Below are 72,089 nucleotides of genomic sequence, written 5' to 3' on the forward strand. Positions count from 1 at the left end.
ACGAACTATCACGGTCCAAACATACCAAGACAGTCGTGAGGAGGGCACGACACAACCTTTTTCCCCTCAGGAGACTGAAAAGATTTGGCATGGGTCCCCAGATCCTCAATTCTACAGCTGCACCATCGAAGCATCCTGACTAGTTGCATCAACGCCTGGTATGTGCCCCCTGTATATAGCCTCGTTATTGTCATTCTTATTGTGTTACTTTTATTATTACTTTTTTATTTTAGTCTACTTGGTAAATATTTTATTCTTCTTGAACTGCACTGTTGGTTAAGGGCTTGTAAGTAAGCATTTCACAGTAAAGTCAACACTTGTTGTATTTGGCGCATGTGACAAATAAAGTTTGATTTGATATTTGATTTTGATTTGACATAGTCGACATCCAACAATGGCAATCAACATGTAAAATATTATTTTTCCACTTAAAAATGGGGTCACTTAGAAATGCCCTTGTTTTTGAAAGAAAAGCACAATGTTTCTATTTTTTTAACTAGGCAAGTCAGTTAAGAACAAATTCATATTTTCAATGACAGCCTAGGAACAGTGCCTTGCTTAGGGGCATGACAGATTTGTATCTTGTCAGCTCAGGGATTTGATCTTGAAACCTTTTGGTTACTAGTCCAACACTCTAACCACAAGGCTACACTGCTGCCCCAAATTGACCAGAAATACAGTGTAGACATTGTTAATGTTGTAAATGACTATTGTAGCTGGGAACGGCTCATTTTTAATGGAATATCTACATAGGCGTACAGAGGCTCATTATCAGCAACTATCACTCCTGTGTTCCAATGGCACGTTGTGTTAGCTCATCCAAATTTATAATTTTAAAAGTCTAATTGATCATTAGAAAACGCTTTTGCAATTATGTTAGCACAGCTGAAAACTTTTGGTCTGATTAAAGAAGCAATAAAACTGGCCTTCTTTAGACTAGTTGAGTATCTGGAGCATCAGTATTTGTTGGTTTGATTACAGGCTCAAAATGTCCAGAAACAAGATGGGCTAAATAACACAGACACTGGACAGAGGAAAATTGTAAAAAAAGTGTCATGGAATTGTAAAAAAGTGACAAATCTAAGTTTGAGGTGTTCGGATCACAAAGAAGAACATTTGTGAGACGCAGAAAAATATGAAAATATGCTGGAGGAGGTCTTGACACAATCTGTCAAGCATGGTGGAGTCAATGTGATGGTCTGGGGGTACTATGGTGGTGGTAAAGCGGGAGATTTGTACAGGGTAAAATTTCTCCTACAACAGGACAATGACCCAAAGCACAGCTCCAAACTATGCAAGAACTATTGAAGGAAGAAGCAGTCAGCTGGTATTCTGTCTATAATGGAGTGGCCAGCACAGTCACCGGATCTCAACCCTATTAGTCTGTTGTGGGAGCAGCTTGACCGTATGGTACGTAAGAAGTGCCCATCAAGCCAATCCAACTTGTGGGAGGTGCTTCAGGAAGCATGGGGTGAAATCTCTTCAGATTACCTCAACAAATTGACAACTAGAATGTCTAAGGTTTTCAAGGCTGTAATTTATGCAAATGGAAGATTCTTTGACCAAAGCAAAGTTTGAAGGACAATTATCATTTCAAAATCATTATTTATAACCTTGTCAACATCTTGACTATATTTCCTATTAATTTTACAACTAATTTCATGTATGTTTTCGTGGAAAACCAGGACATTTCTAAGTGACCCCAAACTTTTGAACGGTAGTGTATGTGCTGTGTATACTCAATTCTGTGTGTGTGTGTGTGTGTGTGTGTGTGTGTGTGTGTGTGTGTGTGTGTGTGTGTGTGTGTGTGTGTGTGTGTGTGTGTGTGATGTATTTATTTATGTAAGAAATATTTGACCTTGAAAAATAAAAACTGTTACTGTATTTACATGTTTCCATCGTCCCCCTAATAGCTGGTGCTGTGATTGGTGTCTTGGCTTCTGTTCTATTGGCTGTTCATCCATGTGTAGAGGCCTGTCTGATCTGCTGGAAGTGTTTCAAAGGTAAGTCCATGTCTTTACTGTAAATATTACCATAAATGTTTTATTATTTGAGTCTCCTCCTTGAAGTTTGATGGAAATATATTTTTTCATATCAACAATTGTATCTCCAGCTATCTCAGGATCAAAGAATGATTCCAGGTCAACAAAATATTCATATTTTGAAAGTAAGAAAGGGAAAGTGTGCTCCATATGCTCCAACATTCCTGGTTCTCTATGTATGATATGTTGAATGATATCCAGAGCAGGACAAAGAACTGCACGCTGATTGGCTGAACGCCGTGCTAAATCAGCCCGAATACCACGGGTATGACAAAACTTGTATTTTTACTGCTCTAATTACGTTGGTAACCAGTTTTTAACAGAAATAAGTCACCTCGGGGGTTTGTGGTATATTGTGAATATACCACACCCCCTCAGGTCTTATTGTTAAGTATAACCAGATTTCCCACACCAGCAAGGCTGTGATAACTAGAGAGTGTGAGGAAGAGAAGCAGCTGTTACTATATGAGGCAGGATCTATTGATAACACAGGTGATGTTGAGAGTAATAGCCTGCTCTCAGGTGAGGCCACTGACTAAGGTATCTAGAAACAGAGAGGAAGAAAGAGAAAAGGAAGAGAAGGAAGAGAGCAAGAGACAGGAGAAGGACATGTAACAGACTCATCTCACCTCTTTCAAAGCCCTCTCGGATGTCACATACCAGCGATGGACACAGCCTGAACCACAATCAGGATACACTGTGGGGGACAGAGGATTATGGGAATGGATCTGACCAGGAGTCACATGAGGCAAGGGTCAGAGGTTATATGATGCAGAGACAGGGGGAGATGGAGAGACAGAGTGAGAGAACAAGGGAAGATGACATGGCGAGGATGAGGAAGAAGGTAGAAGAGATGGAGAGGAAGAGGGAAAGCAGAGGGAGAGGAGGAAGAATAGAAAACACAGGAAGAAGGGAAGAGGGATATAGAAAAGAAGAAAGTTATTCCCATCAACAGGAGGACATCCACTCTGAGGTGGAACCAGGCTCAGAGGACCAAGAGAGCCACACACGACAGCCAGACTGACGGTCAGAGGTCTCCACCAACCCCTCAGAGAAGGGATGAAGATCGAGCGTCAGAGAGAAAGTAGGTGAAAGAACCTAACTTCTCAGAAACAAACACGTCCAACCCAAATTCCCATACATCAAACCCCAACTTTTCCTAAAACAACAACATGCTCCCACAATCCCCCAACACGTGTTTCACTAAGACCACCATCTACAAGACACTCACATTGCTATCAGATGGGCGTAGAACAAGGAAATGTAGTAAAGACAACGGAAACCCAGAGGAGCAGTAGTCAGGTAGACAGAGAGGGAGGAACACCTGGCCTATCAGGTCTGAGGAGACCCACTAGCTCAGTGTCAGACAGTACATACACTCCTGATAGAAGCAGTCCAGGATTGTCAGCTGGTCTCAGAGCCACAGCATGTAGGTACCTTATCTACCCCAGTAAACTACAATTCAGATGCACCTTCTGGACCAGTAGACACCAGCTCAGATACAGCATGTACACCAATAGAGAGTAGCTCAGATACTCTGTCTACTACATAGGGAAGTATAGGTGAATCCTCTGTACCAACAGAGACCAGTACAGCTACAGCCCCTGTACCAGAAGAAAGCAGTTGAAAAGCACTTGTTGAATTTATAGTTTGTTTTACAAATATTTAGATTCCATACAGGGAATAATTGTTTCTCTTCAGTAAACTCATCTCTCTTTTGGATTATTATGCATCATACTGTTATCCTGTATGCAATGTGCTGTTATGTTTAGCCCAGGCTACTATAATTGCTATAAACTTTGAATAATGTGAATTATAATGAAATGTTAATCCATGTGTCACTCCCTGGTCGAAGTATTTTGTGTTTATCTTCATGTATTGGGTCAGGCCAGGGTGTGGCATGGGTTTTTGTATGTGGTGTGTATATATTGGGATTGTAGCTAGTGGGGTGATCTAGCAAAGTCTATGGCTGTCTGGAGTGGTTCTCAATCAGAGGCAGGTGTTTATCGTTGTCTCTGATTGGGAACCATATTTAGGCAGCCATATTCTTTGAGTTTGTCGTGGGTGATTGTCCTTAGTAACCTTGTTCCTGTCTATGTGTTAGTGTACACAAGTATAGGCTGTTTCGTTTTTCGTTACGTTTTTGTAGTGTTTGTATTTAGATTCGTGTTACGTTTGTTTATTAAAACATGGATCGCAATCTACACGCTGCATTTTGGTCCGACTCTCCTTCACCACAAGAGAACCGTTACAGAATCACCCACCACAAACGGACCAAGCAGCGTGTCAACAGGCAGGAGCCACAGGAGAGGCAACAGAGGCTGCACTACCTGGAGAAATGGACATGGGAGGACGAACTGGACGGTAAAGGACCCTGGGCTCAGCCTGGAGAATATCGCCGCCCCAAGGAAGAACTGGAGGCGTGGAAAGCTGAGAGGCCCAGGTATGAGGAGGCAGCACGGCGTAGCGGATGGAAGCCCGAGAGTCAGCCCCAAAAATTTCTTGGGGGGAGGCTCACAGGGAGTAGGGCTACGCTAGGTAGGAGACCTACGCTAACTTCCTGTGGTTACCGGTGGGCTAGAGAGACCGGGCAGGCTCCGTGTTATGCAGTGGTGTGCACGGTGTCCCCAGTGCGGGTGCATAGCCCGGTGCGGTATATTCCAGCTCCGCGTATCGGCCGGGCTAGATTGAGCGTCGAGCCAAATGCCATGAAGCCGGCTCTACGCATCTGGTCCCCAGTGCGTCTCCTTGGGCCGGCTTACATGGCACCAGCCTTGCGCTCGGTGTCTCCGGTTCGCCTGCATAGCCCAGTGCGGGCTATTCCACCTCGCCGCACTGGCAGGGCGACCGAGAGTATTCAACCAGGTAAGGTTGGGCAGGCTCGGTGCTCAAGAGCTCCAGTGCACCTGCACGGTCCGGTCTATCCAGTACCACCTCCACACCCCAGCCCTCCGGTAGCAGCTCCCCGCACCAGGCTTCCTGTGCGTGTCCTCGGTTCAGTACCACCAGTGCCAGCACCACGCATCAGGCCTACAGTGCGCCTCGCCTCTCCTGCGCTGTCGGAGTCTCCCGCCTCTCCAGCGCCGTCGGAGCCTTTCTCCTCTCCTGCACTGCCAGAGTCTCCCGTCTGTTCAGCGCAGCCAGAGCTGCCAGCCTGCATGGAGCAGCCAGAGCTGTCAGTCTGAATGGAGCAGCCAGAGCTGTCAGTCTGAATGGAGCAGCCAGAGCTGTCAGTCTGTATGGAGCAGCCAGAGATGTCAGTCTGCATGGAGCAGCCAGAGCTGTCAGTCTGCATGAAGCAGCCAGAGATGTCAGTCTGCATGAAGCAGCCAGAGCTGTCAGTCTGCAAGGAGCTGCCAGTCTGCAAGGAGCTGCCAGTCTGCAAGGAGCTGCCAGTCTGCAAGGAGCTGCCAGTCTGTAAGGAGCTGTCAGTCTGCAAGGAGCTGCCAGTCTGCACAGAGCCGCCAGAGCTGCTAGTCTGTAAGAAGCCGCCAGAGCTGTCAGCCTACATGGAGCAACCAGAACCGCCAGTCAGCGTGGAGCAGCCAGATCTTTCAGTCTGCCAGGATCCGCCAGTCAACCAGACTCTTCCAGATCTGCCAGTCAACCAGACTCTTCCAGATCTGCCAGTCAACCAGACTCTTCCAGATCTGCCAGTCAACCAGACTCTTCCAGATCTGCCAGTCAACCAGACTCTTCCCGATCTGCCAGTCAACCAGACTCTTCCAGATCCGCCAGTCAACCAGACAACCAGACTCTTCCAGATCTGCCAGTCAGCCAGACTCTTCCAGATCTGCCAGTCAACCAGAGTCTTCCGGATCTGCCAGTCAGCCAGACTCTTCCGGATCCGCCAGTCAGCCAGACTCTTCCGGATCTGCTAGTCAACCAGACTCTTCCAGATCTGCCAGTCAACCAGACTCTTCCAGATCTGCCAGTCAACCAGACTCTTCCAGATCTGCCAGTCAACCAGACTCTTCCAGATCCGCCAGTCAGCTGGGATCTGCCAGGATCTGCCAGTCGGCCAGGATCTGCCAGTCGGCCAGGATCTGCCAGTCGGCCAGGATCTGCCAGTCGGCCAGGATCTGCTGAAACCACCAGCCAGCCAGGATCTGGTAGATCTATCTACCTGCCTGAGCTTCCTCTCACTCCTGAGCTTCCTCTCACTCCCGAGCTTCCTCTCACTCCCGAGCTTCCTCTCACTCCCGAGCTTCCTCTCACTCCCGAGCTTTCTCTCACTCCCGAGCTTTCTCTCACTCCCGAGCTTTCTCTCACTCCCGAGCTTTCTCTCAGTCCCGAGCTTTCCCTCAGTCCCGAGCTGCCTCAGTCCCGAGCTGCCCTTCAGTCCCGATCTGCTCCTCAGTCCAGTGGGGTTCTGGGTGAGGACCACTAGGCCATGGTCGGCGGCGAGGGTGGACTATCCAGGGACGCAAGGAGAGGGGACTAAGACATTGATTGAGTGGGGTCCACATCCCGCGCCGGAGCCGCCACCATGGACAGACGCCCACCCGGACCCTCCCTATTGTTTTGAGGTGCGTTCGGGAGTCCGCACCTTAGGGGGGGGTTCTGTCACGCCCTGGTCGAAGTATTTTGTGTTTATCTTCATGTATTGGGTCAGGCCAGGGTGTGGCATGGGTTTTTGTATGTGGTGTGTATATATTGGGATTGTAGCTAGTGGGGTGATCTAGCAAAGTCTATGGCTGTCTGGAGTGGTTCTCAATCAGAGGCAGGTGTTTATCGTTGTCTCTGATTGGGAACCATATTTAGGCAGCCATATTCTTTGAGTTTGTTGTGGGTGATTGTCCTTAGTCTCCTTGTTCCTGTCTATGTGTTAGTGTACACAAGTATAGGCTGTTTCGGTTTTCGTTACGTTTATTGTATTTTTGTAGTGTTTGTATTTAGATTCGTGTTACGTTTGTTTATTAAAACATGGATCGCAATCTACACGCTGCATTTTGGTCCGACTCTTCTTCACCACAAGAGAACCGTTACACCATGCGACAAAAATGTAAAAAATATTTCATTGTGTGAATGCTTTTGTGTGCATGCCACAAACAGTAGGTCTACAGGTCAATGGTTAGAGGCTGGTGAATCAAAAGCCCTCAGGCTCAGTGGACAGGGGGACAATTAACCTCTTGCTCCTACCTGACACGCAGGTGTCCCATCTAGACATCTGGAAATGCAAATGCGCTACGCTAAATGCTAATAGTACTAGTTAAAACTCAAACGTTCATTAAAATACACATGCAGGGTATTGAATTAAAGCTACACTCGTTGTGAATCCAGGCAACAAGTCAGATTTTTAAAATGCTTTTCGGCGAAAGCATGAGAAGCTATTATCTGATAGCATGTAACACCCCAAAAGACCCGCAGGGGACGTAAACAAAATAATTAGCATAGTCGTCGCTACACAAACCGCACAAATAAAATATAAAACATTCATTACCTTTAACCATCTTCTTTGTTGGCACTCCTAGATGTCCCATAATCACTATTGGGTCTTTTTTTCGATTAAACCGGTCCATATATAGCCTAGATATCGATCTACGAAGACTGTGTGATAAACGAAAACAAATAGCGTCTTATAATGTAACGTCATTTTTTTAAATGAAAAAAGTCGACGATAAACTTTCACAAAACACTTCGAAATACTTTTGTAATGCAACTTTAGGTATTAGTAAACGTTAATAAGCGATCAAATTGATCACGAGGCGAAGTATATTCTTTAGCTGTCCGTCTGGAAATAATGTCCGGGTAAATCACAACCAAAATATCCGGTCGGAGACCGGAAGAAATGCGCTGCCTTGCGTCTGTTTGACCAAGAAACAAATAGTAGGCAAATGACAAGACTCTAGACAACGTGTGGCAGCTGTAGGTATATCAACCTCAGCCCCATTAAATGTGGTTCACCTTTATCAATGGGTTCAAGTCGCGCATGGATATATTTTTCCATTTTCAGTGATCAGATTTTCCTGCACTTTTCGATGAAACGCACGTTCTGTTATAGTCACAGCCGTGATTTAACCAGTTTTATAAACGTCTGAGTTTTCTATCCACACATACTAATCATATGCATATACTATATTCCTGGCATGAGCAGCAGGGCGCTGAAATGTTGCGCAATTTTTAACAGAATGTTCGAAAAAGTAGGGGGTAGGAGTAACAGGTTAAATTAACTATAGTTATTAAGTTACCTTTGAATATTACAGTATTGCCAACCTTTGTTGCATTATAGCACAGTGATCCTATAAATTCTAAATTGTATATGTAATTCTGTGCATTGTAGCCAATTATACACACAGGGAGGCGCCAATGACCATCTATGGGCATGACTACATCAAGGAATGTAGAAAAACATGTTGTTGAAGCCTCTCCTGCCGATGATAAATGAGACAACATGCACATGGCCACGTTCATATAAAGTGGCATTGTTTACGTCGTTACCTAGCAACCCACTACCACTACTACTTTTAGAACTACTAGTCTTAACACCTGTAAGTCGTCATGGATGATTTTAATGTTACTTTTTATTTGTTTTAACCACTATGAAGAATGATGCCAACAAGAAGAGGAGGAGGATATGAAATCAATTAAACAAGAAGAAGAGCAAGTGGACCAGCAACCTGAGCATGGCGTTAACGTTAGACATGCAGAAATCACTAGTGCTGCTATAGATGACATAGAAAAGTAGAAAAGGAGATCAATTAAAAAGCTACATCAAGACAAACCAATTGGGCAGCGAAATGCTTTCTGGAATGGCTGTCAGAAAAGTGGATAAACATCGGTCTAACAAATGTTTTAACAGTCACAGGAGGACCTAATAATCCTCTGCGAGTCCGAAGCCTTGAGCCCCGCCACCCCTAGACGATTACTGAATAAGGTGTGGTTTGATTTGCATTTGCACTTTGGCCGAAGAGGCAACAAAGGAAATCACAAACTGAAGCCATTCTCATTCCTAATAAAAGAGGACAAAAATGTATTGAGATACGCAACACTGAGTTTCACTGAAGAAACCAAGAACCACAAAAATCCAATGGAAAGAGACAGAGACAATAGTCGGGGCTGCACGTATAAAAAGATAGGGAATGTGCTCTGCCTGGTGGCATTGCTAGAAAAATATCTCTCTAAATGACCAGAACATGCCCAAGCCTTTTATCTACGCCCCAGACGAAAGCTCTCCGATCATGAAAACTTGTGGTATACCATGGAGCCAATAGGACTCAACACCCTTTCATTAATGCTGCCTCGTCTGTGCAAGGTATTGTAACACCTTGATCTGTTTCACCTGTACTTGTGACTGTCTCCACCCCCCTCCAGGTGTCACCCATCTTCCCCATTATCCCCTGTGTATTGATACCTGTGTTCTCTGTTTGTCTGTTGCCAGTTTGTTTTGTTTCTTCAAGCCTACCAGCATGTCTTCCCTCTGTTCCTGTCTCGCGATTGTTCCTGTTTTCTAGTTTTCCTGGTGTTGACCATTTCTGCCTGCGCTGACCCTTAGCCTGCCTGCCGTCCTTTACCTTTGCCCCCCCTATCTGGATTACTGAGCCCTGCCTGCCCTTGACCTGTCTTATGCCTGCTCCTGTTGGAGTAGTAAACTGTTATTACTTTGACGTTGTCTGCATCTGGGTCTTACCTTAAAATGAAACTCTAGTGACTCCCCATCCCGCATGCGGGAGCGTAATCATCGACTGACACTAATTAGCATAACGCAACGGACATAAATATTCCTAGAAAATATTCATATTCATGAAAATCACAAGTGAAATATATTGAGACACAGCTTAGCTTTTTGTTAATGACCCTGTCATCTCAGATTTTCAAAATATGCTTTACATCCAAAGCTAGACAAGCATTTGTGTAAGTTTATCGATAGCCTAGCATAGCATTTTGTTCAGCAAGCAGCAGGTAACTTGGTCACGGAAATCAGAAAAGCAATCAAATTAAATCGTTTACCTTTGATGAGCTTCGGATGTTTTCACTCACGAGACTCCCAGTTAGATAGCCAATGTTCATTTTTTCCAAAAATATTATTTTTGTAGGCGAAATAGCTCCGTTTGTTCTTCACGTTTGGCTGAGAAATAGACCTGGAAATTTCGGTCACGAAAACACCGAAAAATATTCCAAATTAGCTCCATAATATCGACAGAAACATGGCAAACATTGTTTGTAATCAATCTTCAATGTGTTTTTCAAATATCTATTCGATAATATATCCACTGGGACAATTGGTTTTTCAGTAGGACCGATTGGAATAATGGCTACCTCTGTATTTTACGGGAGAGTCACTCTCTGAGAGTCATCAGGTGACCACTTACACAATGTAGCCGCTTACGGTTATTCTTCAACATAAATGCGTTAAACTACGTCACAATGCTGTAGACACCTTGGGGAATACGTAGAAAAAGTAATCTGGTTGATAGCCCATTCACTGCTCAATAGGGACGCATTGGAACGCAGAGCTTTCAAAACACGAGGCACTTCCGGATTAGATTTTTCTCAGGCTTTCGCTTGCAATATCAGTTCTGTTATACTCACAGACAATATTTTTACAGTTTTGGAAACTTTAGAGTGTTTTCTATCCTAAGCTGTCAATTATATTCATATTCTAGCATCTTGTCCTGACAAAATATCCCGTTTACTTTGGGTACGTTATTTTTCCAAAAATGAAAATACTGCCCCCTAGTCACAAAAGGATATTATTAATTAAAATGTTATAGTACAAACATGACTGACCCAGCAGACCCGGCCAGCTGCACAATGCCATCTCCTCGCAAGGAGCCACCATCTACTGGCACGAGGAATTGCTTGGTGGCATCATGGGGGGGTCCAAACGTTGGCTGAACGCCATGACCAGGCGTTGGACATTTTTCTGGAGCAATTCCGCGGGTTGTCTGTGAGGCAGCCTACCACTGTGGTAACCCCACAGCCCCTCAGTAACTCAGCTGTTAGTCGCGCCGTCTCATTGGTCACTCCACCTCCTTGGGAGCCCAGCTTACCTACCCCGGAATGCTTTAATGGAGAGCCGAGCACCTGTTGGGGGTTTCTAGCTCAGTGTGCCCTCATCTTCGAACTTCAGCCCTCTTCCTTCCCCTCGGATCGCTCCAAGATAGCCTACCTCATCACGCTTATGTCCGGGAGGGCTATCACCTGGGCTACTGCTGTATGGGAACAACAGCCGGCCATATGCGTTTAGTCTGGAGGGGTTCGTGGGAGAGGTGAAGAAGGTTTTTGATGCCCCGTTCCCCAGGACTCCCGAAATGTGGCAGACTATGCGATGGATTTCTGCACGTTGGCATCGGAGACTGCTTGGAACCAGGAAGCACTGTTCGATATGTTCCTGCACCGCATCTCAGAGGAGGTCAAAGATGAGCTTGCTGCTCAGGAGTTACTGACAGATGTCAATTCCCTCATCGCATTGACCATCTGTATCGATGGGCGATTACGGGAACGACGGAGGGAGAGGAAATTCGATTTCGCTCGCAAGTCCAGGAATTCCACATTGCCTCCGAGTCATCCTGGAAGTCCCCGACGGTTTCGTTGCTGAGAGAACCCACGGCTTCCCGACCTCCACCGAGAGTTGCCGCTTCCCGAGCCTATGCGACTAGGCAGACGAAGGGTTGTCTGTATTGTGGGACTCTTGGTCATTTTGAGTCCTCTTGTCCTTTAAAAGACCAGGCTCACCGGTAGGAGCGAGAACTCTGGTGGGCCATATGGAGAACTTTTCTGCTTCCCTTGCTCGCACCCATTTCCATGCCATTCTCCTGTGGAGAAACCAGTCTAAATCTCTTCGGGTCCCCATTGACTCTGGGGCTGATGAGAGCTTTTTGGATGAGACCCTGGCTTCCGAGCTGAACATCCCCACTCAGCCCCTCTCCATTCCCAATGATGTTAGAGCACTGGACGAGCGCTCTATAGGCCGGATCACTCATAATACCACTCCCATCAACCTACTGGTGTCAGGGAATCACAGAGAGACTATTACATTTCTGCCCATAAAGTCTCCTCAGATTCCCATGATTTTTGGATTCTCCTGGCTCCAGCAATACAATCCCTTCATCAACTAGTCTACTGGTGCCATCATGGGCTGGAGTCCATTCTGCCACGCCCATTGTCAGTGCAACCTGCCCTGGGAATCACAGAGAGACTATTACATTTCTGCCCATCAAGTCTCCTCAGATTCCCATGATTTTTGGATTCTCCTGGCTCCAGCAATACAATCCCTTCATCAACTAGTCTACTGGTGCCATCATGGGCTGGAGTCCATTCTGCCACGCCCATTGTCAGTGCAACCTGCCCTGGGACATCATCCTGAGGGCTCGGAAGGTGCCTTGAACCCCTCTGCTTTCCTCGCGGAGTACCAGGACCTCCGGGAGGTGTTTAGCAAGGCCCAGGCCACTTTGCTTCCGCCTCACCGCCCCTATGACTGCGGGATTGACCTTCTCCCGACCACAAAAACATGGTGTATCTCCGCACGAAAAAAGTGCCTCAACTCCAGGCAAGCGAGATGGGCCCTGCTGTATACCTGGTTCAACTTTTCCCTCTTTTACCGGCCGGAGTCCAAAAATGTCAAGCCGGATGCCCTGTCTGGCCGCTATAGCCCCATGGTTAACACCCTGGAGCCCTAGACCATCCCTCCCCCCTCGTGCATGGCACTCAGCGGGGGTATAGGGAAACATGACATTTTGCCACAAAAAAAGTAAGTATGCTTGGGGTCATTGTCCATTTGGAAGATCCATTTGCAACCAAGATTTAACTTCCTGACTGATGTCTTGAGATGTTGCTTCAATGTATCCACACAATTTTCAATCCTCATGATGCCATCTTCTTTGTGAAGTGCACCAGTCCTTCCTGCAGCAAAGCACCCCCACAACATGATGCTGCCACCCCCACAACATGATGCTGCCACCCCCATGCTTCACGGTTGGAATGGTGCTCTTCGACTTGCAAGCCTACCCCTTTTTCCTCCAAACATAACGATGGTCATTATGGCCAAACCGTTCCATTTTTGTTTCATCAGACCAGAAGACATTTCCCCAAAAAGTACGATCTTTGTCCCCATGTGCAGTTGCAAACCATAGTCTGGGTTTTTGTGGAGGCTTTGGAGCAGTGGGATCTTCCTTACTGTTTGGCCTTTCAAGTTATGTCGAGAAAGGACTCGTTTTTACTGTGGATATAGATACTTTGCACCTGTTTCCTCCAGCATCTTCACAAGGTCCTTTGCTGTTCTGGGATTGATTTGCACTTTTCGCACCAAAGTGCGTTCATCTCTAGGAGACAGAATGTGTCTTCTTCCTGAGCGGTATGATGGCTGTGTTGTCCCATGGTGTACCTTCAGGTGTTTGGAAATTGCTCCCAAGGATTAATCAGACTTGTGGAGGTCTACATTTTTTTTCGGAGCTATTGGCTGATTTCTTTTAAATTTTACCATGATGTTTGAAGGTAGACCTTGAAATACATTCACAGGTGAACCTCCAATTGACTCAAATGATATAAATTAGCCTGTCAGAAGCTTTTAAAGCAATGACATCATTTTCTGGGATGTTCCAAGCTGTTTAAAGGCACAGACAACATAGGGTATGTAAACTTCTCACCCACTGGAATTGTGATACAGTGAATTATAAGTGAAATAATCTGTCTGTAAACAATTGTTGGAAAAATTACTTGTCATTGTCATGTTCGTCGTAATGATGAGACCAAGGCGCAGCGTGATAAGAATACATTCTTCTTTAATTAATGAAGAACACTTAAACAAACTAACAAAACGGACGTGCCGCTATGATAAACCGAGTGCTGACATGCAACTACACATAGACAATAACCCACAAAACCAAAATGGAAAATGTCAACCTAAATAGGATCCCCAATCAGAGACAATGATAAACAGCTGCCTCTGATTGGGAACCAATTCAGGCCACAATAGACCTACATATACCTAGACATACTAAAATCCCATGGATATACAAAAACCCTAGACAGGACAGAAACACCTAGACTATACAAAACTTAACCATCCACCCTTGTCACACCCTGACCTAACCAAAATAATAAAGAAAACAAAGATAACTAAGGTCAGGGCGTGACAGTCATGCACAACGTAGATGTCCTAACCAACTTGCCAAAACTATAGTTTGATTACAATACATTTGTGAAGTGGTTGAAAAACGAGTTTTAATGACTCCAACCTATGTGTATGTAAACTTCAAGACTTCAATTGTAGCTGTGTGCGACAACAAGGCAGTTGTTCCTGAGAAATGGCGCCCAACTGCGCTTGAGACCACGGCGTTAGACATCTACTTCACTAATTGCACAATGAATGGAAATGTGAAATTCAATGTGTATCACAAATAAATAGCTGTAGATGCTGTGACCAATCGAAGAAAATGTCATTGTGGTTTCTATTCGGATCTGCTGTATCAATGTCTTTGCTACAATGTTTCAGCACTGTTTTCAGAACCATGGACAGCGCCCCTAGAAACCAAGGTTCGGGAACTATCTACCAGCACTTGGGTAGTTTTTCTTTACATGGCAGTCAATACGAAAATAACTAACGACCAGAGAACGCCAGAAATGTCACCTGACAACCAGTGTTAGTGAATGCAGCATCATGTTTTGTCAGAAAATTGATTGTTTGTGAAATAATCTTGATTTTTATAATGCTGGTTATACATTGTATAAAAGTAAAAATACACTCGAGGCCATGTGTTATGACATTTTTATCATCATAGCCACGAAGCGAAACCTCTCAAGTATTATTGCTTAAATAGCATATACACATAATGCAATGTGTTGGTATCCAGTGTGATTGTATTGCAGCTATGAAACATTATTTACAAGTCAAATGGAACGTTGTTTTATTTCCACGAAGAGGTCTTGAATAGTGAAGAACTAAACCCCATTTTACTTTCACTTTCACAGCCTTGGGAAAAGAAGATCAGAAGCAGCCTAGATGAAGCACACAGTGTTTTAGCACATCTCATTTGAATGTACTGTTATCTTTACAAACAAACAGTCTAGCAGATATGCCCAAACTAACGCTCATCAGATTGTGTTTCTGGCTTTGTCTGGTGGTCTCCGGAGGTAAGTTGAACCGACTGAACCGACTGGCAGGGGCGAACGTAGCATTTTGGCCTACCTAATATGTGTTACACTACTTGTTTGCTATTGTGTGCTAATTGTATAGTCCATCCTAATCTTTGATGATCATGAACAATAGCTATATGTAAGATAATGTCATTTATGAACACTGTGGGCTGCAACTTCAAGTTAGAAGCGCAGCCACCGAGAGGGATTCATATCACTGAAAAAATTATATTTGTAACGACATTATGGATGGACAATAGTCTAAACACGGTCTTCATATTGATTTTCAACATGGAAAGTCAGAATGGTTTTAAACAACGTCTATATGGGTTTCGATTAGAAATAAGGACCGCACCCTTCTTGTTCAGTGACGACATTCATGAAGGAGCTGGGATGGAAGTTGTCAATATAACTATTTGTTTAGCACTTTTGAAATGTACAGTGACAGAATTCAGAACATGGGCGGTTCTTACAGTCTTCTCCCTGTACACCAAGTCAGAACCGTAGGATAAATTAAGGGGGCATATAAGCAGACAATGAAAGCTCTTACATTATTCAATGATTACTTTTCTTTAAAACAGGTTATAGGCTACATGTGCACCACCAAGTCAGAACAGTAGGTGGAATTCAGAGGGGTAAATAGACCAAATTATTAGTGTGAGGCACATGGGCTACTAACATCTTACTGCACAACATACACGTAGTATTACTTTCTTAGATACGGTATACATACACTACCACTCAAAAGTTTTGCGTCACTTAGAAATTTACATGAAAACATACATGAAATTAGTTGTAAAATGAATATGAAATATAATGAAGACGTTGACAAGGTTATAAATAATTATTTTTAATTGAAATAATAATTGTGTCCTTCAAACTTTGCTTTCGTAAAAGAATCCTCCATTTGCAGCAATTACAGCCTTGCAGACCTTTGGCATTCTAATTGTCAATTTGTTGAGGTAATCTGAAGAGATTTCACCCCATGTTTCCTGAAGCACCTCCCACAAGTTAGATTGGCTTGATGGGCACTTCTTACGTATCATATGGTCAAGCTGCTCCCAAAATAGCTCAATAGGGTTGAGATTCAGTGATTGCACTTGCTACTCCATTATAGACAGAATACCAGCTGACTGCTTCTTCTCTAAATAGTTATTGCATAGTTTGGAGCTGTGCTTTGGGTCATTGTCCTGTTTAGGAGGAATTTGGCTCCAATTAAGTTGTGGCTGTCAGTGAAAAGCGTCTAAAATGTGTGATGATGTGTCTTGAGTTTCATTTAAAATGTTGAGAAAGGAAAAAGGGGAGGGGTGTGTGGTGAAGATACGGGCGTCTTTCTCCAGAATGCATGCACTCAGCTCTCCAGAATGCATGCACTCAGCTCTCCAGAATGCATGCACTCAGCTCTCCAGAATGTGCTCCACAGTCTCCCACAAATTCCTGCACATTCTTTTGTACATTGTGTGAATTGTTTGCCCTTTGATTGTTTATTTGTATCAATACCCCATTACAGATGTAACCAGTAGCCATAGTAAATGTACCGTTAATTCCCGTCATTTGGTTACATGAATTACTCTTAATGGATGCATTACAGTAATTTACCGTTCTTATTCTCTGAGTGGAAACCTATGCAGAGTTCACAATAAGCTTTAGTCTGTTTCATAACCATCAATTTGGAGTTTTGTAATTTTTTTCATTGTCTTTTGAATTGAGTGCCCCATGTGGCTCCGGAGTGGCGCAGCTGTCTAAGGCACTGCATCTCAGTGCCAGAGGTGTCACTGTAGTCCCTGATCCGAATCCAGGCTGTATCACAACCGGCGTTGCTTGGGTGTCCCATAGGTCGGCGCACAATTGGTCCAGCGTCGTCCAGGTTTGGCTGGGATAGGCCATCAATATAAATAAGAATTGGTTCTTAACTGACTTGCCTAGTTAAATAAAGATTGCATTGAGCATGTGTGAGGTTTCTCTGTACCGATAATGTTGAGGGAGCCTGCGCGCCGGAGTATACCAACCTCCTGAGTTGATACAATGTTGCACTTTACTAAGGATAGCTCAAGTCATGATAGAAAGGGAGGCGGAGTTGAGAGATGAATGCAGTTGAAAGAACCTGTCACGCCTTGGTCATTGTATTTTGTGTTTTCGTTATATATTTGGTCAGGCCAGGGTGTGACATGGGTTTATGTTATTGTATTTTCGTATTGGGGTTTGTAGTATTTGGGATCGCGGCTGATTAGGGGTGTTGTATAGGCTTGGCTGCCTGAGGCGGTTCTCAATCAGAGTCAGGTGATTCTTGTTGTCTCTGATTGGGAACCGTATTTAGGTAGCCTGAGTTTCGCTTTGTATTTCGTGGGTGATTGTTCCTGTCTCTGTGTAGTTTCACCAGATAGGCTGTAATTAGGTTTCACGTTCCGTTTGTTGTTTTGTATTTTGTATAGTTATTTCATGTGTCACTTTTTCTATTAAAGTCATGAGTAACCACAACGCTGCATTTCGGTCCGACTCTCATTCTACAAACGATGAACGCCGTTACAGAACCTGCATTTTCATAAGGATATTTTCCACTGTTTTAGGTCTATGTATTTTACTAAGTTGATGATGGATTGGTCTATAGGCTATTTCTGAGTTCCATGAGCGGATTTAGTGGATCAATGTGGATCAATGTGTCCATATGGCAAAGGCTGGTGCTCTTGCATTTATTTGAATTTGAACTTTTAGATTTTAGAATTTCAATTCAGATTTTTATGATTAACCACATAACTATAATTTTGAGAAACGTAAACGTTATTATTGAAATGGAAAAATAAAAAATATATTTTCGGGGGGGCTTGCCTGTTTTGCATGTTTTTGTGGCATATACGTGTCACATATCAGTTTGTAAACAATGTATAAATAAATAAATAAATAAATAAATAAATAAATAATTGAGTTAATAAAGCCAAATACAAATCTCAACTGGCAGTGATCATCATGAATCAAGTTGACAATCCACCGGCAAATCCTTTTCAATCCTTGTCAAATGAAAATAAATAATGAAGAGAAATGATAGATAAAACATATCGGTGCTCATCGGCCATTGAACATTACACAACAAGTTGGAATCGCAAACTCAACAATGAGTGCTTTGGAAGGAAGTGAGCACAGCACAAAATGGTGAGTCCAAAAATGTATTGTATGCTGCTGCATAAATTATGTAATATGCCAGGGAGATATGTATACTGTAGCTAAGAAGGTAATAACGCTACTAAGTGTATGTTGTGTAGTAAGCTGTTAGTAGCCCATGTGCATCATGCTAATAATTTGGTCCCCTTTACCCTTAATTTCCTCAACTGTTCGGACTTAGTGGTGCACATGTAGCCTATAGCCTGTTTTAGAGAAATGTAATCATCAAATTTTGTAAGAGCTTTCATTGTCTGCTCATTTGCCCCCATTATTTATCCTACATTCTGACTTGGTGTAATGGACAATACTGTAAGAACGGCCCATGTTCTGAATTCTGTCGTTGTACATTTCAAAAGTGCTGAACAAATAGTTATATTGACAACGTTAGTCCTAACTCGCTCATTAATGTCTAAATCAAAATTACGGATTGCCTCTTATCCGCTCGTTGTTCCCTTATGCCATAGTTTGTATATCTCAATTATCATTAGAAACCATATTTGTTTAAACAAGTCAGCCATATCAGCTATGTTTTTTTAAAGAGGCAGTAAATGAGGTTGAATGAACTGTTTTGCTGCCGGACAAGGCTCCGCTGATAGCCAGTGTCAGGACCCGGTTACGAACCCGGGTCTCCGGAGTGAGAAACAGTCACTTAACCAACTGAGCCACGAATAGTCGGCAGAACCCAGAAGATGAGGCAGACACAGCAGTACTTGAGACGGTGTATTTAATGAAGTAAAAAATGAAGTTCTTCAGGAAAACATGTAACTCCACAACCTCAAAAGGAATCCTACAAGAACAAAGGTAATCCTCCAAGACAAAAAAGGTAAATCCACAAGGTGGAAGGTAAAGCACAAAAAGCCTCAAAAGGTACTCAAAAAAACAAAACAAACAAGAACAAAAAACAGAATTCAACAAGAGAGTCCACCGGGATCAACAAAAGTTCTCAGAGTACTAGGGCTGGATGCTAACATACAAACACAGCAAAGAACAGAGGAAAACAAAGGGTTTAAATACAATCAGGGGAAACGAGGCACAGGTGCAAATAATAATGGGGATCAAGGGAAAACAAAAGGTCAAAAGGCACAATGGGGGCATCTAGTGACTAAAAACCGCAACAACCCTGGCCAAATCCTGACAGCCAGGTGGTAAGATGTTGGGACTGCTTCATGTTTTTAGCCTTTTTTTAACTTGGCAAGTCAGTGTCATGTCTTTGGCTATGCCGGATTAATTGATATGACATGCTATTCTATAAAATAATTTCTCCATATTTAATGTCACCTGATTGAGCTAATCATGTAAATGTAATTAACTAGAGAGTCGGGCACCACAAAATAATATTTATAGAGCTGTTATCTTCCTAATAAACTCTTAAAGACCTAGTAATATTTTACATCAATAGCAGTCAATATCAATCGCCATCTTACTTCAGTCTCATCTGAAAGTTGTAAATTCTTAGTTATCTGCACGAACCCTGGCTGTGATAAAATGGGTCTCGATGAGAGATGTAGGAGTCAGGCGCAGGAGAGCAGGGATGTCTGAGAAGCGTGTTTAATAATATAGTCCACCAATACAAAACGGCACAGACAAAAATCCCAAAACTACGCTCTCGAATACTCAGAAACTCGTGCAAACGCACGGAGGAACAAACACAGTTCCGACACTTTACATACATGTGCGTAATAGCGAAAAAACAACAAACATCAAATACAATCGAGGGCAATACACACAAGTCTAATCCTGCACGAATTAAGGCTGGTAACGGGTGCCCTATATACACACAGAAATAAACGCAATTGAAACCAGGTGTGAAAAGGAACAAAACAACAAAACAAAACAACTAGAAAAGGAAAAAGGGATCGTTAGCGGCTAGTAAGCCGGCGACGCCGAGCATCGAGCGCTGCCCGAACAGGGAGAGGAGTTACCGTCGGTAGAAGTCGTGACACTGGCTAACAATTTGAATCAGCAATACAAAATTGGGTTTCCACAGAATTACACAATTAATCATAACTTGATTACAAATTACGTCATAAAGGAAAACAGCCCTAGTGGGCGGAACATATATGACAGCTTGTTACACAAAGGAAAAGGGTTGGGTTTGAGTGAAAGAGCGGGAAGACTGAGGGACACAGGGAGAAGCTGTGCTATTGTAAATACAGTATCTTATGCATTCTAAATTACCGCCCATTTGGAAAAGGAAAATGCAATAAATATTTACTCTGAGCTGCGCTTCAGTGGTAGATTGAAGGACTTGTTGCCCAACCGAGTCCTTTGAAGAATGTCTCTGGTTGTCAATTGGATACGTTGTAGTAACATCGTTGTGTGGTGGATGGGATACTCTGTCTGTTCCTTCCTAACCTACTTTTGCAGCTGCGGTCGCTAACTCAAAGGCTAGGAGGTATCACTTCTGTCATGAATAAGAGTTCAAAGTTCATACCATTCGCAACCAAAGCTCACGCTGATGTTGGCTTCGTTCTGTAGTTATTATCTGAACCATTCTGACATAGGACCGTCGTCCTACCTCCCCGGACCAGGAAGTTATGTTGTCGTCAAGGGCTTATATAGGAAGGGAGAAAAGGGGTGTGTTTCATAGTTTACAACCTCTGTCTCTTAACGTGGGCAGGCCACTGAGTGAGCAGCCCTATCTTATGAAAGCCCACATCTCACATTTTAGAAGCTAAAATGCTAATTTTAGAAGCTAAAAATGTCATCCGCTCACAAATAATTTCATATTCAAACATTTAAATTGAACAACAATCCCATGTGAATCCGATAACTCTGATGTGTAGACTTTCCACTGTAGAGTTTATGTCATCTTATCATTGATGAGAATGTCTCAGATGACAACCGAACTGACATCATATTCATTAAGTACCACCGCATATGTTCCATTGTTTGGATTACCAGAATATAGTTAATTTCCCCCCACGTACTGATGTTCCCAGAATCTCTATGTTAACCAAGGGTTTTGCAAATGTACCCTCAGTAGGGTAGAGAGAGGAAAAAGGTATTTATAACTGTCATAAACCTACTCCCCAGGCCAACGTCATGACATCAGTATAGAAGAAATTCTTATTGACAATGACTGCCTACCCCAGACAACACCGGTCCAATTGTGCATCACCCTATAGGACTCTCAATCCCAGCTGAATGTGATAAACCTGGATTTGAACCAGGGACTGGAGTGACACCTCTTGTGCCTTAGACCACTGCACCACTCAGGGGACCTAACAGTTGGTGGCCACCATTTGTCACCGATATTGTGCAATTAATGTATTGTTTAGTCACAGTGCACCTGCCAAGATGCCTAAAATAGGCATTTTGCTATTCAACGCAGTAGAGTTGAAAATATGCTGGAAACACACAGAACTTTAGATTTTTATTCAGTAAATGATAACTAAAACAAAAAAGTAGAATTTGTGTGCACTATGTCCTCACACACTGATTTGTATCTGCAACAAGTACATTGAGTGGAAACACCACTGGTTGGAAAATGCGCACATTTTCTAGATGTGGATTTTAGAATATTGTCATAAAAATCTGTCGCCAATTGGCTGGAAATGTAGCCACTAACTAGGTTTCCATCCAACCTTTTTTATGAGAGTAAAGTACATGTCAGATAAAAAACTGTCATGACCGGCCTGATGGAAACAGAACATTTTTCGTGAAACTTTCCAAATGTCGACAAAACAAAATACTCTCGACAAGGTGGGATAGGTCGGTAGAATGAATTATGTGAGAAATGGCAGTGAATATGCTTATGTGCACAAATATTGATATAATAACCATCATATTGAAGTAAACATGGAGTCAGGCGACGTGTTGTGTGGTCCTCCCACTACGACTGCAGTTTATTAGGCTACAGATTTTTAAAATTATGATGAACTTCACAGGGTGGTGAAAGTGCAAAGTGATGAATTTGATGCTCATTTCAAATAAATATTGAGGGTCTTATTCTGGTGACATGATCATCAATGTTTTGCAGCCCTTTGACAAATACAAATAATATCGCTCTTATCCATAATAATATCATAATGTAGATAGCCTAACCCCACTTAGTTTGATGGAAAGATCTCTCTGGTGGGAAAATGTGCATATTGTTTTATGCAGAATTTACAATGTTCACATGAAAATCTGTCGCGGATTGGATGGAAACCTAGCGAGTGATATAATAGGGGTGTAGACAAAGACTTTAATATGTAGTGTAGTCTAGATACATTTCTGCTCCAGTGGTGATGGGGAAAATACTAGTCAAATTGGTCAGACTACATAGGCCAGATATGCCCAGCAAGTAGAATTCTAGACATAAAAAGTAAAGGTTAATAATAATGTCTCTTTCAATGCCAATAGGGTTAGGACTATATATTTATACCCTCACCATAATGTGTTACCCTGGATACATTGATACTCTGATACATGTGTGTGGTCATGTAGAAACAGCAGGTTATTCAGTGCCTCACAAGCATTTTCCCAAATGATTCCTGTTTCTTTCCTCTATACAGATGCAGTCCCCAAACCTACAATCACTTCTTCCTGTAACCCAGACAAAACCTCCTGCACTCTGACCTGTGAAGGTGACACCACTGATGCTGAACCAGTCACTTACAGCTGGAAAGTGGGAGAGGGGCCGTGGGAGGTTGTAGGAAAACAGCTGATTATCTTTAAGAGCAACACTGGCAAATCAACAAACAGTTACAAGTACACCTGCAAGCTGAATAATGCTGTTAGTGGGGAAGTCAGTGAGCCAGTTGGAGAGGTGTTTGGTTCAGGTGAGTGGACACTCATAAGTGTCTTACAGTCTTATGTATTGATATGTCAGTAACATTTACATTTACATTTAAGTCATTTAGCAGACGCTCTTATCCAGAGCGACTTACAAATTGGTGCATACACCTTATGACATCCAGTGGAACAGCCACTTGCATCTAAATCTTTTTTGGGGGGAGGGGAGAAGGGGGGTGAGAAGGATTACTTACCCTTACTTACCCTATCCTAGGTATTCCTTGAAGAGGTGGGGTTTCAGGTGTACCTCTTCAAGGAATACCTAGGATAGGGTAAGTAAGGGTAAGTAATCCTTCTCACCCCCCCCCAACAAGATTTAGATGCAAGTGGCTGTTCCACTGGTTGTCATAAGGTGTATGCACCAATTTGTAAGTCGCTCTGGATAAGAGCGTCTGCTAAATGACTTAAATGTAAATGTAAATGTTAAATGTGTCTCCGGAAGGTGGTGATTGACTCCGCTGTCCTGGCGTCGTGAGGGAGTTTGTTCCACCATTGGGGGGCCAGAGCAGCGAACAGTTTTGACTGGGCTGAGCGGGAACTGTACTTCCTCAGTGGTAGGGAGGCGAGCAGGCCAGAGGTGGATGAACGCAGTGCCCTTGTTTGGGTGCAGGGCCTGATCAGAGCCTGGAGGTACTGAGGTGCCGTTCCCCTCACAGCTCCGTAGGCAAGCACCATGGTCTTGTAGCGGATGCGAGCTTCAACTGGAAGCCAGTGGAGAGAGCGGAGGAGCGGGGTGACGTGAGAGAACTTGGGAAGGTTGAACACCAGACGGGCTGCGGCGTTCTGGATGAGTTGTAGGGGTTTAATGGCACAGGCAGGGAGCCCAGCCAACAGCGAGTTGCAGTAATCAAGACGGGAGATGACAAGTGCCTGGATTAGGACCTGCGCCGCTTCCTGTGTGAGGCAGGGTCGTACTCTGCGGATGTTGTAGAGCATGAACCTACAGGAACGGGACACCGCCTTGATGTTAGTTGAGAACGACAGGGTGTTGTCCAGGATCACGCCAAGGTTCTTAGCGCTCTGGGAGGAGGACACAATGGAGTTGTCAACCGTGATGGCGAGATCATGGAACGGGCAGTCCTTCCCCGGGAGGAAGAGGAGCTCCGTCTTGCTGAGGTTCAGCTTGAGATGGTGATCCGTCATCCACACTGATATGTCTGCCAGACATGCAGAGATGCGATTCGCCACCTGGTCATCAGAAGGGGGAAAGGAGAAGATTAATTGTGTGTCGTCTGCGTAGCAATGATAGGAGAAACCATGTGAGGTTATGACAGAGCCAAGTGACTTGGTGTATAGCGAGAATAAGAGAGGGCCTAGAACAGAGCCCTGGGGGACACCAGTGGTGAGAGCGCGTGGTGAGGAGACAGATTCTCGCCACGCCACCTGGTAGGAGCGACCTGTCAGGTAGGACGCAATCCAAGCGTGGGCCGCGCCGGAGATGCCCAACTCGGAGAGGGTGGAGAGGAGGATCTGATGGTTCACAGTATCGAAGGCAGCCGATAGGTCTAGAAGGATGAGAGCAGAGGAGAGAGAGTTAGCTTTAGCAGTGCGGAGCGCCTCCGTGATACAGAGAAGAGCAGTCTCAGTTGAATGACTAGTCTTGAAACCTGACTGATTTGGATCAAGAAGGTCATTCTGAGAGAGATAGCGGTAGAACTGGCCAAGGACGGCACGCTCAAGAGTTTTGGAGAGAAAAGAGAGAAGGGATACTGGTCTGTAGTTGTTGACGTCGGAGGGATCGAGTGTAGGTTTTTTCAGAAGGGGTGCAACTCTCGCTCTCTTGAAGACGGAAGGGACGTAGCCAGCGGTCAGGGATGAGTTGATGAGCGAGGTGAGGAAAGGGAGAAGGTCTCCGGAAATGGTCTGGAGAAGAGAGGAGGGGATAGGGTCAAGCGGGCAGGTTGTTGGGCGGCCGGCCGTCACAAGACGCGAGATTTCATCTGGAGAGAGAGGGGAGAAAGAGGTCAGAGCATAGGGTAGGGCAGTGTGAGCAGAACCAGCGGTGTCGTTTGACTTAGCAAACGAGGATCGGATGTCGTCGACCTTCTTTTCAAAATGGTTGACGAAGTCATCTGCAGAGAGGGAGGAGGGGGGATTCAGGAGGGAGGAGAAGGTGGCAAAGAGCTTCCTAGGGTTAGAGGCAGATGCTTGGAATTTAGAATGGTAGAAAGTGGCTTTAGCAGCAGAGACAGAGGAGGAAAATGTAGAAAGGAGGGAGTGAAAGGATGCCAGGTCCGCAGGGAGGCGAGTTTTCCTCCATTTCCGCTCGGCTGCCCGGAGCCCTGTTCTGTGAGCTCGCAATGAGTCGTCGAGCCACGGAGCGGGAGGGGAGGACCGAGCCGGCCTGGAGGATAGGGGACATAGAGAGTCAAAGGATGCAGAAAGGGAGGAGAGGAGGGTTGAGGAGGCAGAATCAGGAGATAGGTTGGAGAAGGTTTGAGCAGAGGGAAGAGATGATAGGATGGAAGAGGAGAGAGTAGCGGGGGAGAGAGAGCGAAGGTTGGGACGGCGCGATACCATCCGAGTAGGGGCAGCGTGGGAAGTGTTGGATGAGAGCGAGAGGGAAAAGGATACAAGGTAGTGGTCGGAGACTTGGAGGGGAGTTGCAATGAGGTTAGTGGAAGAACAGCATCTAGTAAAGATGAGGTCAAGCGTATTGCCTGCCTTGTGAGTAGGGGGGAAGGTGAGAGGGTGAGGTCAAAAGAGGAGAGGAGTGGAAAGAAGGAGGCAGAGAGGAATGAGTCAAAGGTAGACGTGGGGAGGTTAAAGTCGCCCAGAACTGTGAGAGGTGAGCCGTCCTCAGGAAAGGAGCTTATCAAGGCATCAAGCTCATTGATGAACTCTCCAAGGGAACCTGGAGGGCGATAAATGATAAGGATGTTAAGCTTGAAAGGGCTGGTAACTGTGACAGCATGGAATTCAAAGGAGGCGATAGACAGATGGGTAAGGGGAGAAAGAGAGAAAGACCACTTGGGAGAGATGAGGATCCCGGTGCCACCACCCCGCTGACCAGAAGCTCTCGGGGTGTGTGAGAACACGTGGGCGGACGAGGAGAGAGCAGTAGGAGTAGCAGTGTTATCTGTGGTGATCCATGTTTCCGTCAGTGCCAAGAAGTCGAGGGACTGGAGGGAGGCATAGGCTGAGATGAACTCTGCCTTGTTGGCCGCAGATCGGCAGTTCCAGAGGCTACCGGAGACCTGGAACTCCACGTGGGTCGTACGCGCTGGGACCACCAGATTAGGTGGCCGCGGCCACGCGGTGTGGAGCGTTTGTATGGTCTGTGCAGAGAGGAGAGAACAGGGATAGACAGACACATAGTTGACAGGCTACAGAAGAGGCTACGCTAATGCAAGGAGATTGGAATGACAAGTGGACTACACGTCTCGAATGTTCAGAAAGTTAAGCTTACGTAGCAAGAATCTTATTGACTAAAATGATTAAAATGATACAGTACTGCTGAAGTAGGCTAGCTGGCAGTAGCTGCGTTGTTGACACTACACTAATCAAGTCGTTCCGTTGAGTGTAATAGTTTCACATTTGATATTTAACACAGTCTATATAACGCAGCAGTCTATAATACAGTCTATATAACACCACAGTCTGTAATACAGTCTATATAACACAGAAGTCGATATATGTCACTTTCAATGCCAACAGGGTTAGGACTATATATTTATACCCTAACACATGTATGAAATGTCTGCTTTTCCAGATCTTTATCATGAAGTGGGTGGTGATCTGGTGTTGAAGCCAGAGAAGTCTACAGTGACTGACCACATCACAAGCATCCTATGGAAGCATGGGAAGAACAAGGTGGCAGAATGGGACAAGGATTATGGTGGCCTGGACATCTATGGTGCCTTCAGAAACCGTACAACCCTGGACCAGACTACTGGAGAGCTGAGAATCAGTGGATTGATGAAAACAGACAGTGGAGTTTATTCTGTGGAGTTCAACAGAAAACTGCTAGACAAGACATATACACTATCTGTTATCAGTAAGTGTTTCTGTGTGTGTGTGTGTGTGTGTGTGTGTGTGTGTGTGTGTGTGTGTGTGTGTGTGTGTGTGTGTGTGTGTGTGTGTGTGTGTGTGTGTGTGTGTGTGTGTGTGTGTGTGTGTGTGTGTGTGTGTGTGTGTGCGTGCGTGCGTGCGTGCGTGTGTGTACATGTGTGTGGTCATGTGGAAACAGCAGGTTATTCAGTGCCTCACAACTATTTTCCCACATGGTTCCTGTTTCTTTCCTCTATTTACAGAGGCAGTCCCCAAACCCACAATCACTTCTTCCTGTAACCCAGACAAAACCTCCTGCACTCTGACCTGTGAAGGTGACACCACTGATGCTGAACCAGTCACCTACAGCTGGAAAGTGGGAGAGGGGCCGTGGGAGGTCTTAGACAAACAGCAGAATGTCTCTAAGAGCAACACTGGCAAATCAACCAGCGGTTACAAGTACATCTGCAAGCTGAATAATGCTGTTAGTGGGGAAGTCAGTGAGCCAGTTGGAGAGGTGTTTGGTTCAGGTGAGTGGACACTCATAAGTGTGTTACAGTCTTATGTATTGATATGTCAGTAACACTGCTAGTGTTGTAGGTCATTTTGAATGCTGCACTATGAAGGAAACAGACAATGGAGTTTATTCTGTGGAGTTCAACAGCAAACTGCTTGACAAGACATATATACTATCAGTGTGTGTGTGTGTGTGTGTGTGTGTGTGTGTGTGTGTGTGTGTACGTACATCTGTATGGAACACCGTTTGGGTCTTAAAGCACATGGTCAAACGCAATCTTTTTAATGCTACGTGTGTAAAGTAAACAGGTGCAGGCGCTAAATTAACGCGAATAAACATCTTCACGCACTAAATTAACGCCAAACATGCGTCTAATAAGCTTGTGCAGGCGGTCCAACATGTTCTAAATAAACAGCTGTCAGCGGTCCTGCACAAGTCAAATGAACCCCTACAGCTGCTAAATATACACTTATACACGCTAACATAACACATTCTTTAATATGAACATTTTACTAGACAATTCCCCTCTTCCTTTCAACCAGGTTTCACAGTTTGAAGGAACTTCCTTTTCCACTTGCATTGCAAGCAGAGTATGAACATTTACAAGGTAACGGTTTTGTCTTGGAAAATTGTTGTTACTGAATCTTAAAGTTTATCAGCTAGTTTACAGTGGAAGGATCTGTTTCTCATCACTGGCTTTAAAATTCAGCCAACATTAATCTCACACCAGGATCAGCAGTGCTTAGCATAAACTAAATCAGATACTTGCCAACTAATTTAGCTAATGTCGGTAGCCTCGAACCCTGGCCATATTGGGGCGGCAGGGTAGCCTAGTGGTTAGAGCGTTGGACTAGCAAGTTCAAACCCCCGAGCTGACAAGGCACAAATCTGTCGTTCTGCCCCTGAACAGGCAGTTAACCCACTGTTCCTAGGCCGTCATTGAAAATAAGAATTTGTTCTTAACTGACTTGCCTAGTTAAATAAAGGTTAAAAATATATATATATCATATACTTTGCCTCAAACTGCTAGCCACAGTGAACCCTCGCCCATCTTGTGTTTTATTAAAAGCCCTGCTGAAAAAACATGTCAACTATAACTGCCACAGAAACACATTGAATTATGTTAATACTATCAAGGTAAATTACATACCAGCAAGCTTGTTGCTTGAATGCAGGACCAGGCATACATAGATTCGACAACGGGATGGTAGTTCTCGTTGGTCTTTATCATTGACTAAAGGAAGAAAAGATACCTAAATGTGACTTATTGGCCAGTACTGAAGCAGGACATGCTTTTGAGTTATGTTTTTAGCCCAAAACCTTGTATTTAAGCAAAACAACGGCTGAAGGTAGGCAACTTCTTCCGCCTGACTGGCTGTCATTTCAATGCTAGCGTTAGCCGTGCTAGCTCGCATTTGGCATGAAGACACTGAAAAGCTCACACAAAGCAAATGTGTCTAGTGACAACTTTGTAAAAACCCTTGCTAACATCTACATGTCAGCTTTCGAACAGAGTAGACTTTAATGGGCATGTTCACTTCGTTTTTTGATTATTTATATTCCATCGAAGCTTATTATGGTAAAATGCCTTCAGGCATATACTCTGCACTGCTTCAAATGAATAGGGTTCCCATTCCTTCCGCTTTATTTTCACACAATTGTCTTGCAGAAGGGAACCATGAAGATGAGCTCGGAGTGGGCAAGGGAGAGGCTGATGAAGCAGCAGAGAAGACCTGATTCATCAAGTATCATTAACCCCAATCAAATATCCAATGTCATTAAAACATGTATCCCAATTTACAGTCAAACAACATCGGTCAGTTGTGTTAATGTTATGAACTACAAACCATCGATGGTTCTTGGAGTCAATGAATCAATTGAAAGTGACTACAATTAGACTACATTTTAAAACTGTCAGTAAATATGACAAAAAAAGTCATCTGCTCTTATGGTTCTGTTTACATTTCTTCAACACTTCAATCCGACGCTAATGTTTGACGTCAGGCAAAACGTCTTCAGCCACCGTAGGACGGAGAGCCGCTGGTTGGCATTTTTGTCTGTGTGGGTGTACCAGGAAAGGACGTTAGAAGTTATGTCTCCATGATATCGAAGCTTCTTACCATCTCCACTGCGGCCCAGTCGATATCGATTTAAAAAAAAAAACAGGAACAAGAGATATTGTGTAGCACATAGTAGCAAAAAAATTCACTGGAACAACTTGTTTGCCTATTCTCCCAACAAATGTCAATTATACATTTTTACATGCGTTAGAGTGCATTTTCTTTTTTAGCTCTGCTTTTAACGCCATCCTGACCCACAAACTGGTTAGCAGACTCAGGGCTCTGGGTATAAATCCTGTAATAACAAATTTGATTTTTTTAACATTATCACAAGAATGTGTATCCCCAGAATGGACCCATGATCATGAGTACATGAAGGAGCTGTGGGACCTGACATAATGGTGATAGGACAACAGTCTCAGCGTAAGCAAAACAAAGTAAATGGTGACACTTGACCGTTCTCCCATCTACTGTACATTGACATGGAGATGATCAGCAGCTTCAAGTTCCTGGGTACCCTGATATCCTTTTCTGACCCGCAGTTACTTCAATCATTCCCACTTGTGTTTCTCCACTACCCTCAAACTTGCTGTACCACGACCTATGTACCAAGTACAGTGTGTTTGTACTGCCATAACATGTAAATGAAATGTCCATATTTACTGTAAGATGTATTTATGGTAACATTGCACATTGTAACATAGTCCCTTGACATACATGACTTAACTACTTTGCATAATTCTCAGTATACCCACTCTAATAAATCATACATATATTAAAGCTGCATTATGTATTACTGTCCAAATGATTCTGGTTGTTTGTAATGTTTTTGAAAACTTTCACTACACAACTTTTTTTTGCTCATGGACACTGGAAACTTTCATAATATCAATTATTTTGGGACACATCACCAATTAACAGTGCAGCATTCTGAACTTACTAGGTTGTCATGCAATAAACATTTTGGATAATCCCCCTTAAATCAATTCGTATTTGTCACATGCACCAACTACAACCGGTGTAGACCTTACAGTGAAATGCTTACTTTACAAGCCCTTAACCAACAATGCAGTTTTAAAAAATTACCAAAAAAGTAAAGTAAATAATTAAAGAGCATCAGTAAAATAACAATAGCGAGGCTATATACAGAGGATACCGGTACAGAGAATGTGTGGGGGCTCCGGTTGAGTTAATATACACTGCTCAAAAAAAGGGAACACTAAAATAACACATCCTAGATCTGAATGAATTAAATATTCTTATTAAATACGTTTTTCTTTACATAGTTGAATGTGCTGACAACAAAATCACACAAAAATTATCAATGGAAATCAAATTTATCAACCCATGGAGGTCTGGATTTGGAGTCACACTCAAAATTAAAGTGGAAAACCACACTACAGGCTGATCCAACTTTGATGTAATGTCCTTAAAACAAGTCAAAATGAGGCGCAATAGTGTGTGTGGTCTCCACGTGCCTGTATGACCTCCCTACAACGCCTGGGCATGCTGCTGATGAGGTGGCGGATGGTCTCCTGAGGGATCTCCTCCCAGACCTGGACTAAAGCATCTGCCAGCTCCTGGACAGTCTGTGGTGCAACGTGGCGTTGGTGGATGGAGCGAGACATGATGTCCCAGATGTGCTCAATTGGATTCAGGTCTGGGGAACGGGCGGGCCAGTCCATAGCATCAATGCCTTCCTCTTGCAGGAACTGCTGACACACTCCAGCCACATGAGGTCTTGCATTGTCTTGCATTAGGAGGAACCCAGGGCCAACCGCACCAGCATATGGTCTCACAAGGGGTCTGAGGATCTCATCTCGGTACCTAATGGCAGTCAGGCTACCTCTGGCGAGCACATGGAGGGCTGTGCGGCCCCCCAAAGAAATGCCACCCCACACAGACCCACCGCCAAACCGGTCATGCTGGAGGATGTTGCAGGCAGCAGACCGTTCTCCACGGCGTCTCCAGACTCTATCAAGTCTGTCACATGCTCAGTGTGAACCTGCTTTCATCTGTGAAGAGCACAGGGCGCCAGTGGCGAATTTGCCAATCTTGGTGTTCTCTGGCAAATGCCAAACTTCCTGCACGGTGTTGGGCTGTAAGCACAACCCCCACCTGTGGACGTCGGGCCCTCATACCACCCTCATGGAGTCTGTTTCTGACCGTTTGAGCAGACACATGCACATTTGTGGCCTGCTGGAGGTAATTTTGCAGGGCTCTGGCAGTGCTCCTCCTGCTCCTCCTTGCACAAAGGCGGAGGTAGCGGTCCTGTTGCTGGGTTGTTGCCCTCCTACGGCCTCCTCCACGTCTCCTATAATTTCCACCTGTTGTCTATTCCATTTGCACAACAGAATGTGAAATTTATTGTCAATCAGTGTTGCTTCCTAAGTGGACAGTTTGATTTCACAGAAGTGTGATTGACTTGGAGTTACATTGTGTTGTTTAAGTGTTCCCTTTATTTTTTTGAGCAGTGTATATACATGTAGGTAGAGAAATGAAAGTGACTATGCATAGATAGAATAGCAGCAAATAGACTGGGTAGCCATTTGATTAGATGTTCAGTAGTCTTATGGCTTGGGGGTAGAATCTGTTTAGAAGCCTCTTGGACCTTGTCACGCGGGACAAGGTGTGTGTGCAGGAATCAGACGCAGAGAGAGAGAGTAACGGAGTAAAGTGCTTTACTATTGCACACCAAACTGATAAGCCCAATAAAATACAGGGCGCAGGACACTATACCAGACAACCCAAAACCACAGGGTGTCCAGTATAGAAAACAAAATACACCACGACCTAATATGTACACACGTAACAAAAGACAATCCCGCACAAAACAAGGGCGGGTCAAACTACTACATATAGGGAAGCTAATTAAACCAAAATACACACATGTGAAACTAATAAGACAAAACCAACAGACAAACGAAAAAGGGATCAGTAGCTGCTAGTAGGACGGTGACGACGACCGCCAAGCACCACCCGAACAGGCAGGGGAGCCAACTCTGCTCTGCTTTGAAGAGAGAAGCTATGTCTTTGGCCAAAAGAGGTTTCTCAGCGTAGATGAAAACCTCTTTGAAGAGGCTTGAGTGTCTGTTCATGTAAAGCAGGAGACCTAGACACTCCAGACCCTCTTTGAATCTATCAAGTAAAAAAGTAAAAAATGAATTTGCCCTGACAAATTTAATTAAACTTGAGATTCCTTAGATATATGGAAACTCACTGCTCAAGAGCATCCCGTATCCTGCTTTTTAAGTAGAACTTTGTGGCTGAGTCCACCAGGGCATCACTCTCCAGTTTACAAATGCACTGGACCCAGCATGACCGCTTCCTGTACCTCGTCAACAGTTTGTGCTAACTGGATATTAGATTGTTTATTGAACTGTGTTTTGGGACAAATTAGCAAAACAATAAACTGATCACTACCCTTAAAAAAGATTGACTATGTCACGCCTTGGTCTTAGTATTTTGTGTTTTCTTTAATTATTTGTTCAGGCCAGGGTGTGACATGGGGTTATTGTATTGTCTTATTGGGGTTTTTGTAGGCATTGGGATTGTGGTTGATTAGGGGTGTGTCTAGTTAGGCTTGGCTGCTTGAGGCGGTTCTCAGAGTCAGGTGATTCTTGTTGTCTCTGATGGGGAACCGTATTTAGGTAGCCTGGGTTTCACTGTGTATTTCGTGGGTGATTGTTCCTGTCTCTGTGTAGTTTCACCATATAGGCTGTAATTAGGTTTCACGTTGCGTTTGTTGTTTTGTATTTTGTATAGTTATTTCATGTGTCACTTTTTCCATTAAAGTCATGAGTAACCACCACGCTGCATTTCGGTCCGACTCTCTTTCGACAAACGAAGAACGACGTTACAGACTGGGCCTCCTGGGTGGCGCAGTGGTTAAGGGCGCTGTACAGCAGCGTCAGCTGTGCCACCAGAGAATGTGGGTTTGCGCCAAGGCTCTGTCGTAACTGGCCGCGACCGGGAGGTCCGTGGGGCGACGCACAATTGGCCTAGCGTCGTCCAGGTTAGGGAGGGGTTGGCCGGTAGGGATATCCTTGTCTCATCGCGCACCAGCGACTCCTGTGGAGGGCCGGGCGCAGTGCGCGCTAACCAAGGTTGCCAGGTGCACGGTGTTTCCTCCAACACATTGGTGCGGCTGGCTTCAGGGTTGGATGCGCGCTGTGTTAAGAAGCAGTGCGGCTTGGTTGGGTTGTGTATCGGAGGACGCATGACTTTCAACCTTCGTCTCCCCCGAGCCCGTACGGGAGTTGTAGCGATGAGACAAGATAGTAGCTACTAAAAACAATTGGGTACCATGAAATTGGGGAGAAAAACGGGGTAAAATAAAAAAATAAAAAAAAATAAGATTGAATGCCAACAAAAGGAAACCAAATCCATGTGGAAAAGTATTCATGAAATACAATGTTTTTTTCAAACTTAGTGCAAATGAACAGTAACATAACATCCATCACAGTATAAAGTTACTTACGTTCTCCAACTTCTTTCTGAAGTCCTATTCTGCCATTTCTTTCAGTTCTGGCACAGGAGGTTGTAGGCCACACACTTCAGAAAGATTCTCTGGTGGCACAGCTGACGCTGCAGTACAGCGCCCTTAACCACTGCGCCACCCAGGAGGCCCAGTCAATATTTTTTAAGGGTAGTGATCAGTTTATTGTTTTGCTAATTTATAGCCTCTGAAAAAATGTAGCTCTACACCCCCATGTACCAGACAGACAGCAATCATGCGGCCCACCTGCTTGTGCTGCCACAAGTGTGTCCATTCTAACTCTGGAGGGAACGCCATATCTGGAGACAGTGTTGTTTTCTCCTCCATGGTCCGTTCTAACTCTGGAGGGAACGCCATTTCTGGAGACAGCATTCTTAAAGCAATCCATTACAGTGTTGCTGGAAGCACGGAGGAACAACAAGACAGCTGTACCCATCAACGCCACCATGTACCGGTTGATACAAAAGCTGAAGACACATTAAATATACAAACATCACCATCCTCCTTTACCACTTAAATGCTGCATCAGGTTCCTGCGGTATTTAACTAAGCAGCAGACCAAATATTACATTAACATCCAAAATGTGGAACAACGTTAATAAACAGTCTACCGCGGATCACAACTATAAGTACTTCCGTTAGCCCTCTAAAGGCTACAACAAAGGTTTGTTCTAGACTGTTTCCTTTCCTGAAAGATGTGTGATTACAATATCTACTTCAATTGGAAAAATAACCACATTCCTGTTGTTCACACTTAGGCACAAATACTTTGCTCCAACTGTTTAAGCCTCCGTACGTCCTCAATATAAGCATGTTTGTTAATTTCATGATGCAGATATTCTATCAATCACAGAAATAGCAGAAACACAATAAAACAATTATTATCCACATGAGTGACATATGGTATCAAGGGCCATTGCTTACTGAACTGTTAGTTGTTTCATGAACAATTTGAGATGGTACAATGTACAACTTCTCACCAGTGATATAGATAATTGTGTCTATCACAAAGATACATCTACCTTATCAGTTTGTGGTTTCCATCTAGGTGCCATAACGAGTTTGGTCCAGCAACACGGTATGATCTTCTATGCAGCCTCTGCGACATGGCTTTGAGGGCAGCCGCCCTCGGGTTAACACGAAGCATGCTGTCCCTCACTCTGCGTATCTGCACCCATAGCCCTTAAAGGTGCTTGAACAGCTCCCGGTCCATGTTTGTCGTTCCCAGCCACCAAGTCTTTCGTCTTTTCATCCAGAGCCAAGTCTGACATGTCAGAATTTACAGTACATGTGACAGATTGAAGTGTCTGGGGAAAAAAAGGAACAATTTGCAGGGATGAGGTAATAATCATTTTAAAGTCCTGTCTTGATAGTAGTCATTCTAAATTGTTCAATTGGTAAGAAACTGGAGTTTATAGCATTACTCCGAAGCACAACTGACCTTAGTCAACGTTTGACTGTCGATCGGGACACGTAGAATATCTGCCACACTGAAAACACAGGACATCAGAAACCTCAGTTGCTCTTGAGTGATGGCATAACAAGGTGCAACTCTAGTTCCTCTCCAAGTCCGAGGAGCCCGGTAACCGGAACTGGCTGTAACAATAATACACTGTGTTTAGGCTACTTAATGTATTGTGACACAGCCCACCCCCCTCATTCCAAAAACACTTAAATTATAGTAACAAATTGTCAAGTAATGTTTTTATAATATTGGATTTTAAAGCCAAGACATAAATAGAAATGTTGACCAAGAACGAATTCAATGGGCAGCAGGAGAACGAAGTGTGAAAAAAACAGTAAACCCAACCACACCCAACATCGATCAGCCTCCCAGTAGCACACTCAAGGCTCCTCTGCATGGGTTCCATTCTGCAAGACGACAGTTATGAAAATAGAGACCATGGATGGGACTGCGATTCCTGTTCAAACAGTGCCAGAGTACTAACGTTAACGTTCCTGGTTTATGTCTGAAGTTGTTCATTTCTACATCATAGGCATAGATGTCACGCTGGTGTTTGGCAGATACGATGGCCAGCTGCTGTCCAAGCGTTTTGTTGAAGCGCTCCACAAGGCCATCACTTTGAGGATGGAGAGGAGTAGTGCGGTTCTTGTGCATACCCAGCCTCTCACACATGGTGGCGAACACACGGGACTCAAAGTTTCTGCCTTGGTCGCTGTGGATGGACTCTGCAGCTCCAAACCTGCTGAACATTCCCGCTGTCAGGGCGTCGACGATGGTCTCTGCCTCCTGGTCAGGCAGAGCATAGGCCTCGGGCCATTTTTTGAAATATTCCAAGGCCGTGAGCACCCAGCGGTTTCCACTGTCTGTGGTGGGGAACGGCCCAACTACATCCCACCCTCTCCATGGGAGCCCCCACTGGGAACTGTTGGAGCTGAGCATGAGAGCGGCCTGGGGGCCCTTTCTCGCTGTGCAGTTGTCACAGCGGCAGCAAAATTCCTCCACATCCCTCTTGTGCTGCCCCCAGTAAAAGCCCTGACGGAGGCGGCAGAGCGTTTTTGTGACCCCAAAGTGTCCAGTCCCCACCCTCCCATGAGTACTCTGGAGCACAGTGTCCGCAATGCTTTTGGGACCACCACCTGCCACCTCTGCTCTCATCGGGGGGGTGGGCTGACTCCTTCCATGCCCGCTGTAGCACGCCATCAGCCAGCCACAGTCTCTCAAACTTTGACCACAACCCTTTGGTCGTGAGTGAGAGTGCTGTCACCTCTTCCCATGGTGGCCTCACCTGCACCTCTACCCACTGTAGCACTGGATGTAGGTCTGTGTCCCGTCCCTGCTGCTGCCCGCATTCAGCCACGTCGACAGTCTGCAGCTCATAGCAGACAGGCCCGCTCGCCCGACACACAGCGCTCTCTCCCGCCCCTCTCTCCGCTCACAGTGGCGGCAGCCGTCTGCAGTACAGGGCCAATGGGACATGGCGTCGGGGTTGGAGTGGCGTGCCCCTGCCCTGTGCACCACTGTGAAGTCATACGGCGGAAGATCCTCCAACCAGCAAGCCACCTGCCCCTCTGGTTCTCTGAAAGACATGAGCCACTGGAGAGCAGAGTGGTCAGTCCTTACAGTAAATGGTAGGTAGTACTTGAAGTGTTTGACGGAAGCCACAACAGCCAGGAGCTCCCGCCGGGTGACATAGTAGCGGCACTCATGTTTGTCAAATGTTTTGCTGAAGTACGCCACCACTCTCTCCCCCTCTGGCACCACCTGGGCCAGCACCCCACCCATGCCCACATTGCTCGCGTCTGTGCCCAGGATAAAGGGCAAGGTGAGGTCAGGGGTGGTGAGAACGAGGGCCTAGATCAGTGCATTTTTGAGGGTGGTGAAGGCCTCCTCACACTCCACTGTCCAAGTGAAGGCCTTGTCCTTCGGCAGCATGAGGTTCAGGGGAGCAGCGACGCTTGAGAAGCTCCGTACAAACCTCCTTTAGTACGAGGCCAGGCCCAGGAAGCTCTTCGGCTGACGCTGGCCGGTGGGGGTGGGCCAGTCTCGGACAGCCCCAACCTTGTTCTCCATGGTGCAGATCCCCTCAATTCCCACTCGGTGGCCCAAGAAGGGCATCTCTCTACTCATGAAGTGGCACTTCTCGGGGTGGAGCTTCAGACCTGCGCCAGCCACCCTCTCCAGCACACGCCGTAGCGCCACCAGGGCTGACTGGAAGGAGCTGCCATGGGCCAGGATGTCACCGAGGTATGCCAGACACTGCTGTCGTGGGATGCCATCCAGCACCCTGTCCATCAAACACTCAAAAGTAACTGGAACGTTGCACAGGCCGAAGTACAGGACCTTGAACTGCCAGTGTACTCTGTTAGTGGAGAACGCAGTTTTGGCTCTGGCCTCTGGGGAGAGTTGCACCTGCCAGTAGCCACTGCGGAGGTCTAGTGAGGAGAACCAGGAGAACTCCCTAACCAGGTCCAGTGACTCATCGATACGTGGTTTGGGTTATGAGTCCTTCCTGGTTACCTCATTCAGCCGCCTGTAGTCCACACAAAACCTCAGCTTGCCCCCCCCTCTGAGAAACCATGACGACTGGCGCCACCCAGGGGCCGTCTGAGGGCTCGATGAAGTCTGCCCGCTGCATCTCCAACACAGCCTTGTCTGCCACCTCCTGGCGTGCCAGCGGGATACGGCGGGGGACACATCGTGATGGGTCGAGCATCACCAGTGTTGATCTCATGCTGCACCAGATGAGTCTGATCCACTTCTTCCTCACTCAGTGCAAAGCTGTCTCTGAATTCAAACAGCAACTGCCACAACCGTTACTGCTGTTCAGGGTCAAGATCAACACAGTTCCTCCCCCATATCTCCCTCACTGCAGACAGTGTCCTCTCCGCTCCCATCTGGGGTAGCTGGGCTGGGGGGGCGCGGCCCGGGCTCACAGAGGGCTGTGTCATGGAGGTAGCTGGGGGAATGTAACACGCAGCCGTAGGTGACAGGGGGGCTGGGGAAAAGTCACACACAGATGTGGGGGAAGGGGGGCAGCCATGAGTTTTTGCTGCTTTAACTGTTGGAGTAAAGGGTTTGTTGGGTTGTGTGAATGTGACATTAGGGGGGGCCATGGTGACTGCCGGCCCTCCCTGGAAGCTCAGTGTGACCCATTTAGGTCTAACTGGCAGCCTGTGCTCCTAAGAAAGTCCAACCCCAGGATACAAGGGTCCTGCACAGCCGCCACCAACACAGGTGATGACACACAGTCCTGCCCCCTACTGTCAGAGTCATTATTCCCTTCCCTTTCATGGGTGCCAGCTCACCTGTGACTGTGCGGAGCTGCACAGTCCAACCTGGCACATTATCTATCCTCACCCAGTGTCCACCAGGACAGAGCAGGGCACCCGCTCCACAGTGACAGGGACATGACAAAAGTCCCCAACACAGGTCCAACCCACCACAACAACAAGCTCCACCAGCTTGCCCTCGTATGCTTCTGGGGGAAGTGGAGCCTTGCTTCCCCGTCTGTGCCGGTGGTCTCCTCCTGAAGAAGATGGTGGTTGGGATAGAAAGCCAGGGGTCCGCACTACCCCGTCTATGCAGACCCCAAGCCGTTTCCCTGAGCTCTGGGGGACATGGGGCAATCCCGGCGCAGATGGCCTGGCTGGCCACAACCCCAGCAGATCCTGGGACCAGGGCGTGTGTTTCGGGCCGCCTGTACCGACACAGCACGAATGAGTTCTGTCATTTCAGCCACCCATGCAGGCTTTTCCAGATCTGGGCTGCTCTGCCCCCCAGCCCGCACAGAGGGTCTGTCTCCCTGCACCCCTACCAACGCCCCAGCTGAAATCCCACACCAGCTCCCTCTCCAAAGCCATCTCCAAGGCTATCATCAATAACTCCGGAAGAGCCAGCTGGGTCTGTATGCGCAGCTCCGTAGGAGAGAGATGGTACGGGACCAGTTCATACAGCTAGCATATTCCCCCCCGAGAGAGGCTCTCAATGTTATTAGCTAGCACCCGTAGAGGCACTCCAGGTTGCCTCCGTCTATTACTCAGTTCCAGGTGAAGCAGCCCGGGCTGTACACACTGTCCACAGCGCCTCCTGAGTGCTCCTACTAAAGCACCATAATCACGTCTGTCCTCGGGCTAATCAATATCAAACAGGCCAGAGCATCATCCGTGAGGCATAAAGCCAACTGCAGTGCCCTTTCTTCATCCGACCACCCCCTAAAATGAACAGTTCAAACTGAGCATGAAAAGTTTCCCAATCCGCCTTACTGGAATACTTCGGGATCTTAACTTATATGGACGCAACCGGGAACTGGGCGCCGCAATGTTTGTTTACATCCTGAGCTCCAGATTCCTCGTCCTGCCGCGTCTTGCCGAACACTGGGTACGGGTAAGTCCAACACAACCAACTAATAGCCTAACACATAACACACATCTGTCTGTGCAAGTTGCTAGAGTATTTTTTTTAATCAACCTTGTTAACGTGGACTGAACAGCATCTAGAAAACACTCTAAAGTTTCCAAAACGGTCAAAATATTGTCTGTGAGTATAAAAGAACTGATATTGCAGGCAAAAACCTGCGGAAAATCCAACCCGGAAGTTCTGTTTTTCCTGAAAGCTCTCTGTTCCATTGCATGCCTTTGCTCCATTTAAAGGGATATCAACTATATTCCATTTCCTATGGCTTCCACATTGTGTGAACAGTCTTTAGACATAGTCTTAGGCTTTTATTTAGAAAAATGAGCGAGAAAGATCACATCGCGCCATTGGATGGCTGGGTGCCAGCAGCGTTTTGCATGCGCAACAGCTTGGAGCAGACATTTTCTCTCTCTCTCTCCTATTGAAGAAACTACAGTCCGGTTGAAATATTATCGATAATATATTGTAAAAACAACCTGAGGATTGATTATAAAAAAACGTTTGACATGTTTCTACGAACTTTACGGATACTATTTGGAATTTTCGTCTGCCCGCTCGAGCCTTTGGATTTCTGAACATAATGCTCCAACCAAATGGATGTATTTTGGATATAAAAATAATCTTTATGGAACAAAAGGAACATTTATTGTGTAACTGGGAGTCTCGTGAGTGCAAACATCCAAAGATCATCAAAGGTAAGCGATTCATTTTATTGCTTTTCTGACTTTCGTTACCAATCTACTTTGCTGCTAGCTGTTTGTAATGTTTTGTCTGCTGAGAGAGATTTCCTTACATAAACGCTTGGTATTGTAAGGGTTTTCTTCTGGTGAAAGAGAGGCGGACCAAAATGCAGCGTGGTGGTTATTCATGTTTTTAATAAAGACAACTATACATGAACAGACTATACAAAACAAGAAAAGTGAAAACCTAAACAGTCCTATCTGGTGCAAACACAGAGACAGGAACAATCACCCACAAAACCCATGCCCACCCAGCTCACGTCCTGACCAACACTAAAACAAGGAAAACACATACGAACGATGGACAGAATGTGACAGGTATGCTTTCGCTGAAAAGCTTTTTTGAAATCTGACACGCCAGGTGGACAAGCTAAGCTAAGCTGTGTTTTGCTATATTGCACTTGTGATTTCATGAAAATGAAATATTTTTAGTATTTTTGAATTTGTTGACGAAAATGATCCCGTTAATGGGATGGGTGCATCAAGAAGTCGATTTAATGAAAGGAGGAGCTAGGGAAATTGTCTGTTAAAAATATCATATTAAAGAACGTGTTAAGTTATATTGTGTATATTTAGCAGCTGTAGGCGTTAACTTCCTGATGCACCCCATCCTGTTAGCGGGATCATTTTCATCAACACCCGCTGAATTGCAGCGTGCCATATTCAAATAAAATGACTAAACATATTTAATTTTCATGAAATCACAAGTGCAATATAGCAAAACACAGTTTAGCTTGTTGTTAATCCACCTGTCGTGTCAGATTTTGAAAATATGCTTTACAGCGAAAGCAATCCAAGCGTTTGTGTGAGTTTATCGATCATCATACGGCGTTGGCCCACTCCAGAGCTTTCCCTGAGAGGTACGAGACGAGGTCGGCCAGCCTCTCCCTTCCCGGAGGAGCTGGATAGACGGTGCCCAGGTAGAGGTCCAGCTGTAGCAGGAAGCCCTGGCACCATGCCGCCGTTCCATCATACTCTCCGGGAAGGGCGAGACGCATCCCACTGGAACCGGGTACAGGAGGGACGGTTAGTGAGGACTCCTGTTGTACTGGAGAACCTCCTTGTCTCTCCCAGTGATCCATCATCTGAACTATGAGGTCCATAGCGATGACGAGATGTTGAATCAAATCCATGTGCTCCTGGACACGCTCCTCGACTCCGCTACTATAGGTACCTGACCCTGCTCCATTTTTCATGTATCCATTTGTTTTGTCTTGTTCCCCTCACACCTGGTTTTCATTCCCCAATCAATCTACATGTATTTATTCCTCTGTTCCCGGAAAAACAAACCAGTCTGGCGCATCAACAATGAACAAGTAACACAAACAATCTCACACAAAGACATCATCATGTCTTTGTGTGAGATTGTTTGTGTTACTTATTCGTTGTTGAACGATGTCAACGATGTATAGAATTAATCTTTAGGATGTTTTTAACATAAATCTTCAATAATGTTCCAACCGGAGAATTCCTTTGTCTGTAGAATTGCCATGGAACGCAAGCTAACTCTCACGTGAACGCGCGTGGTCAGCTCATGGCACTCTGGCAGACCTCTGACTCAATCCCCTCTCATTTCCCCCTTCTTCACAGTAGAAGCATCAAACAAGGTTCTAAAGACTGTTGTCATCTAGTGGAAGCCTTAGGAAGTGCAATATGACCCCATAGACACTGTATTTTCGATAGGCAATGAGTTGAAAAACTACAAACCTCAGATTTCCCACTTCCTGGTTGGATTTTTTCTCAGGTTTTTGCCTGCCATATAAGTTCTGTTATACTCACTGACATCATTCAAACCGTTTTAGAAACTTCAGGGTTTTTCTATCCAAATCTACTAATTATATGCATATTCTAGCTTTTATTGCTGAGTAGTAGGCAGTTTAATTTGGGCATGCTTTTCATCCAAAATTCCCAATGATGCCCACTACACTAGAGAAGTGAATTGTTTTGTTATAATGTTAATTTAAGTTCCATTCATTGTTTTGTTATAATGTTAATTTAAGTTCCATTCATTGTTTTGTAGTAATGTTCATTTAAGTTCCATTCATTGTTTTGTAGTAATGTTCATTTAAGTTCCATTCATTGTTTTGTAGCAATGTTCATTTAAGTTCCATTCATTGTTTTGTAGTAATGTTCATTTAAGTTCCATTCATTGTTTTCGCTGCCATCACGATTCCTCACGATCATGTCCCTTTGCTCCGGTGAAAGGGAGATGAACATGTTACATGTGTTTTACTTGCATTAGTCACTGTTGAGATTATTGACCTAATTGAATATCTCTTCTCTGTTTTCCATTACTAGAATTTTGGAAAAACCAGAGAGAAGTGGGACCTAGTAAGTGTTTCCTTTACTTGACCACAACAAACAGGATCTATGTATGATTAAGCTAAGCTAAACTCTTCTCTCTTCTCTCTCTCTCTTCAGCCACTGACACATCAAATGGAGTGTCTGCATCAACAGGCACGTCATAGAGCTACTTCTAGACTGCATGATGCAGAAATAGCACCAGAAGTATCATTCGATGCATATCAGCATATCTCAAAATATCTGAAAAACTTGATTAGTCTATTCCATCATAGATGGGATGTCTAAAGTATTGCACCAAGTACTGAGTGCAAAATTACAAAGCAGACATACTTTTTATTTGATATCAATTATTGTGCTTTTAAGCTAATTTATTGATCGTTTATAGACTTATATAGATGTTTCTAGATGCTTTATAGAGGGGCTGTAGTCGATGTGTTTCTTCTCTGCGTTTCCTCAGGTGTCTCCTACTGTGCTGTTCACCTCTAGCGTCGAGTAATCCCGTATCCGGGAGCGTAATCATAGCCTCAAGCTCATTACCATAACGCAACGTTTCCTATTCATGAAAATCACAAATGAAATGAAATAAATATATTCAAACACAAGCTTAGCCTTTTGTTAACAACACTGTCATCTCAGATTTTCAAAATATGCTTTTCAACCAAAGCTACACAAGCATTTGTGTAAGAGTAAGCCTAGCATTCAGCAGGCAACATTTTCACAAAAACAAGAAAATCATTCAAATAAAATCATTTACCTTTGAAGAACTTTGGATGTTTTCAATGATGAGACTCTTAGTTAGATAGCAAGTGTTCATTTTTTCCCAAAATATTATTTGTGTAGACGAAATAGCTCCGTTTTGTTCATCACGTTTGGCTAAGAAAAACACAGGAAAATGAAGTCACTTACAACGCCAAACTTTTTTCCAAATTAGCTCCATAATATCGACAGAAACATGGCAAAGGTTGTTTAGAATCAATCCTCAAGGTGTTTTTCACATATCTATTCGATAATCTATCAGTAGTGGCAGTTGCCTTCTCATCAGAAGAAAACTGAAAAATACTGCAGCTGGAGATTACGCAATAATTGCGACGGAGGACACCAAGCGACCACCTGGTAGATCTTATGGTCAATCTTCCAATGATATGCCTACAAATACATCACAATGCTGCAGACACCTTGGGGAAAACGTGGAAAACGTAAGCTGACTCTTAGCTCCTTCACAGCCATATAAGGAGTCATTGCCATGAGGCGATTTTTAAAAATGCGGCACTTCCTGATTGGATTTTTATCTGGGTTTTTTCTGTAACATAAGTTCTGTGGCACTCACAGACAATATCTTTGCAGTTTTGGAAACATCAGAGTGTTTTCTTTCCAAAGCTGTCAATTATATGCATAGTCGAGCATCTTTTCGTGACAAAATCTCTTGTTTAAAACGGGAACGTTTTTCATCCAAAAATTAAAATAGCGCCCCCTATATCCAAAACACAACCATTTACATTACATTTACATTTAAGTCATTTAGCAGACGCTCTTATCCAGAGCGACTTACAAATTGGTGCATTCACCTTATGACATCCAGTGGAACAGTCACTTTACAATAGTGCATCTAAATCTTAAAAGGGGGGTGAGAAGGATTACTTTATCCTATCCTAGGTATTCCTTAAAGAGGTGGGGTTTCAGGTGTCTCCGGAAGGTGGTGAACCACAGCTGAAGAGGGGCAGGGGAAGGAAGGTATGAAGCCCAGCATCTTCCACTTCTATGTTTGATCTGAAGGGACCAATTAGGAGTTAGGAATAGTTTGCTAAATGGCATAAACAGGATTATATTTAGGTGTTAGCAATATGGTGGTAGCTCTATCTAGCGATGGCAATGGGACTTCGGGCACTCCAACTATCCTGTTTTGTTTGTTATTTTGCAGAGGAAGCCTTGGCGAGGGAAAATTATCATAAAGATGGTTCAGTAAATAATTCAGTACTGTAGGACGGTAAGTTTGACTGTAAAATAATATATACTGCATCCACCTCATTCTCTTAATTGTGAACCAATTTAGGCCAACTCTACCAGTGTGTTGAACTCTTGTTCTTACTGATGTGTTTTAGCTGTGGATCTGTGGGCCAGAGGATCACTGTGGATGATGGTAAACAAATATCTAGACAAGGAACAATCTACCACTTTATTGTACCCATTAAAATAATGTTACATCCCGATCTGAGAAATAGAGGTACATTTGAGTTACAGATGTAGGATCTTAATTTGAGCTAAACTGAGTTTGTTACTGCAGGAAAATAGTCCTGCAGAAAGGATTTTTTTTAATATGGATTATAATCAAACATTTATTTATAATACATTTTGTAGGGGTTAATATATTTTTTGTACAGGAGAATCAAGTCAGAAGTTTCAAAGTGGAAATTACAAACTTCAGAAGCCCTTTTAAACCTTGAGTACACTACAAGTTTTACATGCCTCCCGAGTGGCGCAGTGGTCTAAGGCTAGCTGTGCCACTCGAGATCCTGGTTTGAGTCCAGGCTCTGTCGCAGCTAGCTGCACCCGGGAGACCCATGGGGCGGCGCACAATTGAGTTCCAGTGGTGTGTTAATGGCATGTAAACACATTAATCTCACTTCCAGTGGTGTATTAATGGCATGTAAACACCTTAATCTGAGTTCCAGTGGTGTATTAATGACATGTATACACCTTCATCTCAATTCTAGGGGTGTATTAATGACATGTATACACCTTAATCTGAGTTCCAGGGTTGTATTAATGGCATGTAAACACCCTAATATGAGTTCCAGTGGTGTATTAATGGCATGTAAACACAATCTGAGTTCCAGTGGTGTATTAATGGCATGTAAACACATTAATCTCACTTCCAGTGGTGTATTAATGGCATGTAAACACATTAATCTCACTTCCAGTGGTGTATTAATGGCATGTAAACACAATCTGAGTTCCAGTGGTGTATTAATGGCATGTAAACACAATCTGAGTTCCAGTGGTGTATTAATGGCATGTAAACACAATCTGAGTTCCAGTGGTGTATTAATGGCATGTAAACACATTAATCTCACTTCCAGTGGTGTATTAATGGCATGTAAACACCTTAATCTGAGTTCCAGTGGTGTATTAATGGTATGTAAACACATTAATCTCACTTCCAGTGGTGTATTAATGGCATGTAAGCACAATCTGAGTTCCAATGGTGTATTAATGGCATATAAACACATTAATCTCACTTCCAGTGGTGTATTAATGGCATGTAAGCACAATCTGAGTTCCAGTGGTGTATTAATGGCATGTAAACACATTAATCTCACTTCCAGTAGTGTATTAATGGCATGTAAGCACAACCTGAGTTCCAGTGGTGTATTAATGGCATATAAACACATTATTCTCACTTCCAGTGGTGTATTAATGGCATGTAAACACAATCTGAGTTCCAGTGGTGTATTAATAATATATAATAATATATATAATATATATAATATGACATGTAAACACATTAATCTCACTTCCAGTGGTGTATTAATGGCATGTAAACACAATCTGAGTTCCAGTGGTGTATTAATGGCATGTAAACACATTAATCTCACTTCCAGTGGTGTATTAATGGCATGTAAACACAATCTGAGTTCCAGTGGTGTATTAATGGCATGTAAACACAATCTGAGTTCCAGTGGTGTATTAATGACATGTAAACACATTAATCTCACTTCCAGTGGTGTATTAATGGCATGTAAACACAATCTGAGTTCCAGTGGTGTATTAATGGCATGTAAACACAATCTGAGTTCCAGTGGTGTATTAATGGCATGTAAACACATTAATCTCACTTCCAGTGGTGTATTAATGGCATGTAAACACAATCTGAGTTCCAGTGGTGTATTAATGGCATGTAAACACATTAATCTCACTTCCAGTGGTGTATTAATGGCATGTAAGCACAATCTGAGTTCCAGTGGTGTATTAATGGCATGTAAACACATTAATCTCACTTCCAGTGGTGTATTAATGGCATGTAAGCACAATCTGAGTTCCAGTGGTGTATTAATGGCATGTAAACACATTAATCTCACTTCCAGTGGTGTATTAATGGCATGTAAACACATTAATCTCACTTCCAGTGGTGTATTAATGGCATGTAAACACAATCTGAGTTCCAGTGGTGTATTAATGGCATGTAAACACATTAATCTCACTTCCAGTGGTGTATTAATGGCATGTAAACACATTAATCTCACTTCCAGTGGTGTATTAATGGCATGTAAACACATTAATCTCACTTCCAGTGGTGTATTAATGGCATGTAAACACATTAATCTCACTTCCAGTGGTGTATTAATGGCATGTAAACACAATCTGAGTTCCAGTGGTGTATTAATGGCATGTAAACACATTAATCTCACTTCCAGTGGTGTATTAATGGCATGTAAACACATTAATCCAGTGGTGTATTAATGGCTTAAACACAGTGGTGGTGTATTAATGGCATGTAAACACATTAATCTCACTTCCAGTGGTGTATTAATGGCATGTAAACACAATCTGAGTTCCAGTGGTGTATTAATGGCATGTAAGCACAATCTGAGTTCCAGTGGTCTATTAATGGCATGTAAACACATTAATCTCACTTCCAGTGGTGTATTAATGGCATGTAAACACATTAATCTCACTTCCAGTGGTGTATTAATGGCATGTAAACACATTAAGCTCACTTCCAGTGGTGTATTAATGGCATGTAAACACATTAATCTCACTTCCAGTGGTGTATTAATGGCATGTAAACACATTAATCTCACTTCCAGTGGTGTATTAATGGCATGTAAACACATTAATCTCACTTCCAGTGGTGTATTAATGGCATGTAAACACAATCTCACTTCCAGTGGTGTATTAGTTCCAGTGGTGTATTAATGGCATGTAAACACAATCTGAGTTCCAGTGGTGTATTAATGGCATGTAAACACATTAATCTGAGTTCCAGTGGTGTATTAATGGCATGTAAACACATTAATCTGTAAACACTTCCAGTGGTGTATTAATGGCATGTAAACACATTAATCTCACTTCCAGTGGTGTATTAATGGCATGTAAACACAATCTGAGTTCCAGTGGTGTATTAATGGCATGTAAACACATTAATCTCACTTCCAGTGGTGTATTAATGGCATGTAAACACATTAATCTCACTTCCAGTGGTGTATTAATGGCATGTAAACACATTAATCTCACTTCCAGTGGTGTATTAATGGCATGTAAACACAATCTGAGTTCCAGTGGTGTATTAATGGCATGTAAACACATTAATCTCACTTCCAGTGGTGTATTAATGGCATGTAAACACATTAATCTCACTTCCAGTGGTGTATTAATGGCATGTAAACACAATCTGAGTTCCAGTGGTGTATTAATGGCATGTAAACACATTAATCTCAGTTCCAGTGGTGTATTAATGGCATGTAAACACAATCTGAGTTCCAGTGGTGTATTAATGGCATGTAAACACAATCTGAGTTCCAGTGGTGTATTAATGGCATGTAAACACAATCTGAGTTCCAGTGGTGTATTAATGGCATGTAAACACATTAATCTCACTTCCAGTGGTGTATTAATGGCATGTAAACACATTAATCTCACTTCCAGTGGTGTATTAATGGCATGTAAACACAATCTGAGTTCCAGTGGTGTATTAATGGCATGTAAACACATTAATCTCACTTCCAGTGGTGTATTAATGGCATGTAAACACAATCTGAGTTCCAGTGGTGTATTAATGGCATGTAAACACATTAATCTCACTTCCAGTGTTGTATTAATGGCATGTAAACACATTAATCTCACTTCCAGTGGTGTATTAATGGCATGTAAACACAATCTGAGTTCCAGTGGTGTATTAATGGCATGTAAACACAATCTGAGTTCCAGTGGTGTATTAATGGCATGTAAACACATTAATCTCACTTCCAGTGGTGTATTAATGGCATGTAAACACATTAATCTCACTTCCAGTGGTGTATTAATGGCATGTAAACACAATCTGAGTTCCAGTGGTGTATTAATGGCATGTAAACACAATCTGAGTTCCAGTGGTGTATTAATGGCATGTAAACACAATCTGAGTTCCAGTGGTGTATTAATGGCATGTAAACACAATCTGAGTTCCAGTGGTGTATTAATGACATGTAAACACATTAATCTCACTTCCAGTGGTGTATTAATGGCATGTAAACACAATCTGAGTTCCAGTGGTGTATTAATGGCATGTAAACACATTAATCTCACTTCCAGTGTTGTATTAATGGCATGTAAACACATTAATCTCACTTCCAGTGGTGTATTAATGGCATGTAAACACATTAATCTCACTTCCAGTGTTGTATTAATGGCATGTAAACACATTAATCTCACTTCCAGTGGTGTATTAATGGCATGTAAACACATTAATCTCACTTCCAGTGGTGTATTAATGGCATGTAAACACATTAATCTCACTTCCAGTGTTGTATTAATGGCATGTAAACACATTAATCTCACTTCCAGTGGTGTATTAATGGCATGTAAACACAATCTGAGTTCCAGTGGTGTATTAATGGCATGTAAACACATTAATCTCACTTCCAGTGTTGTATTAATGGCATGTAAACACATTAATCTCACTTCCAGTGGTGTATTAATGGCATGTAAACACAATCTGAGTTCCAGTGGTGTATTAATGACATGTAAACACAATCTGAGTTCCAGTGGTGTATTAATGACATGTAAACACAATCTGAGTTCCAGTGGTGTATTAATGACATGTAAACACAATCTGAGTTCCAGTGGTGTATTAATGGCATGTAAACACATTAATCTCACTTCCAGTGTTGTATTAATGGCATGTAAACACATTAATCTCACTTCCAGTGGTGTATTAATGGCATGTAAACACAATCTGAGTTCCAGTGGTGTATTAATGACATGTAAACACAATCTGAGTTCCAGTGGTGTATTAATGGCATGTAAACACATTAATCTCACTTCCAGTGTTGTATTAATGGCATGTAAACACATTAATCTCACTTCCAGTGGTGTATTAATGGCATGTAAACACAATCTGAGTTCCAGTGGTGTATTAATGACATGTAAACACAATCTGAGTTCCAGTGGTGTATTAATGGCATGTAAACACCCTAATATGAGTTCCAGTGGTGTATTAATGACATGTAAACACAATCTGAGTTCCAGTGGTGTATTAATGACATGTAAACACAATCTGAGTTCCAGTGGTGTATTAATGACATGTAAACACATTAATCTCACTTCCAGTGGTGTATTAATGGCATGTAAACACATTAATCTCACTTCCAGTGGTGTATTAATGGCATGTAAACACAATCTGAGTTCCAGTGGTGTATTAATGGCATGTAAGCACAATCTGAGTTCCAGTGGTGTATTAATGGCATGTAAACACATTAATCTCACTTCCAGTGGTGTATTAATGGCATGTAAACACAATCTGAGTTCCAGTGGTGTATTAATGGCATGTAAACACATTAATCTCACTTCCAGTGGTGTATTAATGGCATGTAAACACATTAATCTCATGTAACTTCCAGTGGTGTGTTAATGGCATGTAAACACATTAATCTCACTTCCAGTGGTGTATTAATGGCATGTAAACACAATCTGAGTTCCAGTGGTGTATTAATGGCATGTAAACACAATCTGAGTTCCAGTGGTGTATTAATGGCATGTAAACACAATCTGAGTTCCAGTGGTGTATTAATGGCATGTAAACACATTAATCTCACTTCCAGTGGTGTATTAATGGCATGTAAACACATTAATCTCACTTCCAGTGGTGTATTAATGGCATGTAAACACAATCTGAGTTCCAGTGGTGTATTAATGGCATGTAAACACATTAATCTCACTTCCAGTGGTGTATTAATGGCATGTAAACACATTAATCTCACTTCCAGTGGTGTATTAATGGCATGTAAACACATTAATCTCACTTCCAGTGGTGTATTAATGGCATGTAAACACAATCTGAGTTCCAGTGGTGTATTAATGGCATGTAAACACAATCTGAGTTCCAGTGGTGTATTAATGACATGTAAACACAATCTGAGTTCCAGTGGTGTATTAATGACATGTAAACACAATCTGAGTTCCAGTGGTGTATTAATGGCATGTAAACACATTAATCTCACTTCCAGTGTTGTATTAATGGCATGTAAACACATTAATCTCACTTCCAGTGGTGTATTAATGGCATGTAAACACAATCTGAGTTCCAGTGGTGTATTAATGACATGTAAACACAATCTGAGTTCCAGTGGTGTATTAATGGCATGTAAACACATTAATCTCACTTCCAGTGTTGTATTAATGGCATGTAAACACATTAATCTCACTTCCAGTGGTGTATTAATGGCATGTAAACACAATCTGAGTTCCAGTGGTGTATTAATGACATGTAAACACAATCTGAGTTCCAGTGGTGTATTAATGGCATGTAAACACCCTAATATGAGTTCCAGTGGTGTATTAATGACATGTAAACACAATCTGAGTTCCAGTGGTGTATTAATGACATGTAAACACAATCTGAGTTCCAGTGGTGTATTAATGACATGTAAACACATTAATCTCACTTCCAGTGGTGTATTAATGGCATGTAAACACATTAATCTCACTTCCAGTGGTGTATTAATGGCATGTAAACACAATCTGAGTTCCAGTGGTGTATTAATGGCATGTAAGCACAATCTGAGTTCCAGTGGTGTATTAATGGCATGTAAACACATTAATCTCACTTCCAGTGGTGTATTAATGGCATGTAAACACATTAATCTCACTTCCAGTGGTGTATTAATGGCATGTAAACACAATCTGAGTTCCAGTGGTGTATTAATGGCATGTAAACACATTAATCTCACTTCCAGTGGTGTATTAATGGCATGTAAACACATTAATCTCACTTCCAGTGGTGTGTTAATGGCATGTAAACACATTAATCTCACTTCCAGTGGTGTATTAATGGCATGTAAACACAATCTGAGTTCCAGTGGTGTATTAATGGCATGTAAACACAATCTGAGTTCCAGTGGTGTATTAATGGCATGTAAACACAATCTGAGTTCCAGTGGTGTATTAATGGCATGTAAACACATTAATCTCACTTCCAGTGGTGTATTAATGGCATGTAAACACATTAATCTCACTTCCAGTGGTGTATTAATGGCATGTAAACACAATCTGAGTTCCAGTGGTGTATTAATGGCATGTAAACACATTAATCTCACTTCCAGTGGTGTATTAATGGCATGTAAACACATTAATCTCACTTCCAGTGGTGTATTAATGGCATGTAAACACATTAATCTCACTTCCAGTGGTGTATTAATGGCATGTAAACACAATCTGAGTTTCAGTGGTGTATTAATGGCATGTAAACACATTAATCTCACTTCCAGTGGTGTATTAATGGCATGTAAACACATTAATCTCACTTCCAGTGGTGTATTAATGGCATGTAAACACAATATGAGTTCCAGGGGTGTATTAATGGCATGTAAACACAATCTGAGTTCCAGTGGTGTATTAATGGCATGTAAACACAATCTGAGTTCCAGTGGTGTATTAATGGCATGTAAACACAATCTGAGTTCCAGTGGTGTATTAATGGCATGTAAACACAATCTGAGTTCCAGTGGTGTATTAATGGCATGTAAACACATTAATCTCACTTCCAGTGGTGTATTAATGGCATGTAAACACATTAATCTCACTTCCAGTGGTGTATTAATGGCATGTAAACACAATCTGAGTTCCAGTGGTGTATTAATGGCATGTAAACATATTAATCTCACTTCCAGTGGTGTATTAATGGCATGTAAACACAATCTCACTTCCAGTGGTGTATTAATGGCATGTAAACACAATCTGAGTTCCAGTGGTGTATTAATGGCATGTAAACACATTAATCTCACTTCCAGTGTTGTATTAATGGCATGTAAACACATTAATCTCACTTCCAGTGGTGTATTAATGGCATGTAAACACAATCTGAGTTCCAGTGGTGTATTAATAATGATTAATGGCATGTAAACACAATCTGAGTTCCAGTGGTGTATTAATGGCATGTAAACACATCTAATCTCACATTACTTCCAGTGTTGTATTAATGGCATGTAAACACATTAATCTCACTTCCAGTGGTGTATTAATGGCATGTAAACATATTAATCTCAATTCCAGTGGTGTATTAATGGCATGTAAACACATTAATCTGAGTTCCAGTGGTGTATTAATGGCATGTAAACACATTAATCTCACTTCCAGTGTTGTATTAATGGCATGTAAACACATTAATCTCACTTCCAGTGGTGTATTAATGGCATGTAAACACAATCTGAGTTCCAGTGGTGTATTAATGGCATGTAAACACATTAATCTCACTTCCAGTGTTGTATTAATGGCATGTAAACACATTAATCTCACTTCCAGTGGTGTATTAATGGCATGTAAACACATTAATGAGTTCCAGTGGTGTATTAATGGCATGTAAACACAATCTGAGTTCCAGTGGTGTATTAATGGCATGTAAACACAATCTGAGTTCCAGTGGTGTATTAATGGCATGTAAACACAATCTGAGTTCCAGTGGTGTATTAATGGCATGTAAACACAATCTGAGTTCCAGTGGTATTAATGGCATGTAAACACATTAATCTCACTTCCAGTGGTGTATTAATGGCATGTAAACACATTAATCTCACTTCCAGTGGTGTATTAATGGCATGTAAACACAATCTGAGTTCCAGTGGTGTATTAATGGCATGTAAACACAATCTGAGTTCCAGTGGTGTATTAATGGCATGTAAACACAATCTGAGTTCCAGTGGTGTATTAATGGCATGTAAACACAATCTGAGTTCCAGTGGTGTATTAATGGCATGTAAACACAAATCTCACTTCCAGTGGTGTATTAATGGCATGTAAACACATTAATCTCACTTCCAGTGGTGTATTAATGGCATGTAAACACATTAATCTCACTTCCAGTGGTGTATTAATGGCATGTAAACACAATCTGAGTTCCAGTGGTGTATTAATGGCATGTAAACACAATCTGAGTTCCAGTGGTGTATTAATGGCATGTAAACACAATCTGAGTTCCAGTGGTGTATTAATGGCATGTAAACACATTAATCTCACTTCCAGTGGTGTATTAATGGCATGTAAACACAATCTGAGTTCCAGTGGTGTATTAATGGCATGTAAACACATTAATCTCACTTCCAGTGTTGTATTAATGGCATGTAAACACATTAATCTCACTTCCAGTGGTGTATTAATGGCATGTAAACACATTAATCTCACTTCCAGTGGTGTATTAATGGCATGTAAACACAATCTGAGTTCCAGTGGTGTATTAATGGCATGTAAACACATTAATCTCACTTCCAGTGGTGTATTAATGGCATGTAAACACAATCTGAGTTCCAGTGGTGTATTAATGGCATGTAAACACAATCTGAGTTCCAGTGGTGTATTAATGGCATGTAAACACATTAATCTCACTTCCAGTGGTGTATTAATGGCATGTAAACACATTAATCTCACTTCCAGTGTTGTATTAATGGCATGTAAACACATTAATCTCACTTCCAGTGGTGTATTAATGGCATGTAAACACAATCTGAGTTCCAGTGGTGTATTAATGACATGTAAACACAATCTGAGTTCCAGTGGTGTATTAATGGCATGTAAACACCCTAATATGAGTTCCAGTGGTGTATTAATGACATGTAAACACAATCTGAGTTCCAGTGGTGTATTAATGACATGTAAACACAATCTGAGTTCCAGTGGTGTATTAATGACATGTAAACACATTAATCTCACTTCCAGTGGTGTATTAATGGCATGTAAACACATTAATCTCACTTCCAGTGGTGTATTAATGGCATGTAAACACAATCTGAGTTCCAGTGGTGTATTAATGGCATGTAAGCACAATCTGAGTTCCAGTGGTGTATTAATGGCATGTAAACACATTAATCTCACTTCCAGTGGTGTATTAATGGCATGTAAACACATTAATCTCACTTCCAGTGGTGTATTAATGGCATGTAAACACAATCTGAGTTCCAGTGGTGTATTAATGGCATGTAAACACATTAATCTCACTTCCAGTGGTGTATTAATGGCATGTAAACACATTAATCTCACTTCCAGTGGTGTGTTAATGGCATGTAAACACATTAATCTCACTTCCAGTGGTGTATTAATGGCATGTAAACACAATCTGAGTTCCAGTGGTGTATTAATGGCATGTAAACACAATCTGAGTTCCAGTGGTGTATTAATGGCATGTAAACACAATCTGAGTTCCAGTGGTGTATTAATGGCATGTAAACACATTAATCTCACTTCCAGTGGTGTATTAATGGCATGTAAACACATTAATCTCACTTCCAGTGGTGTATTAATGGCATGTAAACACAATCTGAGTTCCAGTGGTGTATTAATGGCATGTAAACACATTAATCTCACTTCCAGTGGTGTATTAATGGCATGTAAACACATTAATCTCACTTCCAGTGGTGTATTAATGGCATGTAAACACATTAATCTCACTTCCAGTGGTGTATTAATGGCATGTAAACACAATCTGAGTTTCAGTGGTGTATTAATGGCATGTAAACACATTAATCTCACTTCCAGTGGTGTATTAATGGCATGTAAACACATTAATCTCACTTCCAGTGGTGTATTAATGGCATGTAAACACAATATGAGTTCCAGTGGTGTATTAATGGCATGTAAACACAATCTGAGTTCCAGTGGTGTATTAATGGCATGTAAACACAATCTGAGTTCCAGTGGTGTATTAATGGCATGTAAACACAATCTGAGTTCCAGTGGTGTATTAATGGCATGTAAACACAATCTGAGTTCCAGTGGTGTATTAATGGCATGTAAACACATTAATCTCACTTCCAGTGGTGTATTAATGGCATGTAAACACATTAATCTCACTTCCAGTGGTGTATTAATGGCATGTAAACACAATCTGAGTTCCAGTGGTGTATTAATGGCATGTAAACATATTAATCTCACTTCCAGTGGTGTATTAATGGCATGTAAACACAATCTCACTTCCAGTGGTGTATTAATGGCATGTAAACACAATCTGAGTTCCAGTGGTGTATTAATGGCATGTAAACACATTAATCTCACTTCCAGTGTTGTATTAATGGCATGTAAACACATTAATCTCACTTCCAGTGGTGTATTAATGGCATGTAAACACAATCTGAGTTCCAGTGGTGTATTAATGACATGTAAACACATTAATCTCACTTCCAGTGGTGTATTAATGGCATGTAAACACAATCTGAGTTCCAGTGGTGTATTAATGGCATGTAAACACATTAATCTCACTTCCAGTGTTGTATTAATGGCATGTAAACACATTAATCTCACTTCCAGTGGTGTATTAATGGCATGTAAACATATTAATCTCAATTCCAGTGGTGTATTAATGGCATGTAAACACATTAATCTCACTTCCAGTGGTGTATTAATGGCATGTAAACACATTAATCTCACTTCCAGTGTTGTATTAATGGCATGTAAACACATTAATCTCACTTCCAGTGGTGTATTAATGGCATGTAAACACAATCTGAGTTCCAGTGGTGTATTAATGGCATGTAAACACATTAATCTCACTTCCAGTGTTGTATTAATGGCATGTAAACACATTAATCTCACTTCCAGTGGTGTATTAATGGCATGTAAACACAATATGAGTTCCAGGGGTGTATTAATGGCATGTAAACACAATCTGAGTTCCAGTGGTGTATTAATGGCATGTAAACACAATCTGAGTTCCAGTGGTGTATTAATGGCATGTAAACACAATCTGAGTTCCAGTGGTGTATTAATGGCATGTAAACACAATCTGAGTTCCAGTGGTGTATTAATGGCATGTAAACACATTAATCTCACTTCCAGTGGTGTATTAATGGCATGTAAACACATTAATCTCACTTCCAGTGGTGTATTAATGGCATGTAAACACAATCTGAGTTCCAGTGGTGTATTAATGGCATGTAAACATATTAATCTCACTTCCAGTGGTGTATTAATGGCATGTAAACACAATCTGAGTTCCAGTGGTGTATTAATGGCATGTAAACACAATCTGAGTTCCAGTGGTGTATTAATGGCATGTAAACACAATCTGAGTTCCAGTGGTGTATTAATGGCATGTAAACACATTAATCTCACTTCCAGTGGTGTATTAATGGCATGTAAACACATTAATCTCACTTCCAGTGGTGTATTAATGGCATGTAAACACAATCTGAGTTCCAGTGGTGTATTAATGGCATGTAAACACAATCTGAGTTCCAGTGGTGTATTAATGGCATGTAAACACAATCTGAGTTCCAGTGGTGTATTAATGGCATGTAAACACAATCTGAGTTCCAGTGGTGTATTAATGACATGTAAACACATTAATCTCACTTCCAGTGGTGTATTAATGGCATGTAAACACAATCTGAGTTCCAGTGGTGTATTAATGGCATGTAAACACATTAATCTCACTTCCAGTGGTGTATTAATGGCATGTAAACACATTAATCTCACTTCCAGTGGTGTATTAATGGCATGTAAACACATTAATCTCACTTCCAGTGGTGTATTAATGGCATGTAAACACAATCTGAGTTCCAGTGGTGTATTAATGGCATGTAAACACAATCTGAGTTCCAGTGGTGTATTAATGGCATGTAAACACAATCTGAGTTCCAGTGGTGTATTAATGGCATGTAAACACATTAATCTCACTTCCAGTGGTGTATTAATGGCATGTAAACACATTAATCTCACTTCCAGTGGTGTATTAATGGCATGTAAACACAATCTGAGTTCCAGTGGTGTATTAATGGCATGTAAACACATTAATCTCACTTCCAGTGTTGTATTAATGGCATGTAAACACATTAATCTCACTTCCAGTGGTGTATTAATGGCATGTAAACACAATCTGAGTTCCAGTGGTGTATTAATGGCATGTAAACACATTAATCTCACTTCCAGTGTTGTATTAATGGCATGTAAACACATTAATCTCACTTCCAGTGGTGTATTAATGGCATGTAAACACAATCTGAGTTCCAGTGGTGTATTAATGACATGTAAACACAATCTCACTTCCAGTGGTGTATTAATGGCATGTAAACACAATCTGAGTTCCAGTGGTGTATTAATGGCATGTAAACACATTAATCTCACTTCCAGTGTTGTATTAATGGCATGTAAACACATTAATCTCACTTCCAGTGGTGTATTAATGGCATGTAAACATATTAATCTCACTTCCAGTGGTGTATTAATGGCATGTAAACACATTAATCTCACTTCCAGTGGTGTATTAATGGCATGTAAACACATTAATCTCACTTCCAGTGTTGTATTAATGGCATGTAAACACATTAATCTCACTTCCAGTGGTGTATTAATGGCATGTAAACACAATCTGAGTTCCAGTGGTGTATTAATGGCATGTAAACACATTAATCTCACTTCCAGTGTTGTATTAATGGCATGTAAACACATTAATCTCACTTCCAGTGGTGTATTAATGGCATGTAAACACAATATGAGTTCCAGGGGTGTATTAATGGCATGTAAACACAATCTGAGTTCCAGTGGTGTATTAATGGCATGTAAACACAATCTGAGTTCCAGTGGTGTATTAATGGCATGTAAACACAATCTGAGTTCCAGTGGTGTATTAATGGCATGTAAACACAATCTGAGTTCCAGTGGTGTATTAATGGCATGTAAACACATTAATCTCACTTCCAGTGGTGTATTAATGGCATGTAAACACATTAATCTCACTTCCAGTGGTGTATTAATGGCATGTAAACACAATCTGAGTTCCAGTGGTGTATTAATGGCATGTAAACATATTAATCTCACTTCCAGTGGTGTATTAATGGCATGTAAACACAATCTGAGTTCCAGTGGTGTATTAATGGCATGTAAACACAATCTGAGTTCCAGTGGTGTATTAATGGCATGTAAACACAATCTGAGTTCCAGTGGTGTATTAATGGCATGTAAACACATTAATCTCACTTCCAGTGGTGTATTAATGGCATGTAAACACATTAATCTCACTTCCAGTGGTGTATTAATGGCATGTAAACACAATCTGAGTTCCAGTGGTGTATTAATGGCATGTAAACACAATCTGAGTTCCAGTGGTGTATTAATGGCATGTAAACACAATCTGAGTTCCAGTGGTGTATTAATGGCATGTAAACACAATCTGAGTTCCAGTGGTGTATTAATGACATGTAAACACATTAATCTCACTTCCAGTGGTGTATTAATGGCATGTAAACACAATCTGAGTTCCAGTGGTGTATTAATGGCATGTAAACACATTAATCTCACTTCCAGTGTTGTATTAATGGCATGTAAACACATTAATCTCACTTCCAGTGGTGTATTAATGGCATGTAAACACATTAATCTCACTTCCAGTGGTGTATTAATGGCATGTAAACACAATCTGAGTTCCAGTGGTGTATTAATGGCATGTAAACACATTAATCTCACTTCCAGTGGTGTATTAATGGCATGTAAACACAATCTGAGTTCCAGTGGTGTATTAATGGCATGTAAACACAATCTGAGTTCCAGTGGTGTATTAATGGCATGTAAACACATTAATCTCACTTCCAGTGGTGTATTAATGGCATGTAAACACATTAATCTCACTTCCAGTGGTGTATTAATGGCATGTAAACACAATCTGAGTTCCAGTGGTGTATTAATGGCATGTAAACATATTAATCTCACTTCCAGTGGTGTATTAATGGCATGTAAACACAATCTCACTTCCAGTGGTGTATTAATGGCATGTAAACACATTAATCTCACTTCCAGTGTTGTATTAATGGCATGTAAACACATTAATCTCACTTCCAGTGGTGTATTAATGGCATGTAAACACAATCTGAGTTCCAGTGGTGTATTAATGACATGTAAACACATTAATCTCACTTCCAGTGGTGTATTAATGGCATGTAAACACAATCTGAGTTCCAGTGGTGTATTAATGGCATGTAAACACATTAATCTCACTTCCAGTGTTGTATTAATGGCATGTAAACACATTAATCTCACTTCCAGTGGTGTATTAATGGCATGTAAACATATTAATCTCACTTCCAGTGGTGTATTAATGGCATGTAAACACATTAATCTCACTTCCAGTGGTGTATTAATGGCATGTAAACACATTAATCTCACTTCCAGTGTTGTATTAATGGCATGTAAACACATTAATCTCACTTCCAGTGGTGTATTAATGGCATGTAAACACAATCTGAGTTCCAGTGGTGTATTAATGGCATGTAAACACATTAATCTCACTTCCAGTGTTGTATTAATGGCATGTAAACACATTAATCTCACTTCCAGTGGTGTATTAATGGCATGTAAACACAATATGAGTTCCAGGGGTGTATTAATGGCATGTAAACACAATCTGAGTTCCAGTGGTGTATTAATGGCATGTAAACACAATCTGAGTTCCAGTGGTGTATTAATGGCATGTAAACACAATCTGAGTTCCAGTGGTGTATTAATGGCATGTAAACACAATCTGAGTTCCAGTGGTGTATTAATGACATGTAAACACATTAATCTCACTTCCAGTGGTGTATTAATGGCATGTAAACACAATCTGAGTTCCAGTGGTGTATTAATGGCATGTAAACACATTAATCTCACTTCCAGTGTTGTATTAATGGCATGTAAACACATTAATCTCACTTCCAGTGGTGTATTAATGGCATGTAAACATATTAATCTCACTTCCAGTGGTGTATTAATGGCATGTAAACACATTAATCTCACTTCCAGTGGTGTATTAATGGCATGTAAACACATTAATCTCACTTCCAGTGTTGTATTAATGGCATGTAAACACATTAATCTCACTTCCAGTGGTGTATTAATGGCATGTAAACACAATCTGAGTTCCAGTGGTGTATTAATGGCATGTAAACACATTAATCTCACTTCCAGTGTTGTATTAATGGCATGTAAACACATTAATCTCACTTCCAGTGGTGTATTAATGGCATGTAAACACAATATGAGTTCCAGGGGTGTATTAATGGCATGTAAACACAATCTGAGTTCCAGTGGTGTATTAATGGCATGTAAACACAATCTGAGTTCCAGTGGTGTATTAATGGCATGTAAACACAATCTGAGTTCCAGTGGTGTATTAATGGCATGTAAACACAATCTGAGTTCCAGTGGTGTATTAATGGCATGTAAACACATTAATCTCACTTCCAGTGGTGTATTAATGGCATGTAAACACATTAATCTCACTTCCAGTGGTGTATTAATGGCATGTAAACACAATCTGAGTTCCAGTGGTGTATTAATGGCATGTAAACATATTAATCTCACTTCCAGTGGTGTATTAATGGCATGTAAACACAATCTGAGTTCCAGTGGTGTATTAATGGCATGTAAACACAATCTGAGTTCCAGTGGTGTATTAATGGCATGTAAACACAATCTGAGTTCCAGTGGTGTATTAATGGCATGTAAACACAATCTGAGTTCCAGTGGTGTATTAATGGCATGTAAACACAATCTGAGTTCCAGTGGTGTATTAATGGCATGTAAACACAATCTGAGTTCCAGTGGTGTATTAATGACATGTAAACACATTAATCTCACTTCCAGTGGTGTATTAATGGCATGTAAACACAATCTGAGTTCCAGTGGTGTATTAATGGCATGTAAACACATTAATCTCACTTCCAGTGTTGTATTAATGGCATGTAAACACATTAATCTCACTTCCAGTGGTGTATTAATGGCATGTAAACACATTAATCTCACTTCCAGTGGTGTATTAATGGCATGTAAACACAATCTGAGTTCCAGTGGTGTATTAATGGCATGTAAACACATTAATCTCACTTCCAGTGGTGTATTAATGGCATGTAAACACAATCTGAGTTCCAGTGGTGTATTAATGGCATGTAAACACAATCTGAGTTCCAGTGGTGTATTAATGGCATGTAAACACAATCTGAGTTCCAGTGGTGTATTAATGGCATGTAAACACATTAATCTCACTTCCAGTGGTGTATTAATGGCATGTAAACACATTAATCTCACTTCCAGTGGTGTATTAATGGCATGTAAACACAATCTGAGTTCCAGTGGTGTATTAATGGCATGTAAACACAATCTGAGTTCCAGTGGTGTATTAATGGCATGTAAACACAATCTGAGTTCCAGTGGTGTATTAATGGCATGTAAACACAATCTGAGTTCCAGTGGTGTATTAATGACATGTAAACACATTAATCTCACTTCCAGTGGTGTATTAATGGCATGTAAACACAATCTGAGTTCCAGTGGTGTATTAATGGCATGTAAACACATTAATCTCACTTCCAGTGTTGTATTAATGGCATGTAAACACATTAATCTCACTTCCAGTGGTGTATTAATGGCATGTAAACACATTAATCTCACTTCCAGTGGTGTATTAATGGCATGTAAACACATTAATCTCACTTCCAGTGGTGTATTAATGGCATGTAAACACATTAATCTCACTTCCAGTGTTGTATTAATGGCATGTAAACACATTAATCTCACTTCCAGTGGTGTATTAATGGCATGTAAACACAATCTGAGTTCCAGTGGTGTATTAATGGCATGTAAACACATTAATCTCACTTCCAGTGTTGTATTAATGGCATGTAAACACATTAATCTCACTTCCAGTGGTGTATTAATGGCATGTAAACACAATCTGAGTTCCAGTGGTGTATTAATGACATGTAAACACAATCTGAGTTCCAGTGGTGTATTAATGACATGTAAACACAATCTGAGTTCCAGTGGTGTATTAATGACATGTAAACACAATCTGAGTTCCAGTGGTGTATTAATGGCATGTAAACACATTAATCTCACTTCCAGTGGTGTATTAATGGCATGTAAGCACAATCTGAGTTCCAGTGGTCTATTAATGGCATGTAAACACATTAATCTCACTTCCAGTGTTGTATTAATGGCATGTAAACACATTAATCTCACTTCCAGTGGTGTATTAATGGCATGTAAACACATTAATCTCACTTCCAGTGGTGTATTAATGGCATGTAAACACATTAATCTCACTTCCAGTGGTGTATTAATGGCATGTAAACACATTAATCTCACTTCCAGTGTTGTATTAATGGCATGTAAACACATTAATCTCACTTCCAGTGGTGTATTAATGGCATGTAAACACAATCTGAGTTCCAGTGGTGTATTAATGGCATGTAAACACAATCTGAGTTCCAGTGGTGTATTAATGGCATGTAAACACAATCTGAGTTCCAGTGGTGTATTAATGGCATGTAAACACAATCTGAGTTCCAGTGGTGTATTAATGGCATGTAAACACATTAATCTCACTTCCAGTGGTGTATTAATGGCATGTAAACACATTAATCTCACTTCCAGTGGTGTATTAATGGCATGTAAACACAATCTGAGTTCCAGTTCCAGTGGTGTATTAATGACATGTAAACACAATCTGAGTTCCAGTGGTGTATTAATGGCATGTAAACACATTAATCTCACTTCCAGTGTTGTATTAATGGCATGTAAACACATTAATCTCACTTCCAGTGGTGTATTAATGGCATGTAAACACAATCTGAGTTCCAGTGGTGTATTAATGACATGTAAACACAATCTGAGTTCCAGTGGTGTATTAATGACATGTAAACACAATCTGAGTTCCAGTGGTGTATTAATGACATGTAAACACAATCTGAGTTCCAGTGGTGTATTAATGGCATGTAAACACCCTAATATGAGTTCCAGTGGTGTATTAATGACATGTAAACACAATCTGAGTTCCAGTGGTGTATTAATGACATGTAAACACAATCTGAGTTCCAGTGGTGTATTAATGGCATGTAAACACATTAATCTCACTTCCAGTGGTGTATTAATGGCATGTAAACACAATCTGAGTTCCAGTGGTGTATTAATGGCATGTAAACACAATCTGAGTTCCAGTGGTGTATTAATGGCATGTAAACACATTAATCTCAGTTCCAGTGGTGTATTAATGGCATGTAAGCACAATCTGAGTTCCAGTGGTGTATTAATGGCATGTAAACACAATCTGAGTTCCAGTGGTGTATTAATGGCATGTAAGCACAATCTGAGTTCCAGTGGCGTTTTTGATCTGCACATGTGCTATCACGAGCAGCGCAAGCCTCCTTTTCTGGCACAGGTGAAGTGAGTTTGGAAAATCTGAAAGTATGCATAGTTTTCACATGCAAACTTTATATAGTATGTCCAAACTCTGAATCAGATAAGCTTCCCAAAATGATATGATCGATGTGATAGAACGTTTATGTTGATTGGTGATTTTCAGGTTGCCTGAATATAACCTGTCCACCGGATTGTAGAGGAAATCGTTCTTCTCGCTAAGCATGTAAACGTTATAAACAAACTATTATATTAATCAGAGTATTAACACTAATCATATTATTGAAAGCATATAAACATACCTGTTGTTACATGAAATACAGTAGTTTGCAGAAATACTTCATTTAAAGTTTGTGCTTATATAGAAATATGCAGTTGGTAAAGTGCAATTGCTCAAACTAAAGCCATGTGCCTTTAAAGCCTGCTCACACTTCTATTCTGCCAGTGTGTATCTCTGTGTATATCTCTGTTCTTTCTTAACCTATGTGAGAACAAGTTTACTGCAGTACTAGCAAACTTTACAATGACAATCTTAAACTGTGTGATGTGATTGCAAGATCACTGCCTTACCTCTCATAATCAATAATAGTAAAGTCCATTTTTACCCAGTGCTGTCGAATTGGAATGTAAATAATCTATCGTTTTACATGTTTATTTTCTGCAACTTAAATCAATGTTGATTTTGTGTTGAATGTATGTAACAGCATGTTGTATGTATATATTTCTGCAGAGACCAAGGCCTCAGTTTTGTACATGTTGTGAGAGTGAAGGCTGTCTTTTTAACAGAATTGTAAAACTGCCACACTTAGAATTTAGTTGTAATAAAGCAGTGGTTTTCTTTTTAATGATTTGAATGTGCCTGATACCATAGACACCCAACAGGCCTGTACTGTACCTGGCATTGCGTGGTATACCAAAGATACTGCCAACTAACCCAATATATCTCATCGGCGTCGTTTCTAATGTGAGAAAATTAAGCATATTGGACAGAACAACCAAGAAGGTGGGCAGAGCCAAGCACGAGCTAGCAAGATCATATTGGCACGTGTTTGCAAGCATTTGCATATTTCCGTTAGGAAATTCCTTTTCTCTAAAGTGTGTTTTGTGATTTTAAAGTGTGTTTTGTGCTTTTAAAGTGTGATTTTTGCATTCCTGAAACAACAAAAACATTTGAAACTATGGCAAAGGGTCAAGTACAAAACGTAGTGAGTGGAGGTTCTAAATGGATGCTTCAGATTTATACATCTGGTGAGACATCTGACTCCTTTATCTGTGGTGCACTCTGTGACAGTTGAACAAAGGAGTCTCTATTGCACCCCCTAGTCGACTCACACGATCACTGCATCATAAAATGAGGAAGGGTGTGGCTTAGTTGTTACTATCTGATCACGCTGGAAACCACTCCCCCTAACCTTAACCATTACCCAAACCTTAACCATTACCCAAACCTTAACCATTACCCAAACCTTAACCATTACCCAAACCTTAACCATTACCCAAACCTTAACCATTACCCAAACCTTAACCATTACCCAAACCTTAACCATTACCCAAACCTTAACCATTACCCAAACCTTAACCCCAACTCTAAATTGAGTACCAAAAATGTACGTAGTTACACATTAGTTCGGACAAAATCGTAACTTTAGTTCTTTCTAGCATGGACATCTACAGTAGTAACTACAGAGTTGTTTTTCGATGCACTCAGTTACTCACAGATGCTCCCTTCTGGATGTACAGCCAAAAGCACTATGGACACCGTTGTGGCCAGTTTGTGCTGTTAGATTATGTCTAGGTGTGTGCGTGTTTGTGTATACCCACAATGCCTGCATGTGAGTTCAAGTCTCTACCCTTGAATGACACTCACCTTGAGGATCCGTTTCCTGCTGTCGGCTATCGATGAATAAACAACAACTTTGGTTTCACCACACCTCCTGTTCACTTTTAAAAGTAACTCCTTCTGCCCTTGTCATGTGCTGACCCAGCTCATTTACCCTTCAAAGCTAAACGACACAGTGTCCCAGAGTCCACTCGTTTATGACATCCTTAATCCTAGACTAAAGAACAAGGTTTTTATGAACCTTTCCTGTCTAAGTTGATGAACAACCAACCACAATTTGTGCAATCGTTGTGCTATTGCAGGACTAGTGTCCGAGTCCTTATAGTGATCTTTTCAAACTGGCAGAATCACGGAACAGAACCCTGCTAACGGAATGTTCATTTCAGAGTAGAATTCATTGTTAAATGGAACAGATCCCTCTCTCTCTTACTTGACTGTAGACAGCTCAGACTCAGTTATTCAACTGAATGTTTTTCCTTCGAAGGCCTAATAATACGTAATATGGACTTGTTAATAGATGAATAGATACCAGATGAGTTCTGGTCCAACAGACAGTATAGCCTACTATTGTACCACATGTTACACTGTAAGATCAAGCCCATGGACATGCTGTATGCTTCACAGCCTCACACATTGACCTAATGTTCTAAGGTAACTGACTTCAGGGTGAATATCCTTCATCTCTGTGACATTGTTTATGACCTGGTAGTAATGGTCTTTATTAATGTATAACTATGGCAGAGGGATCGTCAGGTTGGCTACTTTTATGGTACGTAGTTCCCCTGACCCTGTTACAATAAATAACCTCGTACCCAGGCTGGAATTACTGGTGACGGAGAGATAGAGCGAGAGAAATGGAGAGAGAGACAGAGAGAGAGGGAGAGAAATGAAGAGAGAGAGAGAAACGGAGAGACAGAGAGAGCTGGCTGGTGGATGAGACTACAATAAAGATAACTTGATGATAAGACTGAAAGAGCTTAAACAAGCGCTGTGTGTGTGTGTGTGTGTGTGTGTGTGTGTGTGTGTGTGTGTGTGTGTGTGTGTGTGTGTGTGTGTGTGTGTGTGTGTGTGTGTGTGTGTGTGTGTGTGTGTGTGTGTGTGTGTGTGTGTGTGTGTGTGTGTGTGTGTGTGTTTGTGCGCGCGCGCGCGCGTGCCTGTGTGCATGCATGTAAAGCCCTGCCAAAGAGCACAAAGTGCTGCCCACTCACACAACAATTGCATCTGGTGGCTCTCTAGAGCAGCAATAATAAAGAGAGATAGAGGGGAGATATTCAGGAATGGGAGAGCCCAAACTGCACAGGTGTATCATTAGTAATGCCAAGAAGCAGAGAGAGAGAGAGTGAGAAGGATGAGAAACAGAGACAGAAGGGTATTTCTTGTTTCTACCAGCAGGAGGCAGTGCTAAGCCAAGCTTTACCACTGCTGGCTGCACCCATCAGTACGCACAGTGACTGGGAGTAGCATGTCAAACACATCACAGAAATAAACATGTTTATTTACCCCATACAAAAAGCACAAATAGATTAAATCTACACATTAATATTGCATACTGTAATGTTTTGTAATGGTCATAGGATTTACTGGAATCAGTCGAGACTCTAGAGACATAAACAAGGAGTATGGAAAGATTAGGTCCTGTAAGAAAGCAGGAAGTACACATGGGAGCCAACTGATCCATTTGTGTCACTCAGTGGGAGTTGATGTCTAATCCCTCTTCCCTTTCTCATTATAGGAATCAGTATGACAGCCATGAGCCATTGACCAACTCATCATTTTCGGCTGTTGACACCACAAAATCGACACTGGTGTCGACATCACAGTTCCACATGAATGACTGCCACGTCCACTCTGTCTCAAAATGTTTAACCCGGACACTGCATTTTAACTTGCCTATCCACTCAAAATGTTGCTTCTTCAACAGTTTCTTCAAACTGTTTTGTATGTATTTAATGTATATATAGATATTAAACTGTCTTAATGACATCTCTCATTTCCTTATTACCATAGCGCCTCCATGGTAACAGCGTGAGCATCTTTAGATTATTAGCCCACTAGTGAGCTGATCTAAAACCAGCATGGGAGAGACATACCTCCTTTTATAACCCTTTGTAGAGGGAGATTGTTAATGTTATTCTCAGAATTCTACCCCACTCACAGAATTCTGCATTCTACCTGCCCCTTCTAAGTGGAGCTAGATCAATGAATGCAAGGAATTCTCTTTCCAAAACTGTCAGGTTCCCCCTACCTCCTCAACATGATATGTATGCTGTTAAAAGCTGGTGTTTTTATTCTGTCTATCAGTGGAGTTCACATCTGACCATGGTCACTGAGTGATGGGCTGTACCTGCCATGGTGATATAGGGGGACCATGGTCACTGAGTGATGGGCTGTACCTGCCATGGTGATATAGGGGGACCATGGTCACTGAGTGATGGGCTGTACCTGCCATGGTGATATAGGGGGACCATGGTCACTGAGTGATGGGCTGTACCTGCCATGGTGATATAGGGGGACCATGGTCACTGAGCGATGGGCTATACCTGACATGGTGATATAGGGGGATTATGGTCACTGAGCGATGGGCTATACCTGACATGGTGATATAGGGGGACCATGGTCACCGAGCGATGGGCTGTACCTGCCATGGTGATATAGGGGGACTATGGTCACCGAGCGATGGGCTGTACCTGCCATGGTGATATAGGGGGACTATGGTCACTGAGCGATGGGCTATACCTGACATGGTGATATAGGGGGACTATGGTCACTGAGCGATGGGCTATACCTGACATGGTGATATAGGGGACTATGGTCACTGAGCGATGGGCTATACCTGCCATGGTGATATAGGGGGACCATGGTCACTGAGTGATGGGCTGTACCTGCCATGGTGATATAGGGGGACCATGGTCACTGAGTGATGGGCTGTACCTGCCATGGTGATATAGGGGGACCATGGTCACTGAGTGATGGGCTGTACCTGCCATGGTGATATAGGGGGACTATGGTTTGGGTGAATGGTATTGGAGCTGTTGATGTATTGGAGATTTATGAGCTTTATGATGAGTGGTGAAATGATTATCCCAGACGGTGTGGAAATGTAATCCAGATATCAGTAAATTAATCATTGATATGCACATTTTTCATACCAAGTCATTTATTAAGCTTTCATTGCGTGTGTGTGTGTGTGTGTGTGTGTGTGTGTGTGAGAGAGAGAGAGAGAGAGAGAGAGACGGAGATAGAAGAGTATAAAGACACACACACCGAGAATGCATAGACTGTATAACCTTACAATTTACTATATTCGGAGTGGCCCTAGCTATCACCTATAGCCACCTCCTACAGTAGTGTTCATCTCTCATGAATGTACTGTATGTATCTACCTATCAACTAATCATCAAATGAAATTGTATTTGTCACATGCTTCGTAAACAGGTGTACACTAACAGTGAAATGCTTACTTATGGGCTCTTCCCAACAATGCAGAGAGAAAGAAAAGACAAATAATAACACAAGGAAAAAATACACAATGTGTAACGGTAACTTGGCTATATACAGTGGGGAGAACAAGTATTTGACACACTGACGATTTTGCAGGTTTTCCCTACTTACAAAGCAGGTAGAGGTCTGTAATTTTTTATCATACGAGCACTTCAACTGTGAGAGATGGAATCTAAAACAAAAATCCAGAAAATCACATTGTATGATTTTTAAGTAATTCATTGGTGTAATGGTTTTCTTCATCTGAACGAGAGGCGGACCAAAGCGCAGCGTGGTTGTTTTGATTCATGCTTTAATAAATCACTACACATGAACAAACTAACAAAAACAAGAAATGTGAAAACTCAAAACAGTCCTATCTGGTGCACACACAGAGACAGGAACAATCACCCACAAACACACAGTGAAACCCAGGCTACCTAAGTATGATTCTCAATCAAAGACAACTAATGACACCTGCCTCTGATTGAGAACCATACTAGGCCGAAACATAGAAATAACCAAAACATAGAAAAACAAACATAGACTGCCCACCCAACTCACGCCCTGACCATACTAACTAAATACAAAACACAGGAAATAAAGGTCAGAACGTGACAGTACCCCCCCCCCCCCCAAAGGTGCGGACTCCGGCCGCAAAACCTTGACCTATAGGGGAGGGTCTGGGTGGGCGTCTGTCCGCGGTGGCGGTTCTGGCGCGGGACGCGGACCCTACTTTACCATTGTCTTAGTCCGCCTTATTGTCCGCCTCCGTGGCTTTCTCACCATGGCAACCCCTCTCAATGACCCCACTGGACAGAGGGGCTCGGGACAGAGGGGCAGAAGCTCTGGACAGAGGGGCAGGGGCTCTGGCGCCTCTGGGCTGAGGGGCTCTGGCGCCTCTGGGCTGAGGGGCTCTGGCGCCTCTGGGCTGAGGGGCTCCGGCAGCGGCGCCGGACAGGCGGGACGCTCCGGCAGCGGCGCCGGACAGGCGGGAGGCTCCGGCAGCGGCGCCGGACAGGCGGGACGCTCCGGCAGCGGCGCCGGACAGGCGGGAGGCTCCGGCAGCGGCGCCGGACAGGCGGGAGGCTCCGGCAGCGGCGCCGGACAGGCGGGGCGCTCCGGCAGCGGCGCCAGACAGGCGGGACGTTCCGGCAGCGGCGCCAGACAGGCGGGACGCTCCGGCAGCGGCGCCGGACAGGCGGGAGCACCTGCAGGGAGGAGACAGAGAGACAGCCTGGTGCGTGGAGCTACCACAGGAGGCAGCGGCGCCGGACAGGCGGGACGCTCCGGCAGCGGCGCCGGACAGGCAGGAGGCTCCGGCAGCGGCGCCGGACAGGCGGGAGGCTCCGGCAGTGGCGCCGGACAGGCGGGACGCTCCGGCAGCGGCGCCGGACAGGCGGGAGGCTCCGGCAGTGGCGCCGGACAGGCGGGACGCTCCGGCAGCGGCGCCGGACAGGCGGGACGCTCCGGCAGCGGCACAGGACAGGCGGGACGCTCCGGCAGCGGCGCCAGACAGGCGGGACGCTCCGGCAGCGGCGCCAGACAGGCGGGACGCTCCGGCAGCGGCGCCGGACAGGCGGGAGCACCTGCAGGGAGGAGACAGAGAGACAGCCTGGTGCGTGGAGCTACCACAGGAGGCAGCGGCGCCGGACAGGCGGGACGCTCCGGCAGCGGCGCCGGACAGGCAGGAGGCTCCGGCAGCGGCGCCGGACAGGCGGGAGGCTCCGGCAGTGGCGCCGGACAGGCGGGACGCTCGGCAGCGCCGCCGGACAGGCGGGAGGCAGCGCGCCGGACAGGCGGGACGCTCCGGCAGCGGCGCCGGACAGGCGGGACGCTCCGGCAGCGGCACAGGACAGGCGGGACCGGACAGGCGGGAGGCTCCGGCAGCGGCGCCGGACAGGCGGGAGGCTCCGGCAGTGGCGCCGGACAGGCGGGAGGCTCCGGCAGTGGCGCCGGACAGGCGGGAGCACCTGCAGGGAGGAGACTGAGAGACAGCCTGGTGCGTGGGGCTGCCACAGGAACCACCAGGCTGGGGAGACCTTCAGGAGGCTTGGTGTTAGGAGGAGCCTGAAAGACCAGGCTGTGGGGAGCACTGGAGCTCTGGTGCGCAACCTTGGCACCACTTCCCCAGGCTGGACAACTACTCGAGCCCGGACCCTCCAGAGTGCAGGCACAGGTTGAACCGGGCTGTGGGTAAGCACGGGAGATCTAGTGCTTACTACACGCACCTCTCCCCTAGGCTCCACTCCCACAGTTGCCAGGTACGAGCGGAGCGCAGGCAGAGGACGCACTGCACCCTCCCAGCGCCCCGGAGACACAGCACGCAGAGCCGGCGCAGGATAACCTGGACCAAGACTGCGTACCGGCGACCAGACCCGCTGAG

General features: G+C 43.0%; 1 protein-coding gene across 2 annotated transcripts; it reads left to right on the forward strand.

Moving 5' to 3' along the window:
- Positions 1–14,964: 14,964 nt before the first annotated feature.
- On the forward strand, positions 14,965–30,733 carry LOC118375939 (uncharacterized). 2 transcript variants are annotated; one of them, XR_008095773.1, is made up of 6 exons: positions 14,965–15,116; positions 22,775–23,041; positions 26,767–27,051; positions 27,308–27,574; positions 28,104–28,168; positions 29,231–30,733. XR_008095773.1 is itself a non-coding variant. In XM_052499560.1 (5 exons), exons 1-5 carry the CDS (start codon positions 15,059–15,061, stop codon positions 29,296–29,298), a joined length of 945 nt encoding a protein of 314 aa, XP_052355520.1. In that variant the 5' UTR covers positions 14,965–15,058; the 3' UTR covers positions 29,299–30,733. The 2 variants fall into 2 exon arrangements, 1 of the variants encoding a protein (XP_052355520.1); XM_052499560.1 differs by lacking the exon at positions 28,104–28,168.
- The last annotated feature ends 41,356 nt before the right edge of the window (positions 30,734–72,089 follow it).

The sequence above is a fragment of the Oncorhynchus keta genome, chromosome 37 (genome assembly GCF_023373465.1).
Source record: "Oncorhynchus keta strain PuntledgeMale-10-30-2019 chromosome 37, Oket_V2, whole genome shotgun sequence".
In the NCBI taxonomy this organism is placed as follows: Eukaryota; Metazoa; Chordata; class Actinopteri; order Salmoniformes; family Salmonidae; genus Oncorhynchus; species Oncorhynchus keta.

Bases quoted from the DNA above. Each gene is read 5' to 3' on its own strand.
- LOC118375939 (XM_052499560.1), top strand. From the start codon at position 15,059: ATGCCCAAACTAACGCTCATCAGATTGTGTTTCTGGCTTTGTCTGGTG. The intron at 23,042-26,766 runs GTGAGTGGACAC...CTGCTTTTCCAG, and splicing joins TGGAGAGGTGTTTGGTTCAG to ATCTTTATCATGAAGTGGGT. The intron at 27,575-29,230 runs GTGAGTGGACAC...ATTGTCTTGCAG, and splicing joins TGGAGAGGTGTTTGGTTCAG to AAGGGAACCATGAAGATGAG.